This window comes from Catharus ustulatus, chromosome 5 (genome assembly GCF_009819885.2).
Source record: "Catharus ustulatus isolate bCatUst1 chromosome 5, bCatUst1.pri.v2, whole genome shotgun sequence".
In the NCBI taxonomy this organism is placed as follows: Eukaryota; Metazoa; Chordata; class Aves; order Passeriformes; family Turdidae; genus Catharus; species Catharus ustulatus.
The window spans coordinates 76,486,992-76,557,370 of NC_046225.1; the positions used below are offsets into that span (position 1 = coordinate 76,486,992).

At 54.7% G+C, this 70,379-nt stretch overlaps 1 protein-coding gene across 1 annotated transcript; it reads left to right on the forward strand.

The window, feature by feature from the left end:
- Positions 1-28,127: 28,127 nt before the first annotated feature.
- LOC116996868 (putative uncharacterized protein DDB_G0279653) lies at positions 28,128-47,935 on the forward strand. The gene is made up of 4 exons (XM_033060889.1): positions 28,128-29,130; positions 45,949-46,020; positions 46,292-47,287; positions 47,334-47,935. Exons 1-4 carry the CDS (start codon positions 28,128-28,130, stop codon positions 47,933-47,935), a joined length of 2,673 nt encoding a protein of 890 aa, XP_032916780.1.
- The last annotated feature ends 22,444 nt before the right edge of the window (positions 47,936-70,379 follow it).

A 70,379-nucleotide genomic window follows, 5' to 3' on the forward strand; every position in this document is an offset into this window, starting at 1 on the left:
CCAAAAGTGATCCAGACCCACAGATGGGTGAGAAGATGTCACCTCTGTGTGTGTGTGTGTGTCCCACTGGCACCAGCACAGGGCAGGGAGGGATCCTCAGGCTCAGGAAAACAGGGAGAGCACCAGGACAAGACCCAGTGCTCCAAACTCAGGTTTGTGTCTGCACAGGGGACCTGGCAGAGGCCCCAGGACAGAGATCACCCACAGAAATACCCATCCAGAAGCTGTGTTGGACATAAATTGATGTTTGGGCATCAGTTCCTCCCGTCCAAACCTTTCAGGAGCCTCAGCTGGCAGCAGAGTTTATCAGGAGCATTTCAGCAGTGCTGCACCCACTTCCAGCTCTTACATGATTATCCCTTTTTTTTTTTTTCCCTTCCCTCTCTGTAATTAATTTGTGAAAACTCTTGTAATTATGGAGGAAAGCTAAAAAGTGAGGCCTCAAGCAACTTAAAAATGAGCAGGCTGATGAGCACCACACACCCTGGGTGTTTGTAGAAAGCCTTTAACCTTAAACTTGTGATTTGGGAGAGGATGGTGGCTCGTGCGTGTGCTTTGTTAATGCTGGCAGCACTGGTTTCCTCAGCTCAGCATCTGCTTGGGCCTTGCTCAGTGAAAAGGACTGGATTCAGGACTCGAATGCACCCCTGCTTTATTTAAATACCAGTTTAGAGATGGGAGAGGGAGCAGCACCACGTCTCATGTGTGCAGTTTGCAGAGGATTCGTGGTTAGAACTTGTTCCTGCAATTAGAGCAGCACCCTAATGAGAGCAGGGAGAGCTCAGGGCAGAGCAGAGAGCAGAGCAGAGACCAGCTGCCCCAAACCCAGTGAGCAATGACCCCTGTCCTGCACAGCCTCACTGCAACCCTGCAGTGATTGAGGGGCAATCCAGAGAAAACCCAAAACGAGCCCGGACAGCGCCCTGAGCTGCAGCGATGCAAACCCAGATGTTGCCCCTCGTTACCATAACTGGGGAGCAGCACTGAGCTTTTCAGTCCCTTTGCTGAGCCCGCTGAGCCTCCCACAGAGCCTTTAGCAGCACGTTGTGAAAAGAGCTCAGGCCCTGAGAGCAGCCCACCAGCACAATTAAATCCGTGTGGTCACTGCTCAGGCTCCACAGGCAGGAAAATGCCCGAAAATGTCACAGCACAAAGCAGCCCCTGGAGTTGTGTTTTGGCCAAGGAGGAGGAGGAGGAGGGTGGGCAGAGCTGCAGAAGGAGCTGTTGGTGTTCAGTGCAGCACAAAGGTGGGACACTCACCTGCATCAGCACAGGGGTGGGACACTCACCTGCATTAGCACAGCACAGGGGTGGGACACTCACCTGCATCAGCACAGGGGTGGGACACTCACCTGCATCAGCACAGGGATGGGACACTCACCTGCATTAGCACAGGGGTGGGACACTCACCTGCATTAGCACAGGGGTGGGACACTCACCTGCATTAGCACAGCACAGGGGTGGGACACTCACCTGCATCAGCACAGGGATGGGACACTCACCTGGATTAGCACAGGGGTGGGACACTCACCTGCATTAGCACAGGGTGGGACACTCACCTGCATTAGCACAGGGATGGGACACTCACCTGCATCAGCACAGGGGTGGGACACTCACCTGCATTAGCACAGCACAGGGGTGGGACACTCACCTGCATCAGCACAGGGGTGGGACACTCACCTGCATTAGCACAGCACAGGGGTGGGACACTCACCTGCATCAGCACAGGGATGGGACACTCACCTGCATTAGCACAGGGGTGGGACACTCACCTGCATTAGCACAGGGGTGGGACACTCACCTGCATCAGTACAGCACAGGGGTGGGACACTCACCTGCATTAGCACAGGGGTGGGACACTCACCTGCATCAGCACAGGGGTGGGACACTCACCTGCATTAGCACAGCACAGGGGTGGGACACTCACCTGCATTAGCACAGCACAGGGATGGGACACTCACCTGCATTAGCACAGGGGTGGGACACTCACCTGCATTAGCACAGCACAGGGATGGGACACTCACCTGCATTAGCACAGCACAGGGATGGGACACTCACCTGTATTAGCACAGGGGTGGGACACTCACCTGCATTAGCACAGGGGTGGGACACTCACCTGCACAGGGGTTTGCACAGGGGTGGGACACTCACCTGCATTAGCACAGCACAGGGATGGGACACTCACCTGTATTAGCACAGGGGTGGGACACTCACCTGCATTAGCACAGCACAGGGGTGGGACACTCACCTGCATCAGCACAGGGGTGGGACACTCACCTGCATTAGCACAGCACAGGGGTGGGACACTCACCTGCATTAGCACAGGGATGGGACACTCACCTGCATCAGCACAGCACAGGGGTGGGACACTCACCTGCATTAGCACAGGGGTGGGACACTCACCTGCATTAGCACAGGGGTGGGACACTCACCTGCATTAGCACAGGGGTGGGACACTCACCTGCATTAGCACAGGACAGAACAAAGGTGGGACACTCACCTGCACAGGGATTTGCACAGGAGGTGGCAGCAGCGCTGCTTCCCTCCCTGCCCAGATGTGGCACAGCTGTGAGGGGAGCTCTGCAGGGTCCCCTGTCCTCGGGGAGGGTGTGAGAGATCAGCCCCTGCCCTGAGCAGGGTGGGTGACACCCCTGCCACCCCCTGTCACTCCTGTCCCCTCCTGTCACCCCTTGTCCTCCCTGTGTGAGCTGAGCCTGTGTGAGCTGAGCCTGTGTGAGCTGAGCTGTGTGAGCCAAGCCTGTGTGAGCTGAGCTGTGTGAGCTGAGCCTGTGTGAGCTGAGCCTGTGTGAGCCGAGCCTGTGTGAGCCGAGCCTGTGTGAGCTGAGCCTGTGTGAGCTGAGCCTGCATGAACTGAGCCTGTGTGAGCCGAGCCTGTGTGAGCTGAGCCTGTGTGAGCTGAGCCTGTGTGAGCTGAGCTGTGTGAGCTGAGCTGTGTGAGCCGAGCCTGTGTGAGCCGAGCCTGTGTGAGCCCAGCCTGTGTGAGCCCAGCCTGTGTGAGCCGAGCCTGTGTGAGCCGAGCCTGTGTGAGCTGAGCTGTGTGAGCTGAGCTGTGTGAGCCGAGCCTGTGTGAGCTGAGCCTGTGTGAGCTGAGCCTGCCTGAGCCACCCTCAGGCTCGGCTCACCCGGAGCCATTTGGGCTCAGAGCCCTGCACGTGGGAGTTTTTGTGGCTCAAGTGCTGATACTGTGGGCATCGGGCTGGCACTGCCCTGGCGCTGCCCTGGCACAGCTGCTGTCGGTGACATCCCCAGAGTCAGAGGTAACACACCACACATCACACCAGTGACAGCCAGGAAAATCAAACAGGAAGGGAGCAATCCCTGCAGAGCACGGGGCTGCAGCTGCACACGCTGCTCTGTCAGGGCACAGCAGGACAAGGGTGACTGGCACAGGACACAAGTGTCACTCGCAGCAGGGCTCGTTTGTCCCCACTCAGATTCACCTGCCCCACCTGGAGCTGTCTGCCTGCAGAGGGAGGGATGGCAGCCGGAGGGAAGCTCAGCCAGAGGGACAGGAGCTGTAAATCCCTGCAGGTGTCACAGCTGTGACAGACAGAGCAGGGAGGAGACACAGACAGGGCCGAGTTCCACATCCAGCAACCTGCAGGGCTCCCAGCAGGGCCCTGCTGGATCCCTGTGCTCCCTCTGCGTGCCCAGGGATGCACATTCCCTGGCTCTGCACATCCCCTGGCTCTGCACATCCCCTGGCTCTGCACATCCCCTGGTTCTGCACATCCCCTGCCCTCCACACATCCTCCAGCTCTCCACACATCCCCTGGCTCTCCAAACATCCCCTGGCTCTTCACATTCCCTGGTTCTGCACATCCCCTGGTTCTGCACATCCCCTAGCTCTCCACACATCCCCAGCTGTCCACACAATCTCAGCCTTTCCACACAATCTCACCAAGGTTTGGCTGCAAAGGACCCTAAAGACAATTTAATTCCACCTCATCCATGGCAGGGACACTCCCACTGTCCCCAGTGTCCAGCCTGGCCTTGGACACTCCAGGGATCCAGGGGCAGCCCCAGCAAATCTGGGAATTTCAGCCCAGCCCCTCCCAGGAACAATCCCTGCCCAATGTCCAATTATTCTGCCAGGGACTCTGAAAGAGCAGGACTCTGGCAGAAGAGAGTTTGTGTGTTCTGCACAAGCTCCCAAGGCAGTGCCATCCCTCCAGGAGCTGCAGCTCGTTCCTTGCAGCAGGACTTGGGTGAGCTCAGAGCTGCTAACTCAGGATGACACCGAGTGTCAGCTCCTATCAAGATTAGGATAAAGGCTCTATCAGGCAAATTGCTGCTGTTGTGGCTGCCCCAATGTTACTTTAAGTGACTCCTTCATTTCAGGGAGCCCTGTGAAGGACAAGGACAACTGGTCCAGAGTGGAACCGCTGGGTTTCTGACTGGTTGCTCACAAAAATCCTCACAAAAATCTCCCCTGGAGGAATCCTGTCCTGCTCCTCCACAGTGCCGTGGTTATTCATTTCCTTCCAGGGGACAGCGAGTTTCAACACTTGTTAAATTGCTGTTTCTCTCAGCAGCTCTGGGATCCTGCTCTCTGGCATCTGAGGAAGAGGAGATTCCCCTGAGCAGGCCAGAGCTGGGATGTGACCAAGGGCAGGGCACTCTTCTCTGCCCAGTTCTGAAGAGTTCTGACCCTCCATCCCAGGCTGAGCTCAGCTCAGCTCAGCTCAGTCACCCTGCAGGGAGCACAGCCCCTCCATCCCAGGCTGAGCTCAGCTCAGCTTAGCTCAGTCACCCTGCAGGGAGCACAGCCCCTCCATCCCAGGCTGAGCTCAGCTCAGCTCAGCTCAGCTCAGTCTCTCCTGTAGGGAGCACAGCCCCTCCATCCCAGGCTGAGCTCAGCTCAGCTCAGCTCAATCTCTCCTGCAGGGAGCACAGCCCCTCCATCCCAGGCTCAGCTCAGCTCAGCTCAGCTCAATCTCTCCTGCAGGGAGCACAGCCCCTCCATCCCAGGCTCAGCTCAGCTCAGCTCAGCTCAGTCTCTCCTGCAGGGAGCACAGCCCCTCCATCCCAGGCTCAGCTCAGCTCAGTCTCTCTCTCCTGCAGGGAGCACAGCCCCTCCATCCCAGGCTCAGCTCAGCTCAGCCCCTCCATCCCAGGCTCAGCTCAGCCCCTCCATCCCAGGCTCAGCTCAGCCCCTCCATCCCAGGCTCAGCTCAGTCTCTCCATCCCAGGCTCAGCTCAGTCTCTCCATCCCAGGCTCAGCTCAGCCCCTCCATCCCAGGCTCAGCTCAGCCCCTCCATCCCAGGCTCAGCTCAGCTCAGTCTCTCCATCCCAGGCTCAGCTCAGTCTCTCCATCCCAGGCTCAGCTCAGCCCCTCCATCCCAGGCTCAGCTCAGCCCCTCCATCCCAGGCTCAGTTCAGCCCCTCCATCCCAGGCTCAGCTCAGTCTCTCCATCCCAGGCTCAGCTCAGCCCCTCCATCCCAGGCTCAGCTCAGTCTCTCCATCCCAGGCTCAGCTCAGTCTCTCCATCCCAGGCTCAGCTCAGTCTCTCCATGCCAGGCTCAGCTCAGCCCCTCCATCCCAGGCTCAGCTCAGCCCCTCCATCCCAGACTCAGCTCAATCTCTCCTGCAGGGAGCTCAGCCCCTCCATCCCAGACTCAGCTCAGTCTCTCCATCCCAGGCTCAGCTCAGTCTCTCCATCCCAGGCTCAGCTCAGCTCAGTCACCCTGCAGGGAGCACAGCCCCTCCATCCCAGGCTCAGCTCAGCCCCTCCATCCCAGGCTCAGCTCAGTCCCTCCATCCCAGGCTCAGCTCAGTCTCTCCATCCCAGGCTCAGCTCAGCCCCTCCATCCCAGGCTCAGCTCAGTCTCTCCATCCCAGGCTCAGCTCAGCCCCTCCATCCCAGGCTCAGCTCAGCTCAGCCCCTCCATCCCAGGCTCTCTGAGGGTCGCTGCTGCAGCCTGGGTGTGCTGGGGATGGGAGCACAGCCCGATTGTTTCTGTCAGGAGCAGTTTTTCCTCTCTGTTCCCATCACAAATACCCTCTTCCCTGGCATTTGGCCATCTGGGAGAGTTATTCTGGCTCTCAGCCTCCGCGTGGGAAGTGCTGAGTGCTGGGCTGCCCATGGCGGGGAGAGATGGGCTGCCGAATAATGCAGAGCTGGAAAAGCTCATGCAGATGGATTAGAGGATGTTTCCATTAAAATCCTGCCTGCCTTTCCACTCTGCAGCATAAATAATGGTGGTGTGAGTGTCAGGATGCTGTAGGCTTAGGAGAAATATTCGCTAGGCTTTGGCAAAACTCTTATCCCTGTCTAGCAGAGCAGGCAGCTGCTCTGATGTGCAGAGCTGGAAGCTGAGCCCCAGAACCCCAGAATGGTTTGGGTTGGAAGGGTAAAGACTGCCCAGTTCCACCCTGGGCAGGGACACCTCCCCCTCCCACCCAGCCTGGCCTTGGGCACTGCCAGGGACGGGGCAGCCACAGCTTGGGGGTGACAGAGCAGTGAAACCCTGCAGGGAGTTGGAACGAGACAAAAACCAGGGAATGGGGGCAGAAAAGCAGCTGCAGCTTTGAGATCCGCACTTCTGGATGCAGCCCAGGCAGGGTTTAGGAGCTGGCAGACAGGGATGGTGACACAAGGACTGAGGGTGACCGGCACTGGGAGGAAATCCAGCTGCCAGCAGCAGCTGCTGGAGGGGTTTGGGCAGTCAGGGACACCCCCACCCTCCTCTGCAGCTCCCACCTTGCCACAAACCCCTGCCCAGCACACCTGGCACACCTGGCTGCCCAGTTCCTGAGCCCAGCCAGCTCAGAGGAGCTGAAGCCATTTTAGACTTGCCCAGAGCAAGTCCTGGGATGTGGCATTAAAGCTGAGCCTCCAGGGGCAGGGAGGAGCCCCCTGTGCCTGCAGCAGGGTCACAAACAGCTCAGCACTGCCTGCTTTGGGCTCCTCGTCTGAGCTGAGCCCAAACCTGCCCCAGGCAGGGGAAGGAGCAGAGCTCAGCTTGAGCCCAGACCCAGTAGGGGCTGGCTGGGCAATGTGCACCCCCTCTGTGCACACCCAGGGCCCCAGGGCTGACCCCACACTGCTCCCATTCCCCCTGCTGCACAGACACAGAACTGATGGATCCAGGCAATGCAGGAGCTGCTCCTTGAACCCTGCTCTGCAAACAGCTGGACAGGTTCTGTGGGCCAGGTCTGCCCAAGGTAATTCCCTGGCTGGAAATTTTTGGATGACCTGGTTTGAGCTTTGCAGAGTTAGAAGCTGCTGCAGGTGAGCTCTGTGGTGTGGGAGGGCTGAGCTCTCCCTGCCTGGCTGTGAGACCCGTGTTTGCACAGCACAGATCAGCTCCTGGGCTCCTCAGCAGCTCTTCAAAAATGAATTAAAGCAGCTTTTCACTTGTGAAATCCCAGCTCAGCAGCAGGTCTCGGACACAGGGTGGGTTTTGGTCACTCTCCCACCCCAGCCCAGCTTAGGAGGGGCTGTGCAAGGCAGGGTTTGCTCTGTGAGCCAGGTCCAGTGAGAGGAGCAGCCCTGGCACCCTGGGATGATCTCCTGGAGCTGCTTTGTCGTGTCCTGGAGGGGACTTGGCCGTGTCAGGACAAAGTGTCCCTGTGGAGGTGCCACAGCAGCCTCCCCGAGCTGGCTGTGAGCAGGGTGAGGGAGGGCTGGGGATGTTCCCTGGGAGCTGGGAAATGCTGGCACTGCTGCTCTGGGACACCACAAACTGCTTCTGGCACTGTGCTCAGGACAGGCTCATCCTGGTGCTGCCAAGTCCTCCCAGAACCTCCAGGAAAATGCTGGGGGAATGTTCCTGTCAATATTTCCTGCTCACAGCAAAATCCTATTGCCATCTCCGCAAGGATTGTAACGGAGCAGTGGAAATCTCTCCATCTGTGCGGCCAAATCTCCTCTCTGCCTTTCCTTCCTCGCTGACAGGACTGCAGGGATTTCTGAGGCTCTGGCCTCACAACACCTCGCTGATCTGAGGCTGCTTTCTCCTTTTGGATGAAGGGAGAGGAGCCCTGGGGTGAGGAAGGGCTGGATCTCCACCAGCCCCTTTGAAGGTCTGGCTCTTCATGTCACAGCAGGACTTGCCAGATGCCTCGTGGTCAGGAACAAATCTGGCTTTTTCTTTTTTTTTTTTGGGGTGGAACTGAGCTCTTTGAAATCTCTGGCCTGATAAAACTTGTTAAAAAATCACATGGGCAGCCTGAGACAGAGCCATGCTTTTTAACTCTTTCCCAAACCCAGTCACTGAGGAGGGAGAAATTCTCTGTCTGGGAAGATTTTTCTGACTCCTTGGCAGCCCCAGGCAGGAAAATGGGTCCTGTCTGAGCAGGGAAAGGGAATATGGAGAAGTCCCATCTGCTGCTGAGCCCACTCACACCCCCCAGCTGGGCAGGGGCATCTCACAGAATGGGATTGGGATGGGATGGGTTGGGATGGGATGGGCTGGGTTGGGTTGGGATGGGATGGAAGGGACCTCAAACACCTCAAACCCCATCTCAAATCCCCCTGCCAGCGCAGGGACACCTGGACAGGATTTAAAGGACCAGGATGATCCCACTGAGCTCTCTCCCCAGCCTCTCCCATCCCTCCTGAAGGTGCTGGTGTCCCCCCAGTGCCTGGGAGGAGTTTGCAGCAGCCCAAAGGGTGTTCCTGACTTTCAGGTGCCCACATTTCATCTGTGAGCCCTCACTTTGCAGCTGACCTTCCTTTAAATCTTGGAGCTTCTTGAAGTCAAGAAGAAACAAGAGCACCAACGTTTCAGGAGGTAAGAAGATGGTTCTGGTCGTTGTATTGTGCTGGACTGCCTTGGATTCTGATCTGGGGAACAAAGAACAGTTCCCAGCCCTGGCAGTGCCCAAGGAAGGCTGGACAGGGCTTGGAGCAGCCTGGGGCACTGGAAGTGACCGTGGCAGGGATGGCACTGGATGGGCTTGGGGTCCCTTCCCACCCCCCCACCCCATTGCATGGTTCCAAGGCTCCATGGGGGATCCCTGGATCCCATGAGGGATCAAAGACTGGATTCCATGAGGGATCCCTGACTGGATTCCATGAGGGATCAATGGCTGGATTCCATGGGGGATCCCTGGATTCCATAAGGGATCACTGACTGGATTCCATGAGGGATCACTGACTGGATTCCATGAGGGATCCCTGGATTCCATGAGGGATCAAAGACTGGATTCCATGGGGGATCCCTGACTGGATTCCCTGAGGGATCAATGACTGGATTCCATGGGGGATCCCTGACTGGATTCCATGGGGGATCCCTGGATTCCCTGAGGGATCACTGACTGGATTCCATGAGGGATGGCTGGATTCCATGAGGGATCCCTGAATTCCATAAGGGATCACTGACTAGATTCCATAAGGGATCACTGACTGGATTCCATGAGGGATCCCTGAATTCCATGAGGGATCCCTGGCTGGATTCCATGAGGGACCATCCCTGTGGGTACCTGTGCTCAAAGACAGGCTGAGAGCTGGGTTTGAACCATCCTGTGTTTCCAACCCAGCTGGGCCATCCCCCAAGGGATATTTCTACATCAAAAACTCCTCTCCTCTCCTCTCCCTCCCCTCCATCAGGGAGGTGTCAGATGTGTTCCAGGCACTGAGAGCCCTGCAAGCCTCAGGACTTTGGCAGTGCTGCAGCAGAGGGTCTCATCTGCTGTGTGACAGCTCAATGTCACTGTCACCCACTGCCAGAGCCAGGCTTGGCAGGGAAATGGGAATTTGCGAGAGCTTGAACTCCCTGGAGGCTGTGCCAGCCTGGGGTGACAGGGACAGGTCAAACGGGGACAAGGATCCCGTGCAGCCACTTCAGCTCCCTGGAAAAGGAGTTCAGAGGCTGCTCCTGCCTGCCTGGGGGTTCATGAGGAGAAGTTTCTGTGGCACCCAGCTGGGTCTGCTCAGCACCAGGAGCTGAGCTGGGACTCGGGCTCACTGCTGGGCTGGTCATTGGAGAGAAAGCCCAAATGTGGGAATCCATCCTAAACCACCTCTGGGGCTGGAGAGACAGGCAGGTAAATGGCTCAGCACATGGAGAATCATGGAATGGTTTGGGTGGGAAGGGACCTCACAGGCACCCCTGCCATGGCAGGGACACCTCCCTCTGCCCCACTGCTCCCAGTGTCCAGCCTGGTCTGGGACACTGCCAGGGATCCAGGGATCCAGGGACCCAGGGATCAGCCACAGCTGCCCTGGGCACCTGGGCCAGGGCTCACACCTCACAATAAAGATTATTTCCCCTCCCCACTCCTTTCCAGTTTAAAACCATCCCCCTTGTGCCATCACTGCACCGATCACAAGGGTTGGGAATCACCTCTGAGATGAGTCCAGCCCTGACCCTGCCGTGCTCAGCACTGACCACCTCCCCAGTGCCACCTCCCCAGTGCCACCTCCCCCAGTGCCACATCAGGACTGACCACCTCCCCAGTGCCACCTCCCCCAGTGCCACATCCCCAGTGCCACCGTCCCCAGTGCCACCGTCCCCCAGTGCCACATCCCCCAGTGCCACATCCCCCAGTGCCACGTCAGCACTGACCACATCTCCTAGTGCCACATCCCCAGTGCCACATCTCCTAGTGTCACATTGCCAATGCCATGTCCCCAGTGCCACCTCCCCCAGTGCCACATCCCCCAGTGCCACATCCCCCAGTGCCATGTCCCCAGGCTTTTTGGGGGTCCCTTCCCACCCACCCCATTGCATGGTTCCAAGGCTCCATGAGGGATCCCTGGGTTCCATGAGGGATCAATGACTGGATTCCATGAGGGATGGCTGGATTCCATGAGGGATCAATGACTGGATTCCATGAGGGATCCCTGGCTGGGTTCCATGAGGGATCACTGACTGGATTCCATGAGGGATCCCTGGCTGGATTCCATGAGGGATCCGTGGGTTCCATGAGCAATCACTGACTGGATTCCATGGTGGTTCCAGCCCTGCCTGGACACCCTGTTCCACTGCTGAGGCCATTTGCTCTGCCCACAGCCCACCCAGCTGTGGGGAGGGACCAGGGTGGAGCAGGAACAGGAGCTGGGTGGAGCAGGGGCTGGAGCTGGAGCAGGAGCTGGGGCAGGAGCTGGAGCAGGGACAGGAGCAGGGACAGGAGCAGGAGCAGGGGCAGGAGCAGGAGCAGGGACAGGAGCTGGAGCAGGGACAGGAGCTGGAGCAGGAGCAGGGACAGGAGCAGGGGCAGGAGCTGGAGCAGGGACAGGAGCAGGGACAGGAGCTGGAGCAGGAGCAGGGACAGGAGCAGAAGCTGGAGCAGGAGCAGGGACAGGAGCAGGGACAGGAGCTGGAGCAGGGGCAGGAGGAGGAACAGGGACAGGAGCAGGGACAGGAGCTGGAGCAGGGACAGGAGCAGGGACAGGAGCTGGAACAGGAGCAGGGACAGGAGCTGGAGCAGGGACAGGAGCTGGAGCAGGGACAGGAGCAGGGACAGGAGCTGGAACAGGGACAGGAGCAGGGACAGGAGCAGGGACAGGAGCTGGAGCAGGGACAGGAGCAGGGACAGGAACAGGGACAGGAGCAGGGACAGGAGCTGGAGCAGGGACAGGAGCAGGGACAGGAACAGGGACAGGAGCAGGGACAGGAGCTGGAGCAGGGACAGGAGCAGGGACAGGAGCAGGGACAGGAGCAGGGACAGGAGCTGGAGCAGGGACAGGAGCTGGAGCAGGGACAGGAGCTGGAACAGGGACAGGAGCAGGGACAGGAGCAGGGACAGGAGCAGGGACAGGAGCTGGAGCAGGGACAGGAGCTGGAGCAGGGACAGGAGCAGGGACAGGAGCTGGAACAGGGACAGGAGCAGGGACAGGAACAGGGACAGGAGCAGGGACAGGAGCTGGAACAGGAGCTGGAGAAGGGGCAGGGGCAGGAGCTGGAGCTGGAGCAGGAGCAGGGACAGCAGCAGGGACAGGAGCAGGGGCAGGGGCAGGGACAGGAGCAGGGGCAGGAGCTGGAGCAGGGACAGGAGCTGGAGCAGGGACAGGAGCAGGGACAGGAGCAGGAGCAGGGACAGGAGCAGGAGCAGGGACAGGCATGGAGGGCTCAGTCTGGGCAGCTCTGGGCTCAGCTCTGGGCTCTGGCCATGCCTGCAGCACACCAGAGCCCTTTCCAAGGAGCAGAAGCTGCAGAAATCCCAGTGGCTGAACAGGAGCTCTGGGGCTGAGCGGGCTTGGGGCACCCTTGACCTGACACAGAAGGGAAGTTTGAGTGGGAAAGGGAGCTGGGATCAGCCCAGCTCCTGGCAGAGTCCAGGCTGGGAGCAGCAGGCCACCAACAGGGACTGGGGACTGGAGCCAAGAAAATGCTGAGAGGATTGGAAACCTGCTCATTGCCAGGAGCTCCGGGATCTCGGTGTGTTTAGCTTAACAAAGACAGGATTAAGGAGAGACTGGATGGAGAGCAGAAATCGATGACAGAGGATTTCTGGCCCTGCAGACAGAAGTGTAACGAGAGAGAGAGTGGGAGCTGGGGCCAGGCAGAGCAGAGCAGGAAAAGGCAGGAGGGGAATGAAAAGGTGCCTGGTTTTGGCACAAGGGGATTGAAAAGGTGCCTGGTTTTGGCACAAGGAGAATGAAAAGGTGCCTGGTTTTGGCACAAGGAGAATGAAAAGGTGCCTGGTTTTGGGACAAGGGGAATGGAAAGGTGCCTGGTTTTGGCAGGAGGGGAATGAAAAGATGCCTGGTTTTGGCACAAGGAGAATGAAAAAGTGCCTGGTTTTGGCACAAGGGGAATGAAAAGGTGCCTGGTTTTGGCAGAGGAATGAAAAGGTGCCTGGTTTTGGCACAAAGGGAATGAAAAGGTGCCTGGTTTTGGCAGAGGAATGAAAAGGTGCCTGGTTTTGGCACAAAGGGAATGAAAAGGTGCCTGGTTTTGGCAGAGGAATGAAAAGGTGCCTGGTTTTGGCACAAGGAGAATGAAAAGGTGCCTGGTTTTGGCACAAGAGGAATGAAAAGGTGCCTGGTTTTGGCACAAGGGGAATGAAAAGGTGCCTGGTTTTGGCACAAAGGGAATGAAAAGGTGCCTGGTTTTGGCAGGAGGGATTGAAAAGGTGCCTGGTTTTGGCAGAGGAATGGAAAGGTGCCTGGTTTTGGCACAAGGGGAATGAAAAGGTGCCTGGTTTTGGCACAAGGGGAATGAAAAGGTGCCTGGTTTTGGCACAAGGAGATTGAAAAGGTGCCTGGTTTTGGCAGAGGAATGAAAAGGTGCCTGTTTTTGGCAGGAGGGGATTGAAAAGGTGCCTGGTTTTGGCACAAGGGGAATGAAGAAGTGCCTGTTTTTGGCAGGGTGCCTGTTTTGGCAGGGATTGCTGATGGGCAGCACTGGGGCCGAGCTCTGCTCCCAGCACTGAGGGGTTTGCCCTGAGCCAGGCTGGCTTTCCAGAGCAGGGATTCTCCTTTGATCCCTGTTATTGGATCTGAGGTGGGAATTGCTGCACAAAGCTCAGCCCAGCCTGACGAGCAGCTCGCAGAAAATGATCCCGATGGATTTTTTTGGTGCTCTTCTGAAAAATCCATGAAGTCCCAAACGCAGCTGATTTTTGGGGAGGGAGCTGAGAGGGAATTGAATCAGCTCGAAGCTGTTACAGACGGCAGCAGAGCAGAATCAATCACCATAATCAAAGCAGAGCTGCCTGATGACACTGAGGGCTGAACAATGAACATTCACATAAATCCTCTGCACTGATTAGGCAGGAAAGCCCAGACAGTCAATATTCCCATTAAACATCCATCAGAAAGTGCTTCCCAGATTGCACTCCCATTTGGGAATTTCTCCATTTCATAGGCAATTGAAGCTGTTTAGCTGATGATTGCTGTTGGATAACAGCACCTCCCTGCGATGTAAAATCACCTGGGAGTGGGGTTTGGATGGCTGGGGCAGCTCTGCTGGCACAGCCCCTGGGGCTCTTTTCACATCCCTTGGGGGCTCCTTTCCCATCCCCTGGGGCTCCTTTCCCATCCCCTGGGCTCATTTCCCTGTCCCTGGGGCTCCTTTCCCATCCCCTGGGGGCTCCTTTCCCATCCCCTGGGGGCTCCTTTCCCATCCCTGGGGCTCCTTTCCCATCCCTTGGGGCTCCTTTCCCATCCTTTGGGGGCTCCTTTCCCATCCCCTGGGCTCCTTCCCCATCCCTTGGGCTCCTTTCCCATCCCCTGGGCTCCTTTACCATCCCTTGGGGCTCTTTTCACATCCCCTGGAGCTCCTTTCCCATCCCTTGGGGGCTCCTTTAACATTCCCTGGGGTTCCTTTCCCATCCCCTGGGCTCCTTTCCCATCCCCTGGGGCTCATTTCCCATCCCCTGGGGCTCCTTTCCCATCCCCTGGGGCTCCTTTCCCATCCCCTGGAGCTCCTTTCCCATCCCCTGGGGCTCCTTTCCCATCCCCTGGGGGCTCCTTTCACATCCCTTGGGGCTCCTTTCCCATCCCCTTGGGGGCTCCTTTCCCATCCCCTGGGGCTCCTTTCCCATCCCCTGGGGGCTCTTTTCACATCCCTTGGGGCTCCTTTCCCATCCCTTGGGGCTCCTTTCCCATCCCTTGGGGTTCCTTTCCCATCTCCTGGGGCTCCTTTCCCATCCCCTGGGCTCCTTTCCCATCCCTTGGGGTTCCTTTCCCATCTCCTGGGGCTCCTTTCCCATCCCTTGGGGCTCCTTTCCCATCCCCTGGGGCTCCTTTCACATCCCCTGGGCTCCTTTCCCATCCCTTGGGGGCTCCTTTCCCATCCCTTGGGGGCTCCTTTCCCATCCCCTGGGTTCCTTTCCCATCCCTTGTGGTTCCTTTCCCATCCCTTGGGGCTCCTTTCAACATCCCTTGGGGGCTCCTTTCCCATCCCCTGGGGCTCCTTTCCCATCCCTTGGGGGCTCCTTTCCCATCCCTTGAGCTCCTTTCCCATCCCCTGGGAGCTCCTTTCCCTGCTCCTGGGCTCATTTCCCATCCCCTGGGAGCTCCTTTCCCATCCCTTGGGGCTCCTTTCCCATCCCCTGGGGGCTCCTTTCCCATCCCCTGGGGGCTCATTTCCCATCCCCTGGGAGCTCCTTTCCCATCCCTTGGGGGCTCCTTTCACTGCCCGTGGGAGCTCCTTTCCCATCCCCTGGGGGCTCCTTTCCCATCCCCTGGGCTCCTTTCCCATCCCTTGGGGCTCCTTTCCCATCCCCTGGGGCTCCTTTCCCATCCCCTGGGGCTCCTTTCCCATCCCCTGGGGCTCCTTTCCCATCCCTTGGGGGCTCCTTTCCCATCCCCTGGGGCTCCTTTCCCATCCCTTGGGGGCTCCTTTCCCATCCCTTGGGGGCTCCTTTCCCATCCCTTGGGGGCTCCTTTCCCATCCCTTGGGGGCTCCTTTCCCATCCCTTGGGGGCTCCTTTCCCATCCCCTGGGGCTCCTTTCCCATCCCCTGGGGCTCCTTTCTCATCCCCTCAGGATTTTAAACACCCTGAGGGTCTCCTCCAGGACTGAGGGATGTCAGTGTGAGCAGAGCCCAGCAGGTCACCCTCAGGTCACAGCTGTCACCTCTGGTGGCCCTGGCCCCACCAGGACCTGCTCTGCCCAGGTTCCAGCTCAAGGCACAGACACCAGGGGGATTTGGGGAGGTTTGTCTAAGAGATCTGACGCAGGCAGAGAGGTGAATGGGGAAAAAGGGTCAGAAAGGAAAATGGAAAAGGGGAGAAATGGGAAATAGAATAATTGGTACCACAGAGGGGGAAGGAGCAGCACCCCTGATGGTTCTGCACTCCCATCAGGTGCGGTGCAGGGCAATCAGCATTCCTGGAAACTTCAGGTTTTAATCTCTCTGAACCTCAAATCTCCATTTGTAAGTAGGGATAATGTACTCAAAGGACAGGAGATTAGTTAATTAATGGGTTGTGACACACTCTGATGCTGTGATAATGAGCACTGCTAGGAAATGTGTGATTGAGGCTGTGCTGCGGTGTGTTTTATTTAGAGCTGAACCTGGGGACGGGAGCAGCCCCTGAGGCAGCAGAACTTCCCAGCCCTGTGTCCCTCTGTCCAGGGATCTGTCTGTCTGTCTGTCCCTCTGTGCAGGGGTCTGTCTGTCCCTCTGTTCAGAGACCTGTCTGTCTGTCCCTCTGTTCAGGGGTCTGTCTGTCTGTCCCTCTGTTCAGGGGCCTGTCTGTCTGTCCCTCTGTGCAGGGGTCTGTCTGTCTGTCCCTCTGTGCAGGGGTCTGTCTGTCTGTCCCTCTGTCCAGGGATCTGTCTGTCTGTCCCTCTGTGCAGGGGTCTGTCTGTCTGTCCCTCTGTTCAGGGATCTGTCTGTCTGTCCCTCTGTGCAGGGGTCTGTCTGTCTGTCCCTCTGTCCAGGGATCTGTCTGTCTGTCCCTCTGTGCAGGGATCTGTCTGTCTGTCCCTCTGTTCAGGGGTCTGTCTGTCTGTCCCTCTGTTCAGGGGCCTGTCTGTCTGTCCCTCTGTGCAGGGGTCTGTCTGTCTGTCCTTCTGTTCAGGGGTCTGTCTGTCTGTCCCTCTGTTCCTGGGTCTGTCTGTCCATCCCTCTGTTCCTGGATCTGTCTGTCTGTTCAGGGGTCTGTCTGTCTGTCCTTCTGTTCAGGGGTCTGTCTGTCTGTCCTTCTGTTCAGAGATCTGTCTGTCCCTCTGTCCAGGGGTCTGTCTGTCTGTCTCTCTGTTCAGGGATCTGTCTGTCCCTCTGTTCAGGGGTCTGTCTGTCTGTCCCTCTGTTCAGGGATCTGTCTGTCTGTCTGTCCCTCTGTTCAGGGGTCTGTCTGTCTGTCCCTCTGTTCAGGCATGTGTCTGTCTGTCCCTCTGTTCAGGGATCTGTCTGTCTGTCCCTCTGTTCCTGGATCTGTCTGTCCCTCTGTTCCTGGATCTGTCTGTCCCTCTGTTCAGGGATCTGTCTGTCCGTCCCTCTGTTCAGGGATCTGTCTGTCTGTCCCTCTCTGTTCAGGGGCACGGGGTGTCCAGGGGATGGAGCAGGAGCCTGGGACAGAGCCAGGTTTAACAGAGCCAGGTTTAACCCCTGCACACAGAGCCCAGCCTGGGACACAGCCAGGTTTAACAGAGCCAGGTTTAACCCCTGCACATAGAGCCCAGCCTGGGACACAGCCAGGTTTAACAGAGCCAGGTTTAACCCCTGCACACAGAGCCCAGCCTGGGACACAGCCAGGTTTAACAGAGCCAGGTTTAACCCCTGCACACAGAGCCCAGCCTGGGACACAGCCAGGTTTAACAGAGCCAGGTTTAACCCCTGCACACAGAGCCCAGCCTGACACAGAGCCAGGTGTAACAGAGCCAGGTTTAACCCCTGCACACAGAGCCCAGCCTGGGACACAGCCAGGTTTAACAGAGCCAGGTTTAACCCCTGCACACAGAGCCCAGCCTGGGACACAGCCAGGTTTAACAGAGCCAGGTTTAACCCCTGCACATAGAGCCCAGCCTGGGACACAGCCAGGTTTAACAGAGCCAGGTTTAACCCCTGCACACAGAGCCCAGCCTGGGACACAGCCAGGTTTAACAGAGCCAGGTTTAACCCCTGCACATAGAGCCCAGCCTGGGACACAGCCAGGTTTAACAGAGCCAGGTTTAACCCCTGCACACAGAGCCCAGCCTGGGACACAGCCAGGTTTAACAGAGCCAGGTTTAACCCCTGCACATAGAGCCCAGCCTGGGACACAGCCAGGTTTAACAGAGCCAGGTTTAACCCCTGCACACAGAGCCCAGCCTGGGACACAGCCAGGTTTAACAGAGCCAGGTTTAACCCCTGCACATAGAGCCCAGCCTGGGACACAGCCAGGTTTAACAGAGCCAGGTTTAACCCCTGCACACAGAGCCCAGCCTGGGACACAGCCAGGTTTAACAGAGCCAGGTTTAACAGAGCCAGGTTTAACCCCTGCACACAGAGCCCAGCCTGGGACACAGCCAGGTTTAACAGAGCCAGGTTTAACCCCTGCACACAGAGCACAGCCTGACACAGAGCCAGGTGTAACAGAGCCAGGTTTAACCCCTGCACACAGAGCCCAGCCTGGGACACAGCCAGGTTTAACAGAGCCAGATTTAACCCCTGCACACAGAGCCCAGCCTGGGACACAGCCAGGTTTAACAGAGCCAGGTTTAACCCCTCCCTTCCCCCATTGCACACCCCGTTGGAGCTCCCAGCTCTCACCTTGTGGAGCTTTTTCTCTTGTTTTCCCCTGGCTGAGCCTTTTCTTTCCCTGACTTTCAAAGTCCCCGAGGCTCGAGGGAAGGTGACTCATCCCCTCAGCAGCCCTGGCTCTCTTATCTCCTCTTGGGCACCAGCTGGGAGCTGGCAAAGTGGGAAAGGGAATTCAAGAAAGAGAAATCAATACATCTTTTGTATGATTTTCCACAGCTCACCTGTTGTCTGTGCTCTCAGCTGGGGAAGATAAGGTGATTTACTTGGTGGCAACACTTGTGCCCTTTCAGCTTATAAAATCCTTAATTCATCAGCAGAGCTACAACACCAGCAGAGCAGCAGGGTGGCAGCAGCTCTTTTGGAAGCGTTTCAGGAGCAAAGGAAGGACTCTTTCCTCTCAGTTTTTAATATAAATATGCATTTTTATATGTACATATCGTATGTATGTGTATATATATGTAAATTTTAATGATGTATGTATATGTGTATATATGTGTGTGTAAATTTTAATGATGTATGTATATTGTATATATATTTTAATGTAATTTTAATTTGGGTATAAGTACACACACTGACAGTGCTGACAGTGAGAGGCTGATCCACAAGGCCATGATGCTCATGGATGAGGTTGCCCATTCAGAGTTTCCATGAGGAAAAGGGGGATGGAGCAGGTGCCCTGGGGAGGGGAGTGCAGTCCTTGCCCCTCTCCTGCAGCATGTGGGGGATGCCAAAGGCTGGGAGGAGCTGGGGGAAAGAACAAACATCTCAGGAGAGGAAAATGAAACAGAGGCACAGCTGTGTGGAACATCAGGAGCAGGAGGAGGCTCTGGGAGCTCTCACTGCTGCTGGTGGCACAGGGCTGGGCGTGGGACACGGACATGGGGCAGGAATGTGAGTCTGGGGGCTGAGAGGAGGGAGGGAGGGAGGGAGGGAGGGAGGGAGGGATGGATGGATGATGGATGGATGGATGGATGGTGGATGGACCCATGGATGGATGATGGATGGATCCATGGATGGATGATGGATCCATGGATGGATCCCTGGATGGATGGATGATGGATGGATGGATGGATGGATGGATGGATGGATGGATGGAGCCATGGATGGATGGATGGATGGATGGATGATGCATCCATGGATGGATGGATGATGGATGATGGATGGATCCCTGGATGGATCCCTGGATGGACGGAGCTGCCCTGGCAGCACACACAATAAAAACATGAAGTTTTGATGTTTTTACAGTGACTGCTTTGTCCACATGGTTCATGTGAGGCTGGGACTGGGGAGTTTGAAGAGTCATTTTGGGAATTCATGGGAAAAAAAAAAAAAAAGAGATAAGTGCTAACAGTGTCCCCCAGTGATCAGCTTTAACTACAAAGGCCTCAGAACTGGCCTTTTAAAGGTCAGTCCAAGCGGAAATCTTCACAGAAAAGCTTTTAAATGCTTGAATCCCTCAATTGCTTTGCCTCGGGCTTTGGGAAGGGACCTTTCCTGTGCCTGTGGAGAGCTGAGCCAGAGCTGCTCTGGGAGTGGCTGCAGCCATCAAAGAGCCTGTGCTGCCCTGGGGGATCATTCCCACAGGCTCCATGGCTCTGGACTCATTTCCAGCTGCAGCACAGACAGCAGGGATGGCAGGGAGGGGGTTCCTGAGGAGCAGCAGCTCTTCTGTGATGGCCCCAGTGTCCTGCTCCTCTCTGTGGGGCTTGTGGCTTTATTTAGGATCCCAGAATGGCTTGGGCTGCAAAGGACCTTAAAGCCCATCCAGCCCCACCCCTGCCATGGCAGGGACACCTCCCACTGCTCCAGGAGCTCCAGCCCCAGTGTCCAGCCTGACCTGGGCACTGCCAGGGGTCAGCCACAGCTGCTCTGGGCACCCTGTGCCTCTCCCTCTCCCTTGGCACTCAAACATGCTAAAATCTCCAGACAAGATTTTCAACCTTCTGATTTTTCTTTCTGCCTTCCTCTAATAGCAGCCAACCAATTATAAATATTATTAGCCAGGTAAAAACTGCTGGCTCAGACACAGCTTTCAGCCACACCAACTCCCAGATCCTTGTCACTCTGGCTTGCTCCAGCTGCCACAGGAACAAAGGAGCTGACAGCTTCAGAATTAGAAACTCTGCCACCTTCTCTTTCTTCTCTTTGCTGGAAGTGGTGAAAGCTTGATTTTTTTTTTTTTTTTTTTTTTTTGAGGAAAAGATGTAAAAGAAAGGTGATTTTTTAATGAAGCCAGTGTAGGTCAGGTTCCAGAATTAGGAGACACCTTGGCCCCAGGTGGCTTCAGAAGTGGGTCCAGCAGCAGGGTGGAGCAGTGTGGCAGCAACACCAGCACCAGGGAGCTGTGCAGGTTCTGTTAAGCTTAGCTTAGCTAGGACAAAGGCAGCCTGCAAGGAAGGACTTGTTTTCAGCACTCAGCACACTTATTCTCGTTTTGGGAAGGCTTTGACAGCTCTGCACGAAAAGTAAAAAGAGGGAAAAATTTGTCCCAGCTTTGTTGTTTTCACACAGAGATGTTCTGGAGGCTGAGGGGAGCTGATAAAGAGAGAGAGCAGGACCTGCCTGAACCAGGGGGTTCCTCAGTCCCACCTTCGTCCCCTCTCTGGGGCTGTGACCCCCTGAGCCACCCTGGGGTGCCCCCAGACTCTGCCCTTCACCCCTCCCTGCTCCCCCAGGCCTGGCTTTAGCATTTCTGCTGTGGGAACCACAGCTGGAGCTGAGGGGACGCTTTTGTGGCTGATACTAATGTATTGTATATTGTACAATATTGTACATTGTATATAGTTCAATATTGTATATAGCATATTGTATATTGTACAATATTGTACATTGTATATTGTACATTATTGTCTATTGTACGTTATTGTATATTGTATATTGTACAATATTGTGTATTGTATATTGCACAATATTTATATTGTATATTGTACAATATTGTATAATGTATACAGCATATTGCACAATATTGTACATTGTATCTAGGGCCCTTTGTGGCCCTGTCAGGTGTCAGACAAGCCCAGCTCAGCCCAGCTCAGCCCAGCCCAGCCCAGCCCAGCCCAGCTCAGCCCAGCCCAGCCCAGGGTTTTGCAGCAGGAAGGGGCAGAGGGGCAGCTGAGGGTGCCCCAGCTGTGGCACACCAGAGTTCCCTCAGACCCACTGGCACTCCCATGGCCCTTCCAGCCCCCGAGGACAGCCCAGGGGGTGCCCAGGGGAGCCACAAGTGTCCCCTCCTGACAGAGGAGCAGCTCTGAGCGCTGTGCCCCCTCCCCAGCAGTGGGAACAGAGCCAGGGCTGCACCAGAGACCCCAACCCTCCGGTGCTGCTCCCCTCTGAGAGGGAAATGTCTCTGCTGCTGCAGCCCCCATCCTCAGCACCCTGCAGTGCCCAGATGTGTCCCAAGGACCAGGACACAGCAGGGACTGCTCAGGACACAGAGGGGACTGCTCGGGACACAGAGGGGACTGCTCAGGACACAGAGGGGACTGCTCAGGACACAGAGGGGACTGCTCAGGACACAGCAGGGACTGCTCAGGACACAACAGGGACTGCTCAGGACAGCAGGGACTGCTCAGGACACAGCAGGGACTGCTCAGGACACAACAGGGACTGCTCAGGACAGCAGGGACTGCTCAGGACACAGCAAGGACTGCTCAGGACACAGAGGGGACTGCTCAGGACACAGCAGGGACTGCTCAGGACACAGCAGGGACTGCTCAGGACACAACAGGGACTGCTCAGGACAGCAGGGACTGCTCAGGACACAGCAAGGACTGCTCAGGACACAGAGGGACTGCTCAGGACACAGCAAGGACTGCTCAGGACACAGCAGGGACTGCTCAGGACACAGAGGGGACTGCTCAGGACACAGCAGGGACTGCTCAGGACACAGAGGGGACTGCTCAGGACACAGAGGGACTGCTCAGGACACAGCAGGGACTGCTCAGGACAGCAGGGACTGCTCAGGACACAGCAGGGACTGCTCAGGACAGAGTGGGGACTGCTCAGGACACAGAGGGACTGCTCAGGACAGAGAGGGGACTGCTCAGGACACGGCAGGGACTGCTCAGGACACAGAGGGGACTGCTCAGGACAGAGCAGGGACTGCTCAGGACACAGAGGGGACTGCTCAGGACACAGCAGGGACTGCTCAGGACACAGAGGGGACTGTTCAGGACACAGAGGGACTGCTCAGGACACAGAGGGACTGCTCAGGACACAGGGACTGCTCAGGACAGAGTGGGGACTGCTCAGGACACAGAGGGACTGCTCAGGACAGAGTGGGGACTGCTCAGGACACAGCAGGGACTGCTCAGGACACAGCAGGGACTGCTCAGGACACAGCGGGGACTGCTCAGGACACAGATGTTCATGGGATCCTCAGGGACTTTGCAGCCCTGGGCAGTTTTTGGGTGATGGAGATTTGGCCGTCCTGGGGACAAAGGAATCACAGAATGGTTTGGGAGGGGCGTTAAAGGCTCTCCTGTTCCACCCTGGGACCAGGGACACCTGGCACTGTCCCAGGGCACTCCCAGCCCCACCCAGCCGAGGGCACTGCCAGGATGGACATCCACAGCCCTGTGCCTCCCCTCCCTCCCCATAAAGAATTTTTTCTTCCCATCCCATCTAACCCTGCTCTCTCTCAGCTGAAGCCATTCCCTGGTCCTGTCTCTCCCAGCCCTTGCCCAAAGTCTCTCCCTGTTTCTTGCTGGCTGCTCCAGGCCCCACTGAGGTCACCCAGAGCCTTCTGTTCCCCAGAAGGAGCAGTGCCAGCCCTCCAGCAGAGCCCCATCGCTGTGACCCCCGAGTGCTCTGGGCTGTGTCCAGCTGTGCTGAGCTCTGCTCCACAGCCCCTCTGTCCCCAGCTGTCCCAGAGCAAAGGGCTGGGGCACAGATCTCACTGGCAGCTGCTCTGTGCTCCCCACAGCACCCAGAACCAGCCCAGGCCAGGCTGGCACCGCGGGCTGGTGTCACCCCAGCTCTCCATGCCTCGAGGGTTCTCCTCAGTGCTCAGAGCTGCCAGGCTGGAACTCCTGGCACTGCTCTGATAAAATCATCTCCCTCATCCTGCCGCCCTCTCCAAGGGCCCAGCCTGCAGCTGTACAAGCAAATTACATCCCCTTCATTTATCACCATCAAAGGGAAAGCAAGAAGGGGAAAACTCAGCCCTCACTGCTAAGAGCGTGCATTAAAATGTCATTAATTCTCCTGGAGTCCGTTTGCACAGCTGGAGCTGCCCCGGTGTCTCTGAGGAGCAGGGACAGCAGGAGTGCAGGACAGGATGTCCCTTCCCCTCTCAGGGCTCTCAGGGTGGCAGCAGCTCTGCAGGATGAATGTCCCTGTGCTCCCACACCCTGCTGGCCCTGCCCCAGCCAGGTGTGCAAACAAGTGGGGGGAACTGAGGGCACCTGTGGGGCTGGGAGCTGCTCAGAGCATCATCCCCTGCTGCCAGCCGGGAGCAGAGCCGGGCTGGGGCTGGCACAGCCTGCAGGGCTGGCACTGTCACTGTCACTGTCACTGTCACTGTCACTGTCACTGTCACTGTCCCACTCCCTGCAGGGCTGTCCCCTCACTGTCCCACACCCTGCAGGGCTGTCCTGTCACTGTCACTGTCACTGTCACTGTCCTACTCCCTGCAGGGCTGTCCTGTCACTGTCACTGTCCCACAGCCTGCAGGGCTGTCACTGTCCCCTCACTGTCCCACACCCTGCAGGGCTGTCACTGTCCTCTCACTGTCACTGTCACTGTCACTGTCACTGTCCCACACCCTGCAGGGCTGTCCTGTCACTGTCACTGTCACTGTCCCACACCCTGCAGGGCTGTCCTGTCACCGTCACTGTCACTGTCCCACACCCTGCAGGGCTGTCACTGTCACTGTCGCTGTCACTGTCCCACACCCTGCAGGGCTGTCCTGTCACTGTCGCTGTCACTGTCGCTGTCACTGTCCCACACCCTGCAGGGCTGTCCTGTCACTGTCACTGTCACTGTCCCACAGCCTGGGGCTGTCCTGTCACTGTCCCACTCCCTGCAGGGCTGTCCTGTCACTGTCACTGTCCCCTCACTGTCCCACACCCTGCAGGGCTGTCCTGTCACTGTCACTGTCACTGTCACTGTCCCACACCCTGCAGGGCTGTCACTGTCACTGTCCCACACCCTGCATGGCTGTCACTGTCACTGTCACTGTCACTGTCCCACACCCTGCAGGGCTGTCACTGTCACTGTCACTGTCACTGTCCCACACCCTGCAGGGCTGTCACTGTCACTGTCCCACACCCTGCATGGCTGTCACTGTCACTGTCACTGTCACTGTCCCACACCCTGCAGGGCTGTCACTGTCACTGTCACTGTCACTGTCCCACACCCTGCAGGGCTGTCCTGTCACTGTCACTGTCACTGTCCCACACCCTGCAGCACTGTCACTGTCACTGTCACTGTCACTGTCCCACACCCTGCAGGGCTGTCCTGTCACTGTCACTGTCACTGTCCCACACCCTGCAGAGCTGTGCTGTGACTGTCCCACACCCTGCAGGGCTGTCCCCTCACTGTCCCAGCTGCCAGAGCCAAGTCAGGACGGGTTGGACACTCCAGACCTGCTCACCCAGACCAGTCCAGCCTGGGGGGCAGGAACAAATCAATCCAGCTTTTCCTACCCCCAGGTGAACCCTGGGCTCAGCTCTGCTCTTGGGAGAGCTGGAGCCCTGCTCTGGGCTTGTCTTTGATCCCAGAGCTGGAAATGCTGAGCAGCTGCTGCAGGGGTGCCTTGCAGTCACTCTCTGGGGGATTTTAGGGAAATTCTTTTGAAAGAAACCTGCCCAAATCTCGGGATTCTCCTCACTGCCAACTCCCAATGCACCCACAGAGCTGGCCCTGCCTGGGGACTGAGCTTGCCTGGGGACACGAGGCACAGGGGCCACCCCAGCTCTGCCTGGGGACACGAGGCACAGGTGCCGCCCCAGCTGGGGCTGGACACAGCAAGAGGAGTGGTGCCAGCTCTGAGTGCCCTGCCAGGCTGGCTGGGATGGACAAACCATGGCTGTGACTGATGGATGCAGCTCCCATCTCCCTGCTGGCCTGCACCAGCCCCAGCACAGTGGCTTTTCCTCACCAAATCCTCCTTTTGTTACCCACCGTGCTCCTTTTGCAGGTGATTGATTCCCCTGGAGCTCAGTACTCATCCTGGCTGTCCCTGCAGACCCTCTGGGATGGTGAAAAACCAAACAGGAACCCAGATGTGCTCTGCCTCTGCCCAGCCAGAGCAGCCAGAGGTCAGAGATGAGGGAGCTTTGGGCTGGCAAGGAGCCTTTGGTGCTCTGCCCAGCTGGGACTGTGCAAGGCTCAAAGAGCAGTGGGAATTGTTCACCCCAAGCCAGGCACCAAACCCTAAACCTGCCTGGGCATGGGGAGGCAGCTCCAGGTTCTGCCTGGAGCAAAGCCACAGCTGGCTGTGACAGGGTCACCTCCCTGTCACCTCAGCTCTGAGGGGTGGTGGCACTTGGGGCGGCTGGGGATTCCCAGAGAGCAGTGACAGCCCTGGGGACTTCTCCTTGTGCCACCACCCCAAAGTTCCAAATCCCTGGAGAAGTCCCAGGAAGATTTTGGGAGAGCAGCTGCAGGATGGGGCCGTGGAGGGGCAGCTCTGGGGACACTGGGACTGCAGGGACAGCTGGTGACAGCCTGGGTGTCCCTGCACAGCAGAGCCCACACAGCAGCAGCAGCAGGGACTCGATCCCTGGGTGTGCAGGGGATGAAAGCAGCTCTGTGTGCGTCACACCTGGGACACCCCAGGACAGACCTCAGTGTCCCCAGGTGCCACCTCTGATTAAAGGCACAGCCAGTGGGGGACCGGGGGGAAAGCCCACGGAGGGAACAATCAAAATTCATGACAGCTCTGCCTTTTAATTTGATGATTTCAGGGCCGTTCATAAATTTACATATTTAATTAAATGCCACAAGCAAATGATTTTTCCATTAGGCTCCGTGCTCCTTATTACACTTCACAGGCTGGGGCTCTCCCTGCTCGTGTGCAAGGCCAGATAAGGCTCCCCTGCGTCCCCAGCAGCTTTCCTGGGCTCTCAGGCTGGGTTCTGTCTCCCCCACTGCTCCTGCTCGGAGCAAGGCTGACAATAAAGAAGGAGGAAGTTTCCTTGGGATTGTCTCCTCTCTCTGCCAAAGGTGGCTTTGAAGGCAAGAATAAGAAAAGGAGGAAGAAAGGGAAGAAAGAGGAGGCTGAGAGCTCCACAAGAAAGGAAACTGGAGATAAAACAAATAAATAAAGCCAAAGGGAGGGAATACAAAAGGGGGGTGCAAGGGATCCTTCCAGGCTCAGAGTACTGCCCCAAAGCTCCCCCTGGCACGGGAGATCCCAGGAAGAAAATCCCCTTTTCCCATGCCCAGCTGTCCCCTGTGAGGGACAATCGGCTGCTGAGGGATGAAGTGTGGGGCTGCCCCATGGAGGGGAGGGATGAGGGGTGGGATGCAGGTGGGAGCTGCCTGGTGCTCCCCAAATCCTACTGCTCCCATCATCTCCATCAGCGGGATGAGAGTCCAGGGCTTGTTCCCACAGGGAGGGAATTTCCTCCACTGAACTGCCTGGGGAAGGGGAAGGGAAAGGGGAAGGGGAAGGGAAAAAGGGAAAGGGAAAGGGGAAAGGGGAGGAGGAAGGGAAAAGGGGAAGGGAAAGGGGATAGGAAAGGGAAAGGGGAAAGGGGAAAGGGAAAAGGGAAAGGGGAAAGGGGAGGAGGAAGGGAAAAGGGGAAGGGAAAGGGGATAGGAAAGGGAAAGGGGAAAGGAAAAGGGGAAAGGAAAAGGGAAAGGGGGAAGGGAAAGGGGAAGGAAAAGGAAGGGAAAAGGGGAAGGGAAAAGGGAAAGGGAAAGGGGAAAGGAAAAAGGGAAAGGGAAAGGGGAAGGGAAAGGGGATGGGAAAGGAAAGGGGAAAGGGGAAAGGGAAAAGGGAAAGGGGAGGAGGAAGGGAAAAGGGAAAGGAAAAGGGAAAGGGAATGGGGAAGAGGAAGGGAAAACGGGAAGGAAAAGGGGAAGGAAAAGGGAAAGGGAAAAGGGGAAGGGAAAGGGCACCACTTGTGTCTGTGCTTTAAGGCAGACTCTTCACGTGTGCAGAGAAGTCACTTGGCCAAACTGAAGCCTCAGGCCGTCCTTGCTGCAGCCAGCACCTCAGAGGCTCCGTCCACTTTCCCATCACAAAATAAATGAGGCATTCAGCCTTCATTGCCAGGGAAGGACCACAAAACCCCAGCTCCCTGCTCAGCAGTGCTTGGATGCTTTGGCCCTTCTGTGAGGACGAGGTTCCTGATGCCACCAGGAAAAGGTTCACCACAAAAGCAGCATTCTGGCTGTGGAGGGACATTCAGAAGTTCTTTTGCTCCTAATGTTGGTGGGGAGAGTGAGTTGCACAGCAAATGGGCTCTTAGGATGTGTCTTAGGATGTGTGTGGCACTGCAGGGAGCCGTGTGTAATGGGGCAGTGTGACATCAAACCCCAGCTCATCCTCAGAAAGGAGCCTGACCCCCTCTGGAATTTGTCACTGGGGATCATGGGCAGTTTTCATTTGTGTTTTGGTGCTGGCAGCAGTCAGAGCTGCGAAGGGTGAAGCTCCTTGGAGCCTCTCCCAGCCCAGCTCAGCGCAGGGTGTGTAACATTCTGCTTTTCCTCGCTTTCCCTGACCCCAGGGAGGCTCATTGCCCTGCCAAGGCCAGCAGTGAGAGCTGCACTGGGGCTGAGGGCAGTGGGGTCAGCTCACCTGGGCAGGCTGGACATCAGCACGGGCTCTGTTCTGTGTGAAAACAAACAAACAAACAAACAAACAAACAAACAAACAAACAAATAAACAAACAAACGCAGCCTCTGTCCCTCCCAGCTGCAGCACGGCCCCCCTGGGCCAGGCTGGGCCAGGGCTGGCAGTGCCAGCTCCCACCTCAGGGGTCACAGCTCATTAAAATGGAATTGCATGGTAAATTGGATGTGCTGAACTGTTGTGTGATCAGCGTCCAAGCCTCTGCCCGGGATGGTGGAGAATGGTAATGATCCCCTGTGCAGGCAGCAAACAGGGAACCAGACTGAGAACCAGACCTGGAACCAGACCAGGAACCAGACCGGGAACCAGACTGGGAACCAGACCGGGAACCAGACCAGGAACCAGACAGGGAACCAGACTGGGAACCAGACAGGGAACCAGACTGGGAACCAGACCAGGAACCAGACTGGGAACCAGACCGGGAACCAGACTGGGAACCAGACCAGGAACCAGACTGGGAACCAGACCAGGAACCAGACTGAGAACCAGACCGGGAACCAGACTGGGAACCAGACTGGGAACCAGACTGGAAACCAGACTGAGAACCAGACCGGGAACCAGACTGAGAACCAGACCAGGAACCAGACTGAGAACCAGACCAAGAACCAGACCGGGAACCAGACCGGGAACCAGACCAGGAACCAGACCGGGAACCAGACAGGGAACGAGACCAGGAACCAGACTGAGAACCAGACCAGGAACCAGACTGAGAACCAGACCGGGAACCAGACTGGGAACCAGACCGGGAACCAGACCAGGAACCAGACTGAGAACCAGACCGGGAACCAGACCAGGAACCAGACCGGGAACCAGACCAGGAACCAGACTGGGAACCAGACCGGGAACCAGACCAGGAACCAGACTGGGAACCAGACCAGGAACCAGACCGGGAACCAGACTGAGAACCAGACTGAGAACCAGACTGGGAACCATACTGGGAACCAGACCAGGAACCAGACCAGGAACCAGACTGGGAACCAGACCAGGAACCAGACTGGAAACCAGACTGAGAACCAGACTGAGAACCAGACCGGGAACCAGACTGAGAACCAGACCGGGAACCAGACCAGGAACCAGACTGGGAACCAGACCAGGAACCAGACTGGGAACCAGACCGGGAACCAGACTGAGAACCAGACCGGGAACCAGACCGGGAACCAGACTGGGAACCAGACCTCCCTCACTGCTTCCCAGTGCACCCCGAGCTCCTGCTGTCCCTGTTCCCTGTCCCAGATCCCAAATCCCCTCCTGTCAGGGAGTTGTGCAGAGCCACAAGGGCCCCCCTGAGCCTCCTTTTCTCCAGGCTGAGCCCTCCCAGCTCCCTCAGGAATTCTCCAGCCCCTGTCAGGAGGCGCTTGTCTCCCAAACGATGTGAGAACAGCACACGGGCACCAAACTGAGCCATGAACAGCCCACCCAGCCGGGCAGGTTCTGTCCCAGATCTCCCCATGGATCCCAGGACAGCACACCCAGCCAGGTAGGTTCTGTCCCAAATCCCCCCATGGATCCCAGGACAGCACACCCAGCCGGGCAGGTTCTGTCCCAAACCCTTCCATGGATCCCAGGACAGCACACCCAGCCCAGCAGGTTTTTCCCCAAACCCTGCCATGGATCCCAGGTTTTTCCCCAAACCCTGCCATGGATCTGAGGCACAGGGACCTCTCCAGCACACTGAAGGGGTTTGGTCAGAGCTGCTTTTGTGGGAAAATGGAGATTTGGCTTGAGCAAAGCTCTCAGCAAACTGGTTCTCCAGCCATCTATCAAAAGCCACTTATGGGATTTTCCCCCCATCTTTTGGGGCTGATTGTAAAAATTATTCTGAACAGGCACAGCAGTTCAATTGTAATAATTTTGTCACTTGGAGTATTTTGATTTTTCATTTTCATTTTTCCATTTTCATTTTGCTGCTCCATTTCAAAATTTAGCAAAAAATGCGGTGATTACTGTACAGTTAAAATGAGGGGAGGGAAGCAACAAGCTGAAACCTTTCCTCCGAGATAGGAAAGAAATAATACCCTATCACTGTGCATCCGGAAATGATATTCTTTCTGATTTGAAGCAGGGGGGGACAGGACAGGGGTAATGCTGCATTTTTAATTTTGTTCTATTCTTTGGGTTTTATTCTGAGCCCAAAATGCATTTAAACAAGTTATTTCTGCGATTCTCCCAATTAAAATGGAACAGCTTATTTCCCAGAGCAGAGAAAAGGCTGCAAATAGAATCCTGAGGAATTAGGAGGAGCAGGAGCCTTTCTTATGAAAATGCAGAGGTTTGCAGCCTGGGAACTGCTGGCTGCTCTGCCTTGGGACGGGGGGTTGTTTTCATCTTGGCTGCTGCAGAGATGGTTCCTGTGCAGGGACTGAGATTCAGCTCGGGGCTCCTTTGGGGTTGTGGCCTCTGCCCTGCCTGTGCCCAAAGTGCCTCGAGCAGGGGCACAGCCAGGGAGGGAGGGAGGGAGGGAGGTCTGTGCTCCGTGACAGAGCCACAGCCAGGATCCTGGTGAAGAGCAAAACCACCCCCAGGTCATTAATTCTGCTCACCCAGATCCCTGGTATCACATTTGATACTTGCTTATCACACTGATATGTGCTTATCACATTGATGTGGTATCACATTGATATGGTATCACATTGATATGGTATCACATTGATATGGCATCACATTGATATGGTACTGTGGATGAAAAGCTTACATGGTGTTGTGGATGACATGGTATCACATTGGATATGTGCCTATCTCGTTTGATATGTACTTATCCCATGTGATATGTGCCTATCCCATCTGATATGTGCCTATCACACTGATATGTGCCTATCACACCAGAAATCCCTGAAACCCCAGAGATCCCGAAATCCCTGGGATCCCAGAAAACCAGAAATCCCAAAATCCCAGAAATCCAGAAATTCCGAAATCCCAGAAATCCAGAAATTCCGAAATCCCAGAGATCCAGAAATCCCTGAAATCCAGAAATCTCGAAATCCCTGGGATCCCAGAAAACCAGAAATCCCCGAAATCCCAGAAATCCCTGAAATCCAGGAATCCCAGCTCGTTTGACACAAACGGCATCTGCTGGCCCCGTTACAGCCCGGCCCGCGGCTCTGTCAGGAGGAATCGCTCTCCCTGTGTTATCAGCTGATTTAAATACTAACGAGCCAATAACCACGTTTGGCGAGGATAATGGGCTCAATAACAGAAGCCATAAAAAGCAGAGGTACGTGCGGTGCTCCTAGCAATGGTCCCGGAGCACGGAGAGGGGAGGGGGTGTCAGCAGTGCCCAGGAAGGTGTCAGCAGTGCCCAGGAAGGTGTCCAGCTGTGCCCAGGAAGGTGTCCAGGGCAGCACAGCTGGCAGCAGCTGGGGCTGGGTTTGTTCTGTGCCGTGGGAGGAGGGGGAGCCCTGCCAGGTGTGGGTCTCACTCTGTTTGTGGGTCAGTCACATTTGCAGGCTGAGGTTTGTCCCCTCACCTGGCGGTCAGTGCAGACATTGGGAAGATGTTTTAGAGAGCACAGGATCCATGGAATTGCTGAGGTTGGAAAACCCCTCTGAGCCCATCCAGTCCAACCATACCCAGCACTGCCAGGGCCAGCACTGTCCCTGTCCCCAAGTGCCACATCCACAGGGCTTTGGAAACCCCCAGGGATGGGGGGATGCACCCCTGGGCACCTCCAGTCCCTGACCCCTCTTTCCAATTTCCTCAATTCCCACTCTGAGCCTCCCCTGATGCCGTTCCCTGTGTCCTGTCCCTGTCCCTGTTCCCAGATCCCAAATCCCCCCGGTGTCCCCTCCTGGCAGGGAGTTGTGCAGAGCCACAAGGGCCCCCTGAGCCTCCTTTTCTCCAGGCTGAGCCCTCCCAGCTCCCTCAGGGATTCTCCAGCTCTTTCCCATTTCCCTCAGGGATTCTCCAGCCCTTTCCCAGCTCCCTCAGGAATTCTCCAGCCCCTTCCCAGCTCCCTCAGGAATTCTCCATTCCTTTCCCAGCTCCCTCAGGAATTCCCCAGCCCTGGCCCTGGCTGCTGTGCTGGAGGAGGATGAAGGGCTGGACCAGGCTGACTGGTTGGAAGTCCCCACATGCCCTGCCCTGTGTGATGCCATGACCCACACCCCGATTTCCACACCCTTGGACCCTGCCCAGAGCTCTGCCAGCAGCTCCTGGGGGACTCCAGGATGCAGAAGAGCTCCAGTGCTGCAGTTTGAGGATTTTGGTGAATAAAGTCTGCTCCAGAGAGCAATGGAGGATGTTCACATTTACAAACCACTGGATCAGTCCATGGCAACATCAGCTCTCAGTGCTGGTGTCTGTGGCCACTTCCTCCCTTCAGGCTGCCACAGCTTTATCCACTCTTGTTGTTGTTATTGCTATTATTATTATTATTATAATTACTATTTCAATTCTTCTTCTCAGATTTATGAATTTTGGCTGTGAGCAGGGGCTGGAAATGGGAAAATCCACTCCAGGGTTACATCAGAGAGGCAGTACAGCAGGAGAATGTGAAATGAGGAGCAGCAATAAAATGGATTATTAAAAAAAAATAATACTCCTATCCCTGAGTTCCTCGGTCAATTAGTAAAACTATAAGTTATTAAAAAAGGAATAAGAGAAGTAAAAAGTGAAATCGAGTGAGGGATAGGAATTAATTGGAGAGGAATGAAACAATGAAAGCCAAGCCCAGGCACTGCTGGCTCCCAGTTTAGCTCCCAGTTTTACCCCAGTTTTGTTCCCAGTTTAGTTCCCAGTTTTCTCCCATTTTTCCCAGTTTTGCTCCCAGTTTTGCTCCAAATTTTCTCCCAGTTTTACCCCAGTCTTACCCCAGTTTCACTCCCAGTTTCACTCCCAGTTTAGCTCCCCGTTTTACTCCCAGTTTTCTCCCAGTTTTACTCCCAGTTTTCTCCCAGTTTTCTCCCAGTTTAGCTCCCAGTTTTACTCCCAGTTTTACTCCCAGTTTTCTCCCATTTTTTTCCCAGTTTTACTCCCAGTTTTCTCCCAGTTTTACTCCCAGTTTTACCCCAGTTTTGTTCCCAGTTTAGCTCCCAGTTTTCTCCCAGTTTAGCTCCCAGTTTTACTCCTAGTTTTCTCCCAGTTTTACCCCAGTTTTACTCCCAGTTTTCTCCCAGTTTTCTCCCAGTTTTACCCCAGTTTTCTCCCAGTTTTGCTCCCAGCTTTGCAAGCGAGAGATTTTTTTACTGATGCCTGACTCCAAGTCAGGATTTTTCTCAGCAGAATTTCACTATTTGTGCTTGCTAATGAAGATATATTTATATGGGGAAAAAAAAATAAATCCAGGCTACCCCAGAGACCCCCATCCCTTTAAATCCAGGCTGGGCAGACCTAAGTGGAAAACACCCAGTGGGGGACAAGGCTCTGCGAGCAGAGAGGGAGATGAGACTCTCTAATAAGATCTTTTCCCATCTCTAATTTCTCTGAATCGAACTGCTCATGCAGAAAGCAGCACTGGGAGATTTGGAAAGCTATTTGTGTGGGTAATTGACATTATTTTCTCTGCTAGGCACTACACCCAATTTCCAGTGTTAATATAAACATTTTTTTCTAAAATGATAGCTTGTGCTTTTTGGTGGGCATAAAGCAGCATTTGTATTTTCAGCCAAAATGCATAATAAATAAACGAATACATTTGGTAGAATATTTTATCTCCCTGGATGAAAAGGAATGAAATCTATTCAGGCTGACCAGAATGCTTGCTCATTCTGGCTGGGCTTAGCAAAACATTTTGGTTAAAAGCACACAGTGAAGATGGGAATTTTTTTTTGGAGGGATGTAAAATGGATTTTGATTTCTCATTTCAGCACAAAATCCATCCTTTTTGGAGGTTTGAAGTGATAGTTCAAATTTGACCTCTATTAGCCTGTATTTTTAGAAAAAGCTGAAACAACGAAGGGTTTATTACAGGTTTGGTTCAACTCACAATCAAGCGCATTATTTAGGGATTTTTTCCATATTTTCTTTGTGGGAGAAGGGTTTTTAAAAGCTGGAGCTACACCCCCACGTTTTCCCTGCCATGTGTGCCTCAGGGAGCAGTGGCAGTGACATTGTGGGATGGAAATTGGGCAAAATTGGGACCTGCTCAGCTCAGGAGAACAGGGGGATAATCCAGGAAAACAAGGCAGCAATCCAGCTCTGCTGGGATGGAAGGACAAGGGGTTCCTTTCCCTTTTCCCTTTCTCCTCTCCTTTCCTTTCCTTTCCTTTCCTTTCCTTTCCTTTCCTTTCCTTTCCTTTCCTTTCCTTTCCTTTCCTTTCCTTTCCTTTCCTTTCCTTTCCTTTCCTTTCCTTTCCTTTCCTTTCCTTTCCTTTCCTTTCCTTTCCTTTCCTTTCCTTTCCTTTCCTTTCCTTTCCTTTCCTTTCCTTTCCTTTCCTTTCCTTTCCTTTCCTTTCCATTCCATTCCATTCCATTCCATTCCATTCCATTCCGAAATGAGGGGTTTGGCACTCCCATCTTTCAAAGCAAAGCAAAGGATTTATTTTTAAGGTAACCCCATGGGTAATTTGTAAATCACCAAATGAGTCTGGTCTCTGAGCGACGGGAAAAGCTCTGGTGCTAAAAACAGTGCTCAAAAGCTTCTCTGCCACTTCTGCAGGAAAAGAAGGAGCCAAAGCCCTGTCCCTGTGTGTGTCCCCTGTCCCTGTGTGTGTGTCACATCCCTGTGTGTCCCCTGTCCCTGTCTTTGTCCTGTCCCTGTGACCTTTGGGACAGCTCAGACACCGCAGCTGGGATTGAGCAGCATCAAGGGCAGGTACAAAAAGCCTGGGGTCAAGTCCCTGGTCCAAGAGGAGGGACAGAAATAACAAAATCACGAACATCCTCCCTCACTGGCAAAGCATGAGTGGAGGTGATGAACAAATAGAAATCTGCTGGCAAGAAAAAGGGGAAAAAAAACCCGACTGTCACGAGGTGAAACTCAACCTCCCCCAGAGAAATGCAGAGGTGAATTCATTAAACACGAAATAAACCTCAGTGTGCTCCCAAAGGGAGCTGGGAGTCAATGGCTCCATCCTGGGACCAGGGATGTGTGAAATAAAGTTTATTTTCCTGGGGAGTTTGTAGGATTTCATTGCAGCTGCCCTCAGAAGCAGGAGCTGGTCCCTGGAGATGAGTTCCTGCAGGCTGGGAGCAGCAGTGGGTGCAGAATGTCCCCAGAGCCCCCCAGCAGTGCTCAGGGACACTGTGGAGGGGCAGAGCCTGGGGGCAGTGGGTGCTGTGACAGCAGAGGGGCCAGGACAGAGCACAGGGGACCCTCCTGCCCAGCCCTGGCTCCTCAGCACCTCTTGTTGAGATAAAACCCCTTGGGAAATGCAAGGCTCATCATTCCTGCAGCTCTGGGCAGGAGTCCCAGGACTGACACGTGTGAGTGCTGTCAGCAACTGCTATTCTCATTCCTACCATCGAAATCTGCTGGAGATTTCATCTGAAATTAGAAAAACCAACCCCACAAACCACAGAAAATCTCCTGTGGTGAGATTCCCATTGACCAAGATTAGATTTGAGGCAGAAGGAGACCACAGCCATTCTGGGGGCTCCCATGGGACCAGGGAAGAGGAGATGTTCTCACTAAACACAGGGCAGGGGTTGGACTGCTCTGCTGTGAAATCTGGGAAGAGTCAAGGCTGAACTGAGAGCCTGAAGGCAGCCCAGGCCCCATGGCAGCTGTGCCAGCAGTTCTGGGGATTGCTGAGGTGGGGCTGTCCCAGTGCCCATCCAGCCCTGACAGCACCCAGCTCCTGGAGGAGAAGGGATCTGCAGCCTCCCATCAGATCACTGCTCTGCTGCACTTCTCCTGCAGTAAAATAGAGATAATACAGCAGAGAAACAATGCCACCAAACTTGTTATCAGTCCTTCCTTGCTTATTCCTCCCACCAAACACTTCCTATCAGCATTCACCAGCTAATCTTCTCTTTTTGTCACTGACACAAAAACACTTGCTCATTTTGTGTCATCTCCAAATACTGCAACAATAGAAGAATGCAGCCATTAATTACTGAAATTACCGTTACAAGAGAAAATTATAGTCATTAAAATCGAGGTAAAACTCATTTGTACTTTCCTCAACTTCTCATTTTTTGTGAAGTTATCAACTTAATGCCTCCGGTAAAGACCCCAGAATGCAGCAAACGGAAAAGTTTGGGAAATGAGTGGTGCTGTCACTGCAGGAGCTTCTCTGCTCCACTGAGGCAAAGGCTCCTGATCTCTCTGAGCTGTGCTCTCACCACAGAACCATGGAATGGGCTGGAAAGGACCTCAAATCCACCCATCCCACCCCTGCCACGGCAGGGACACCCCCACTGTCCCAGGTGCTCCAGCCTCAGTGTCCAACCTGGGGCACTGCCAGGGACCCTGGGGCAGCCCCAGCTGCTCTGGGCTGTGGGTGAGAGGTTCTGGAAGGTCCATGGCAACCCAAACCACCCTGGGGCTCTCTGGTTCCACATTCTGTAAATATTGGGATGAACAGGGAAGCTCCTGCTGGTGGAATCCAGCTCTGTGCCAGGTCCAGTGGGTGCAAATTCCTGTGGTGAGCCTGCAGGAGCCTTGGCAGGGAGAACACGACTGTCCCAAGCACTGGAGCCATGGAGCCAGCAGGGTCTGAGCCTGCTCAGGGTCACACCCACCCCGAGCTGGCCAAGGGGGATCCTGGAGGAGCCAAACTCCCCCTTGGGGATCTCCCGACCCTTAGCAGGGGGTCCCTGCCCTTTCTCCTGGGAATTCAGGATGTCCCCAGGACAGCTGCAGCCAATCCCTCAGATTTTGATCCATGACAGGAATCCAGACAGGACTGAACACCTGAGCCAGCCTCAGCCAGGCCCAGCACCAGGAACCGGCACTGCCGGGGTGAACGGGGCTAAGATCACTGTCTCTGCTGATAGCAGTGCTGATAGCAGTGCTGATAACAGGAGTTCAGAGACTCTGACACCATCACTGTCTCTGCTGATAGCAGTGCTGATAGCAGTGCTGATAACAGGAGTTCAGAGATTGATACCATATTGATACCATCACTGCCTCTGCTGATAGCAGTGCTGATAGCAGTGCTGATAACAGTGCTGATAGCAGTGCTGATAACAGGAGTTCAGAGACTCTGACACCATCACTGTCTCTGCTGATAGCAGTGCTGATAGCAGTGCTGATAGCAGAGCTGATAGCAGAGCTGATAACAGGAGATCAGAGACTCTGACACCATCACTGTCTCTGCTGATAGCAGTGCTGATAGCAGTGCTGATAACAGTGCTGATAGCAGTGCTCATAGTGCTGATAACAGGAGTTCAGAGACTCTGACACCATCACTGTTTCTGCTGATAGCAGTGCTGATAGCAGAGCTGATAACAGGAGATCAGAGATTGATATAATCACTGTCTCTGCTGGTACCAGTGCTGCTAACAGGAGATCACAGATTGATATCATCAGTGTCTCCGCTGATAGCAGTGCTGATAACAGGAGATCAGAGATTGATACCATCACTGTCTCTGCTGATAGCAGTGCTGATAACAGGAGTTCAGAGATTGATACCATCAACTGTCTCTGCTGGTACCAGTGCTGATAGCAGTGCTGATAACAGGAATTCAGAGACTCTGACACCATCACTGTCTCTGCTGATAGCAGTGCTGATAGCAGTGCTGATAACAGGAGTTCAGAGATTGATACCATCACCGTCTCTGCTGGTACCAGTGCTGATAACAGTGCTGATAACAGGAGATCACAGACTGATACCATCACTTGTCTCTGCTGGTACCAGAGCTGATAGCAGTGCTGATAACAGGAGATCACAGACTGATACCATCACCGCCTCTGCTGACACCAGGAGCTCAGAGATTGATACTGAACACAACCAGCCCGGACACCCATCCTTTGTAAGACCCTCATTAGAATCAGTTTTGGGCAGGGAACCCAGCAGGCTGCATTCACCACTGCTGTTCCCAAGGACAACGCAATAAAGGATGGCAGCTTTGTCCACACGCACATTGTCCATCCACACACGGCCCATGGGAATGGATTTTGGCTCATGGTCCAGGCTGTTAATGTTGGTAGGGTGCTGTCAGGGTCATGGCAATGGAACAAAGCAGCTCCAAATGGCAAATTTGCTTCCTGCACTACTTTCCTGACTTGACAACACTATTTTCAGTTCTAGATGACATCTGGGCTCGTTGTTTTAGGGGTTTTTAGCTCTACCTAGTGTCCCATGAGCACTTGAGGTTGCATATCATTAAAAATGGGAATGGGGAGGTGGGTGGGGATACAAAGCAGAGGTACGGGTACTGGGAAGGGACAAACAAAGCAGAGGTACGGGTACCAGGAAGGGACAAACAAAGCAGAGGTACGGGCACTGGGAAGGGACAGACAACCAGGAGCACTATGGCTGACAGGGATACAAAGCAGACATACAGGTACCAGGAGGGGACACAAAACCAGGAGTGCTATGGCTGATGTGGATACAAGGTACCAGGGAAGGGAAAAGAAAATCAGCTGGAACATTCACAGTTTACAAAGACATAAGGCACTAACAAACAGCAGCTAACAGAAGCAGCAACAATTTGGTAGAGACAAACCTGCATTTGGGGAATTTATTTACTGCTGATAGCAGTGTTGATAACAGTTCAGAGACTTCATTGATCTGATGCTGGGTGATGAATCCCTGCCCTAAATGCACATGCTAACATTGTACACATGCATACAAATTGAATTTGCCATTTTCCACAGATTTCAGCCATAGGCAAACCTCGGGAAAAAGAAGGGCAGGAGCAGTTTATGTGATCAGGAGAAAGGTTAAACACCCAATTATGGTGTTTGCTACAAGGTTATGGGCCAGCACAATGAATGGCTTGGTTAATATCTGCCAGGCACAGAGCTGGCCTTTCCTGGCTGCTGCTGAGCAGCAGCAATGTTCAAGTTGTGTTCCAGCAAATGTCTCTCCAAAGGATTTCCTCTACACTTGGTTTTAACTCTTAATTTTCATTCTTATTTAGTCACAGCAAAATCAGAAGGTTTGATGTTATGATTTTCTGCAAGGCTTTATGTCCAGTGCCAGCCCCATGTCTGGATGCATCTCTGAATTTCATCTCTGATTTCTCTGTGCCACTGTCCTGCTCTAAGTATTTCCCTGCCTTCTGATGAGCAAAGGTCTTGAATGCCAGGGCTTCTGCCCTTTCTGGTTTTGTTCAAAGCTGCATGAACACAACTGCAGACACCCCAGGACAGGAGTGCTGCAGTGGCTGGGACCTCTCCCCAGAGGGACTGGCCAATGCTCTCCTAACTGGGAAATTCCCTTCACATGGAGTCCCAATGTCATTTCATCCCAGTTTTCCCTCCCTTGTGTTTTATTCATTATGCAAACCCCTTCTCTTTTTTCCCCTCTGCCTTTCTTTGAACAACCTGTAATCAAATGTTTCTCTAAAAGAAGTGCCCAAGGTTTGTTTGGGTATTTTCCCCACCACTGGGATAAGCATGTGGTTGGAGAGTTCACAGGCTCCTTTTAAACAGACGGCTAATTACTCAGGAGCAGCCACCAAAGTTAACTATAAATATGTAAATTGGGGAAGAATGAAATACTCGTTAAACATTAGGCATTTACTATGGAAATTAAGTGTCATTAGAGGCATAAAAGGCTTTCCCAGCGCCTGTTCTCCCTTCCAGCCTTCATTAGTGCACTGATCCCAACAAACACAGAGGGGCCACCCCATCCAAACAAGAGCAGAGCCATCCTGAATGGGCGCCCAGAGCTCAAACCCAAACAGTTTTAAAATCAGTTTTGAGCTCTGGAGATGCTCCACAGCTTGCCCCCTCTCCCCCAGTTTGCATTTCCCCTTTGCTCCTTCCTGCAGTCCAGCAGGGGAGCAGAGGCTGGAGGAGCCCAGCACAGGAGCGCTGCCCACAGCATCCCCTGGCACAGGGCACGAGGAGTTCCTGGGAAAACGGGCAGGAAAACATTCCTTTCAGGGCTTTGGAGGCCAAAGTGGAGGGTAGAGCAAAAGTCTTGGAGAAAGAGTGGGAAATCATCTCTGGGAGCTGGAGAGCATCCTCCCCCGGAGTGAGGTGGGTGTGGATCATCCCACACTCATTTTCCATGAGCCTGTGAAACCTCTCTTCATCCCTTTGCAGGCCCCCCTCCCTCACCTCTGCAGTGCCAGGACTCAGGGAATGGCTCCACTGCCAGAGGGCAGGGATGGATGGGATTTGGGGCAGGAATTGTTCCCTGGGAGGGGGTGAGGCCCTGGCCCAGGTGCCCAGAGCAGCTGTGGCTGATCCCTGGCAGTGCCCCAGGCCAGGCTGGACACTGGGGCTGGAAACCCCTGACACAGTGGAAGAGTCCCTGCCATGGCAGGGGTGGGATGGGTGGGATTTGAGGTCTCTTCCAACCCAAACCATTCCATGATTCCATGATCTTCACTCAACATCTTCTGCTCAGCTCACTCCATCTAATCAACCACCAGTGAAAATGCAAATCACTCCCTTCCTCAACAGCCTTTCTGGAAATTAGAGGTACTGACGAGGAAATCCCTGTTTGGAAGTGCCCCAGAGCCCTGGATCAGGTTCCTGAAGGATTTCCTCAGGGATCCTTGGTGTGATCCATAAATCCCTGCCAGGACCAAAGTGCAGAGGAGTTACCAAGTGCAGGAAATCTCCTGGAACTCTTCAGCCAAGCAGGTGAGAACAGGAGACCTCTGTGAATGTGGCGGGCTTGGCAGAGGTGCCTGGCCCCTGTTCACACCTGGGACACAGTGGGAGGATGAAGTTTTCCCTGTGCACCCTCCATGCAAAGCAGCCAGTCCCAGTCCAGCACTGCAGTCCTGCTCTCAGCCAAAAAACCTCAGGGAAATGTGGAAATATTTATTTTTCTGTAGGTTTTTTTTCTGTAAATTAGAACTGATATGTAAAAAGCAAACAAAAATAAACCAGGGACAATCACAAAGTGGGAAGAACTGTGGGGAGAGCAGAGTGATTTTTGTCCTTTCTGTAACACCCACCCACACAGAGCCTGTTGGCAGCAGCAAATGATGATCAAAAAACAATCGAGGTTTTGTCAAGGAACTCTCTAGACCGTCCACTAGAAACCACACAAACAGAGCTGTGAGTTCTGCCCCGGTTCTGGTGCAAGCAGGCAATTCCTGCACTGCCCCTGACATTTCCATCCCCCAGAAAGGCTGGGATGTGCTGGGGATGGGAGCTGTGCTGGGAATGGGATCTGCTAGGAACGGGATCTGCTGGGAATGGGATCTGTTGGGAATGGGATCTGTTGGGAATGGGATCTGATGGGTGGGAATGGGATCTGTTGGGTGGGAATGGGATCTGGTGGGAATGGGATCTGTTGGGTGGAAATGGGATCTCTGCTGGGAATGGGATCTGTTGGGTGGGAATGGGATCTGTTGGGAATGGGATCTGTTGGGAATGGAATCTGTTGGGAATGGGATCTGGTGGGTGGGAATGGGATCTTCTGGGAATGGGCTCTGTTGGGAATGGGATCTGTTGGGAATGGGATCTGTTGGGAATGGGATCTCTGCTGGGAATGGAATCTCTGCTGGGAATAGGATCTGTTGGGAATGGGATCTCTGCTGGGAATGGGATCTGTTGGTTATGGGATCTCTGCTGGGAATGGGATCTGTTGGGAATGGGATCTCTGCTGGGAATGGAATCTCTGCTGGGAATAGGATCTGTTGGGAATGGAATCTCTGCTGGGAATAGGATCTGTTGGGAATGGGATCTCTGCTGGGAATGGGATCTCTGCTGGGTGGGAGTGGGAGCTCTTTTATGGGAATAGGATCTCTTTGGTGGGAATGGGATCTCTTGGGAGTGGGATCTCTGGTGCAGGCTGCAGGGCAGAGCTGGGGCATGTCTGGAGTGGGAGTGCAGTGAAACACCGAATCCCATCTCCCCACAATCCCTCTGCCCCTTTGTGTCTCCATCAATAAACAGGCACAAGGAACCACAAACCCCTCCTGGCCTGCAGGGCCATCGGTCACAAACCATCACTGTCACCCCCAGCAGCGCTGGTGGCTCCGGAGGGGCTAGGGTGTCTGACCCAAAAACGACATCCCAGGGTTCACCGGCCCAGGGCTCGGAGCACAAACACTGGGACTGCACACAGATGGCTGCAGACCTGCAGCTGCTTTATTTATGCTTCTTGGAAAGAGTTATTCAATATTCTGGTGGAGATTTAAATGTTTATTCCGAGCAATTCCCAGGCAAAATTTAACGAGCAGTCAATGGAGGAGCTTAATAAGGGGTGGGATGGAAAAAAGTCTTTTTCTGTGTCTCTGGGCAATAAATCACAAGTCTTGCAAGGGCCACAAATCTCAGCTTTTTGTGCCATTTAAGCTCAGCTCCCTCGCTGCTGTTGGAGGAGATTTAAAGGCTGCCAGTCAGCTCCTGTGAGACACAGCTGTGCTCATTTGCTTCTTTAAAACAAGTTGGAGGGCTGCTAAAGCTTCCACCAGCACAGAAAGGGGGAATGTGTTTCCCAGCCCAGCTGAACATCCCCCAGGACTTGGGGCTGGACCTGCAAAGAGGGGAAAGGTCCCTGGCCTCACATCTGCTCTAGCCTGGCTGAACCAAGACACATCTTGCTGTGCAAACGTTGAGAGATCGTTAAATTAATTTGGAGATGATCAGGTGCCTCCTTTAGGTAAAGATTTGATGTGCCTCATTCCTCTCCAAAGCATCTAAAGCATGCCAGGATCCTCTGCAACTCTTGGATGATGCAAAAGTGAGTTCAAAAGTGAAACAAGTCCAAAGTCTGCCCAAAGGACTAAAACCAAACAGATTCTGATGTGAAAAACTCAACAACCAAAGCCCCCACAAAAGAGCTTTGTGTACTCTTTTTATTTCCAGAAGTCCTAAAGGTAAAGAGATTTCTCCTTTTGAAGCCTCCTTAGCCCAAGTCCTCCCACAAGCAGCTTTGTGTTCCCTCTCCTCCTTCCTGGGCACTTTCCAGGAGTCCTTTGCACCCCCTGAGCCTGGGAGCAAAGGGAGGATTTAGGAGTTTGTGCCTTGCTGCAAACGGGGGCAGCGCTGGGGGCAGGAAAAGCTGTGCTGGCCTGAGCAGCCAATGACCTGGATAAAGCTGAGCTCAGCAGAGCTCAGCCTGGGATGTCTCTGCACATTGGCAAAGCTCTGCTCACTTGTCAAGGCAGGGCACGGCGGGGCCAGCCCAGTGTCAGCCTGGCTGATGTCACAGCTGGCCCTGGGGTCCCTGGGGTGCTGCAGCCCCTCCCAAACCTGGGGCTGCCCCCCAGCCTTGTGGGGAGGCTGAGGCACAGCCAAGGGCTTTGCCAGCAAATGAACATCCAGCCCCAGTGCTCCCCACTCCAGCAGCCACACTGAATTCCTTGTCTCACCTCTTCTGCATCACAGGGGGCTGAAACAGCAGCTGCAGCTCAGAGCTCTTGGTTTTGACCAGATCCCAGGCAGGCATCAGTCCCCATCCCATATCCTATATCCCATCCCATTATCCCATCATATCCCATATCCTATATCCCATCATATCCCATCTCCCATTATCAAGGTCAGGCTGTTCCCTTTTCCACCCTCTGTCCCTGAGGCTCTGCCCTGGCACAGCCTGAGCCCAAAGCCCTGCTCACACCCAGTTCTCCCCCAGGCTTTTGCTGTACCCGGCTCAGAATTCAGCACCACATAAAAGATGAGTTCCCAGCACGGAGCCCTGCTGTTTGTCACACCTCAGAGACCCGGGCAGGTGTCCATGGCCTGGGGTGATTTGTTTGCACACATGACAAGGTGCTTTATTGGGGACAGAGGCCACTTGGTGCTGCTGTTTGTTTGGTGGCAGCGTTTCCCCCCGGGCTCCCTCACCCTCCATTCATGAGCCAGGCAAGGTGAGAGGCAGAGAAAGGTTTTTACATCCTCCTGATCCTGTCTGTGTGCTGTGACTGCAGCATCCCCCATTCATGGGAATTCCTGACCTTTCCTGCCCCAAATCCCACCTTAGTGCAGGGAGGAAACCTCTCAGAAATGTGACTTTTAACCTCTCTGGCTCTCCAGAGCTGCTGCAGAGGATGCTTTTTTAAGACACATTGAAGGCCAGGTTGGACAGGCCTGGAGCCAGGTTCCATGGCAGGGGGTGGAACCAGGTGGGCTTTGAGGTTCCTTCCAAACCCAACCATTCTGGGACTTTCATTCCTTACAAAACAAACTCCTCACCTCCTCCTGATTTGATGGCTGATAAAGATGTAAGATGTCCCTTCTCACTGTAAATTTGTGTTCCTGGAAATGGTGTGGTGGCCTGGGGCTGGAGCTTCCCCGTGGCTCCTCCCTGGGTGTGTGGGGTGGGATAACGGGAATAACCCAGTGCAGAGAGCCCCTGGATGGCTGCTGGTCCTGGCACAGCCCAGAACAGCCTGGAGTCACTCTGCTGCTCCCAGCTGTGCTCAGGGCTGCTCCTTGGCACCCCAGAATCCATCAGCACTAATTAACAAATTACAGCAGGCACACGGGAGAGCTCTGCTCCTGAGCAGCCCGCACCTCAGCCATTAGCTATGACTCAATTAATTAATGATCATTTGTGTGCCCACCTGTGCCTGTGCTGTCCCTGGTGCTGCATTCCCAGCTCTGTGGGATCAGCTCCATCAGTGCCAAGTGGGATCAGAGCCCCGAGCTCTGGGAATGCTGCAGGAGCCCTGATTTACAGTGAATTTACAGCGAATTTACAGCAATAGCTGCTTTCCCCAGCTGCCCTGTGCCCTGGGACCTGCCATGAGCAGGACCTTTCCTGAACACATCATTTCCTCCCTGAATGTTGGCGAGGGCTGCTTTCAATTATTTCTTCCCTTCACACTCTGTATTTCCAGCTGCCTCCAATGAGCAATTCATCCACTCTATCAAATGACTTACCAAGATGGATTTCACATACAAGGCAAATAGATTTTGCCTCCCCTCATGATTTCACAGCATGATTTTTTATAATTCTGCTTCCCGTGCCTCATTTCCAGCCAACCTTTCCCACAGCAGAGTTTCCATCTGTGCCAGGTGGATGGGAAATGTCTTTGGGGATGAAAAGCAGTGCTTAATGTTGTTTTGCCCTGACTCTTGTGGCACAGCAATTCCCACGTGATCTGAAATATAGAACAGGGGCAGAAAAATACTGGGGCTCTTGCACTGAGCTGCAACATCACTGCTAGGGAGCTTTACACTCCAGAATAACTGCACGGTGAGGAGCTGCACACACTGGGATTTACCCATGCAAGGGCACTCACAGGGCCCCCAAGCACCAGGGATGCCATGAGAGTTATGGGAAATCTCTTTCCCCACATATTTATAGATATTATATTATATTATATTATATTATATTATATTATATTATATTATATTATATTATATTATATTATATTATATTATATTATATTTATTATATTATAATTTTTTGCTGTGTTTATTTTATTTATTTTTATTTATTTATATATATTTAGGAGTTGTTGATACCAATTCAATTAAAAATTGTGGGGAAATGAAGGGATTTGGCACAATTAATGCACCTGCAGGTGGCTGCTGAGCACACACAGGAGCCAGAGGGGATGAAGGACGAATCCCCCTCGCTGGGGCTTGGCAGGGGCTGGGGGAGCAGGGTGGGCACAGACCCTGCTCTGGGCCTGAGCTGAGCCCTGTGTCAGCAGGAAAAGCCAGGAGAGCCCTCCCCAAATCCATCTGCAGCTCACTGAGGCAGCGCAGGGAGGGTTCACGGGGAGTTTATCACGGAGCTGCTGAGGGTTAATGGCCAGCAGAGCAGATTGAGCTCTGGGATTACTAAATAATGAACTTTTCTCTCCAATAAATTTGTCCCTGACTTATAAAAAATCGATAACCTGCTACACTTCGGACAATTTTTTCTCCTTTTGTTGAGGGAGGAAGCTGGGCTCAGAGTAATTTTTAAACTACTCTTTCATATACATAAAAATATATTTTACCCCGACCATTCATACGGAAGCTCTGATGTGCCACATTTATTGCAGCTTCATCACCCAGATAGATTTTTATGTGGGTGCCTGGCTATTGCTTTGTTTAATCATTCCTTTCTCTTCTCCCCAGCCCCTCTGCTCTTCCCTTCCCGGCTGTTTTATGGCCCCATCAGCAGTGCAGACCTGCAGGACGCTGCCCATGGCACGTGGGATGGCAGCAAGGTCGGGTCAGTGGGACACGGCCAAAAATCTTCTCTCTGTCCCAGGGGAGAAGTTACAGTCATGGCACACGTTCAGCCCCAGCAAGAGGGAGGGCTTTTCTGAATTTTGTTTTGTTTCGTTCCTCAGGGCAGAGGGGATGGTGTCAGTGCCTGGCTGAGCACAGAATGCACGGGAATTGGGCTGGTGCTGGGCTGAGGATGGGGATTTGTCTGGTACCTGTTCCTGTTTGCTGCCTTTCCCCTGCCCCACAGAGAACAGCCCCCCAGAGAACAGCCCCAAGGAGAACAGCCCCACGGAGAACAGCCCCATGGAGAACAGCCCCACAGAGAACAGACCCCCAGAGAACAGCCCCACGGAGAACAGCCCCAAGGAGAACAGCCCCACGGAGAACAGCCCCACAGAGAACAGCCCCATGGAGAACAGCCCCCCAGAGAACAGCTCCACAGAGAACAGCCCCACGGAGAACAGCCTCATGGAGAACAGCCCCACAGAGAACAGCCCCCCAGAGAACAGCCCCCCAGAGAACAGCTCCACAGAGAACAGCCCCACAGAGAACAGCCTCATGGAGAACAGCCCCACGGAGAACAGCCCCACAGAGAACAGCCCCCCAGAGAACAGCCCCATGGAGAACAGCCCCACAGAGAACAGCCCCCCAGAGAACAGCCCCCCAGAGAACAGCCCCACAGAGAACAGCTCCCCAGAGAACAGCCCCACAGAGAACAGCCCCATGGAGAACAGCCCCCCAGAGAACAGCCCCAAGGAGAACAGCCCCACAGAGAACAGCCCCACAGAGAACAGCCCCACAGAGAACAGCCCCAAAGAGAACAGCCCCATGGAGAACAGCCCCACAGAGAACAGCCCCCCAGAGAACAGCCTCCCGGAGAACAGCCCCAAAGAGAACAGCCCCATGGAGAACAGCCCCAAGGAGAACAGCCCCATGGAGAACAGCCTCCCAGAGAACAGCCCCACGGAGAACAGCCCCAAAGAGAACAGCCCCATGGAGAACAGCCCCATGGAGAACAGCCCCACGGAGAACAGCCTCATGGACAACAGCCCCCCAGAGAACAGCCCCAAGGAGAACAGCCCCATGGAGAACAGCCCCCCAGAGAACAGCCCCAAGGAGAACAGCCCCATGGAGAACAGCCCCCCAGAGAACAGCCCCAAGGAGAACAGCCTCATGGAGAACAACCCCCCAGAGAACAGCCCCACAGAGAACAGCCCCACGGAGAACAGCCCCCCAGAGAACAGCCCCATGGAGAACAGCCCCCCAGAGAACAGCCCCATGGAGAACAGCCCCAGAGAACAGCCCCACAGAGAACAGCCCCACAGAGAACAGCCCCATGGAGAACAGCCCCCTGGAGAACAGCCCTCCAGAGAACAGCCCCACAGAGAACAGCCCCACAGAGAACAGCCCCACGGAGAACAGCCCCCCAGAGAACAGCCCCCCAGAGAACAGCCCCCCAGAGAACAGCCCCACAGAGAACAGCCCCATGGAGAACAGCCCGACAGAGAACAGCCCCCCAGAGAACAGCCCCCCAGAGAACAGCCTCCCAGAGAACAGCCCCCCAGAGAACAGCCTCCCAGAGAACAGCCCCATGGAGAACAGCCCCATGGAGAACAGCCCCACAGAGAACAGCCCCCCAGAGAACAGCCCCACGGAGAACAGCCCCATGGAGAACAGCCCCCCAGAGAACAGCCCCACGGAGAACAGCCCCATGGAGAACAGCCCCATGGAGAACAGCCCCCCAGAGAATGAAGAATTTGGTGAACCCCTCCCAGACTGCTCCATGTCCCCATTGATGAAGAATTTGGTGAACACCTCCCAGACTGTTCATGTCCCCATTAATGAAGAATTTGGTGAACCCCTCCCAGACTGTTCATGTCCCCATTCATGAAGAATTTGGTGAACACCTCCCAGACTGTTCATGTCCCCATTCATGAAGAATTTGGTGAACCCCTCCCAGACTGCTCCATTTCCCCACTGGTGACTGATTCCCAGCTGGATTTAACCTGGATCCAGACTGCTCCATCCCTGATGGCAGCTGGTGCTGCCCAGCCTTGCAGGGCAAGGGCAGCCCAGGCTGGCCCCAGAGAGGTGCTCAGCTGTCCCCTGGCACATCTGGAAAGCCCTGGGCTGTGTCCCAGCGCTGCTCTCACGGGGCTGTTCACCTCCCAGTGATCTGTGCTCAATAACTGAGCAGCAAACGCCTGGGAACAGCAGCTAAAGCCCAGATACACAATAAAGCATCCTGGGAGGGATTAAGGGAAGTGCTGTTTGCTGGGGATTATCCAAGAGCAGCACAGATTTATCTATCACATTGCTGCCTCGCTGTGCTCTGGAATCACAGCTGTCCGTGGGCTCAGGGCACTCTGGGACAGCACAGGCACAATTTGCAGGGGGTGCAAGGTCTGAGGAAGATGAGAAGGAAGCAAAGTGTTTTCTGTGCTCTGCAATTGCAGGAGAGGTTCCCAGGAGCAATGACTTTGGTAGTGATTCATAGGGAGATGATTGTCTGGAGGCACCAACCCCGAGAAAGGAGAGGAACAAGAAATAATTCCTAGTTTGACAAATCCATCTTGTCACAGTGAGCAGCCAGCTCCCTGCTCCTCAGGCCCAGGGAGCTCTTTCTGTGATGCTAATTAGGGGCTGCCTTTAGGCTGGCACACACAGTCCTTGCTTTTCCATCTCACCCCATCACTGCCCAGCTCCTGGGCTGGGCCCATCCCTGCTCCCATGCACAGAACCACAGAACCACTGGGGCTGGAAAACACCCCAGGGCCCCCAGCCTTCCCTCTGCCTTCCATGGGCTGGAGATCCTTCAAACAGCTCAGGCTCCTGGGTCCCTGCCCCACGTCCCTGCAGGGAGGTGGGAGGTGGCTCTGATGTCCAGCTGTGTGGTGGCTCTGGTGTCCAGCTGTGGTAACTCTGATGTCCAGCTGTGTGGTGGCTCTGATGTCCAGCTGTGGTGGCTCTGATGTCCAGCTGTGAGGTGGCTCTGATGTCCAGGTGTGGTGGCTCTGATGTCCAGCTGTGGTTGCTCTGATGTCCAGCTGTGGTGGCTCTGATGTCCAGGTGGGAGGTGGCTCTGATGTCCAGCTGTGTGGTGGCTCTGATGTCCAGCTGTGGTGGCTCTGATGTCCAGCTGTGGTGGCTCTGATGTCCAGCTGTGAGGTGGCTCTGATGTCCAGCTGTGAGGTGGCTCTGATGTCCAGGTGTGGTGGCTCTGATGTCCAGCTGTGAGGTGGCTCTGATGTCCAGCTGTGCTGGCTCTGGTGTCCAGCTGTGGTGACTCTGATGTCCAGCTGTGTGGTGGCTCTGATGTCCAGCTGTGGTGGCTCTGATGTCCCGGTGGGAGGTGGCTCTGATGTCCAGCTGTGCTGGCTCTGATGTCCAGCTGTGGTGGCTCTGATGTCCAGCTGTGTGGTGGCTCTGATGTCCAGCTGTGCTGGCTCTGATGTCCAGCTGTGAGGTGGCTCTGATGTCCAGCTGTGGTGGCTCTGATGTCCAGCTGTGTGGTGGCTCTGGTGTCCAGCTGTGGTGGCTCTGATGTCCAGGTGTGGTGGCTCTGGTGTCCAGCTGTGTTGGCTGTTGTGTCCAGCTGTGGTGGCTCTGATGTCCAGCTGTGTGGTGGCTCTGGTGTCCAGCTGTGTTGGCTGTTGTGTCCAGCTGTGGTGGCTCTGATGTCCAGCTGTGTGGTGGCTCTGGTGTCCAGCTCCTGGAGGGAGCCTGGCAAGGAGCTCTGTGCTCCTGGTGACACAGAAGGGTGGCAGTGCAGGGCTGGGAACCCTGGGAGGTTCCTGTGCCCTGCTGGGTGTGGATCACCCACCCCTGGCTGCCTCCCCTTGCCCATTTTCCCGTCTCATTTGCTGCATTTCCCACTTACAGCAAAGGTCACACTGCTGGGAACACTGGGTGGCATTTGGGAGTTTCTTTTCCAGGAGGAAGAGAATAAATAAGGTTGCACAGGAAGAGTTTTCCAGTATTTACTCTGCATTCACACACAGAGCACACGTCAAGGTAGGAAAGCATCCCTCAAGAGATGAAAGGAAAGCAGATAACAGTGCTGCTCTTTATATAATTCAGGCACAACGATCTGTCAGCAGAGCAGGGTAATTATCCCAATAAGATTTCACGAAAGAACAAAATATCATGGATTTCACAAACCTCATTAACATGCAGAATGAATGCAAAACAACAAAAGGAGTCTTAAAACAAAACATTATGTTAAAATCAATATTGATTGCCAGCGATAAGTGTTATATGAGGCAGTAAAATTCCATAAAATTCCCCCCCAAAGCAAGGCTGGAGACAAATCAAAGGAGAACAAATGGTTCTAAAGCAGAGTAATCGCTTTGCAAAGCAGGCAAGGAGCATCAAGACACTGATTTGTTCCAGCATCAGTGAGCTTTTCCCAAAAAAAATCCTCCCCTTGTTCTCCTGCCCCCTGCGACAATCCCACATAAAATCCCACACAACAATCCCACATAAAATCCCACACAACAATCCCACATAAAATCCCACACAACAACCCCACACCCCATTCCTGCTGCACCATGCTGGTGCCCCCAGGGCAGGCACTAAGGAAATGTCAGTGGGAACTGCTGAGCTGAGTTCATGGAGCACAGCCCAGGGACAGCCCAGTTCAGGGACAGGCACAGCCCAGGGACAGACGGACGCAGAGCTGCCCTGGAGCCAGGATGGGAGAGCTGGGAATGCTCCCCTGGAGAAGGGAAAATGCCAGGGAATGCTCAGAGTCCCTGCAGGGGCTCCAGGAGAGCTGGAGAGGGACTGGGGACAAGGGCTGGAGGGACAGGACACAGGGAATGGCTTCACTGGGAAAGGGGAGATTGGGCTGGGATGTGGGGAAGGAATTCCTGCCTGGGAGGGTGGGGAGGGGCTGGGCTGGAATTCCCAGATTTGCTGGGGCTGCCCCTGGATCCCTGCAGTGTCCAAGGCCAGGCTGGACATGGGGACAGTGGGAGTGTCCCTGCCATGGCAGGGCTGGCTCTGGGTGGGATTTAAGGTCCTCCCAACCCAAACCATTCCTGGCTCTGTGAGTCAATGTCCAGGAGCCCCTGGGCAGTGCTGCCAGCCCTCAGTGATGCTGGGCCAGGCACAGATCCTGTCCCCTCTCAGCTCCTGTCCCCTCTCCTGTCCCCTCAGCTCCTGTCCCCGCTCAGCTCCAGCTCCCCCAGCAGTGAGTTCAAGGCTGTCTCTGCTCCCCTGGGGGTTTGGGGACATCTCCAGCCCTGCTGTGGGGATGTGCAGCTGCAGTGCCACCCCTGCCTGCCCATGTGCTGAATTCCCAGCTGGGAGCTGAGCCATGGAGCCCGGATCCTGCACTCACCTGGGCAGGCAGGGATGGAGCTGGGGAGCTGAGAGCCCCAGGATGTTCTGTGCTCTCATGGATAAACATCCACTCTCACAGAGAGCTGCAAGTTCCTCAGATGCAATAAAAAGGAAGGTAAATATTTACAGCTCAGCCTAATTTAACAAATAAGTGTGGTGAGAGAACTGCCAGCAGTTCCTTTCAGTGAGTAAATCTGCTGTGGAGAGGAAGAACAGACTGTGAGGAGCCCAGGGAGGGCTCAGGACCAGCCAGGAGCCCCCATTCACCTCCAAAGGTCTCACAGCCCACTGTGTGCTCCCCTCTGCCAGGTGGGACAGGACACAAACACCTCCAACTCCTGCAGCTCTTGGGGTTTGGATATTTCAGGGGGTGCTGTGCCTCAGCCAGGGCTGGAGCACCCCAGAGTCAGGGCAGCTGGAGAGGGGAGGAAATCAAAGGCACTCAGGTTTTGTAAATCACTTCTGGCTGCAACATTTTACTGGAGTTTGTCTGGGATGCAGCCAGGAAAAGGCTGGATTTGGGTTGATCCGAATGTGAAAATCCAGGGAAAAAAGTGATTGTATGTGAAATATCCCTGGGGTATTTGGGTATGTAAATGTATGGGGATGTGTGTGAGACACTGGGATATTCAGGTGTGTAAATGTGTGTAAAACACTGGGATATTCAGGTGTGTAAATGTCTGTAAAACACCGGGATATTCAGGTGTGTAAATGTATGGGGATGTGTGTGAAACACTGAGATATTCAGATGTGTAAATGTCTGTAAAACACTGGGATATTCAGGTGTGTAAATGTATGGGGATGTGTGTGAAAAACTGGGATATTCAGATGTGTAAGTGTTTGGGGATGTGTGTGAAATATCCCTGGGATATTCAGGTGTGTAAATGTGTGTAAAACACTGGGATATTCAGATGTATAAATGTATGGGGATGTGTGTGAAACACCCCTGGGATATTCAGGTGTGTAAATGTGTGTAAAACACTGGGATATTCAGATGTGTAAATGTATGGGGATGTCTGTAAAACACTGGGATATTCAGGTGTGTAAATGTCTGTAAAACACTGGGATATTCAGGTGTGTAAATGTCTGTAAACACTGGGATATTCAGGTGTGTAAATGTATGGGGATGTCTGTAAAACACTGGGATATTCAGGTGTGTAAATGTCTATAAAACACCGCGATGAGAGGAAGGAGCCCTGCATGGACACTGCATCCCCGGGGATTTACCCTGCACAGACCCCTCAGCACCCATCCCTCGGGACTCACTGCATCCCTGGGGATTTACCCTGCACAGACCCCTCAGCACCCATCCCTCGGGACTCACTGCATCCCTGGGGAGATGAGAGGCTGCAATCTGCAGACAATACCCTCGTTAAGCACAATGTACCCCCAGCCCAATTAGCAGCGGGGAGCTCTCGGCGTTCCAGTCCCACCCCAGCCGTGTGCTCGCAGTGATGAGAGCCCCGTGCGCTTCCTGAGAGCTCTTCCCATCAAATCTCCACCGAACAAACCTCTTCTGCACTCCTGAATAATGAGAAATGGGTTTGCAATTCTCCTCAAAGGTTTGGGGACCGAAAGGTTTCTTTGTGAGGATGAAGGAGTGATGCTCTCGGGCATCCAACAATCTCCAGGTGCTGGGGAAAAGGAAGATGTTCTTTTCTGTCTCCCAACCATGGACTGGAAATATTTTGTGGTGTTGTTGAAGCAGTAGCCAAGCTGCTGGGGCAGCTGGCCCACTGCTGCTGTTCACTGCTGTCCCAAGGAAGGTGCACACACATCAGTCCCCCTGTCCATGGGTATTTCATGGACACATCCATCCACGCCTCGGACTAAGACACTGAGCCCCACCAAACACAAGTTTGTCACATCTGGATTTCCAAACTGAGGGAAAAAAAGAGCTTTAGGCATCTAAAATGAGCTTCTAGATTTTCAGAAACTATGGTTTGAACACTGATAAATTCCAAAGGAGATTTTGGCACTGAACAGGAGTTTATTTTATCCAGGACCACATCCTGTGTCACAGGGACAGTGCACAGCTGGGAGAGCTCAGTCTGACTCCAGAGCTGGAAAAGGCTGGAGAATTCCTGAGGGAGCTGGGAAAGGGCTGGAGAATTCCTGAGGGAGCTGGGAAGGGGCTGGAGAATCCCTGAGGGAGCTGGGGAGGGAATGGAGAATTCCTGAGGGAGCTGGGAACGGGCTGGAGAATTCCTGAGGGAGCTGGGAAAGGGCTGGAGAATTCCTGAGGGAGCTGGGGAGGGGCTGGAGAATCCCTGAGGGAGCTGGGAAAGGGCTGGAGAATCCCTGAGGGAGCTGGGAGGGCTCAGCCTGGAGAAAAGGAGGCTCAGGGGGCCCTTGTGGCTCTGCACAACTCCCTGCCAGGAGGGGACACCGGGGGGATTTGGGATCTGGGAACAGGGAACAGGGACAGGACACAGGGAACAGCTCAGGGTGGGAATTGGGGAATTTCCCCATGGAAAGGGGGTCAGGGGTTGGAATTGGGGAATTTCTCCATGGAAAGGGGGTCAGGGGTTGCCAGGGCTGCCCAGGGAGGTTTGCAGTGCCCAGCCCTGAGGTGTCCCAGGAGCTCCTGGAGGTGGCACTCAGGGCTCTGGGCTGTTTCACAAGGCAGGGATCAGCCACAGGCTGGACTCAGTGACCTGGGGGGTCTTTTCCAACCCCATGATCCCATGGTTCTGGGATTAACCTGGAGATGCCCTGCATGGCAAGGAGCCAGCTGTGGCCACAGCTGGAGGTGGCAAGGCCAATTCTTGCCAGGCTGGGCCAGTCCCTGTGTGGCCAGCAGAGAGAGCAGCAGGATGGGTCACCCTTCCTTTCATGGCTTGCATTATTTACTTCACCGTTTTCTCCTGGCAGCTGATTTGTCAGAGCAAGTGAAGCAGCTGGAGCAGCATTGTGGCATTGTCAGGAATATTTCAGCAATTAGGAGCCACAAACAGTTCCCTACGTACACAGCTGCTCATTGGAGCTGACAGGCCCCAGCCCCAGCCCCAGAGCAGCCTCTTGGCCGTTCCAAAACACAACTTTTTCCTTCTTTCATTCCCACCACAGGCCCTGCACACCCACATCCATCCCCCACAGACTGAAAGGAGCCTTTCTCCTCTCTGGGAGCTCCCCGGGCAGATCAGCACTGATGGAAGTGTCAGAGCCCTGCAGTTTGGAGACACATCCTGGAACCTGTCCTGGCCCTGCTCCAGCTGAGTGGAGAGGTGAAAGAGCTCCAAGTGCCCCCAGAGCCCTCTGCTGATCCCAGCTCTCACCATGGGGGTGATGGGTGGGGAACCAGTGATGGGTGGGGAACCAGTGATGGATGGGGAACCAGTGATGGATGGGTGAGGAACCAGTGATGGGTGAGGAACCAGTGATGGGTGAGGAACCAGTGATGGGTGGGTGAGGAACCAGTGATGGGTGAGGAACCAGTGATGGATGGGTGAGGAACCAGTGATGGGTGAGTGAGGAACCAGTGATGGATGGGGAACCAGTGATGGGTGGGGAACCAGTGATGGATGGGTGAGGAACCAGTGATGGATGGGGAACCAGTGATGGATGGGTGAGGAACCAGTGATGGGTGAGGAACCAGTGAAGGGTGGGTGAGGAACCAGTGATGGGTGAGGAACCAGTGATGGATGGGTGAGGAACCAGTGATGGGTGAGTGAGGAACCAGTGATGGATGGGGAACCAGTGATGGGTGGGGAACCAGTGATGGATGGGTGAGGAACCAGTGATGGATGGGTGAGGAACCAGTGATGGATGGGTGAGGAACCAGTGATGGGTGGGGAACCAGTGATGGGTGAGGAACCAGTGATGGATGGGTGAGGAACCAGTGATGGGTGAGGAACCAGTGATGGATGGGTGAGGAACCAGTGATGGGTGAGTGAGGAACCAGTGATGGGTGGGGAACCAGTGATGGGTGAGGAACCAGTGATGGGTGGGTGAGGAACCAGTGATGGGTGAGGAACCAGTGATGGGTGAGTGAGGAACCAGTGATGGGTGAGTGAGGAACCAGTGATGGGTGGGTAACCAGTGATGGGTGAGGAACCAGTGATGGATGAGTGAGGAACCAGTGATGGGTGGGGAACCAGTGATGGATGAGTGAGGAACCAGTGATGGGTGAGGCACCAGTGATGGATGGGTGAGGAACCAGTGATGGATGGGTGAGGAACCAGTGATGGGTGGGTGAGGAACCAGTGATGGATGAGGAACCAGTGATGGATGGGTGAGGAACCAGTGATGGGTGAGGAACCAGTGATGGGTGAGGAACCAGTGATGGATGGGTGAGGAACCAGTGATGGATGGGTGAGGAACCAGTGATGGATGGGTGAGGCACCAGTGGGTGCTGCCTGCCAGCCCTGGCAGCAGCAGGTGAGAGCAGGTGTGGCACAGGAACAGCTCCAGGGCTCGTCTGGAGCTCAGTTCTGTGTGTGCAGGGACAGGGTGTGCCACCAGGTGAGGACAGCAGACACGACTCCATGGCACTGGGTGAGACAGAAACCATCGGGGTTTCTCCAGGAATCATCTGTTTCTATCCCTCCCCAGGCTCCCTTCCACCTGTGGATTGTCCAAGGGCTGGAATCTCACACCAGCTCAGAAACTGGCACCCAAGGGAGCTTTAGACCAGGCTCAGCTTCCTCTGTCTCTGCTCCAGAAGGAAAAGCTCCTGGCCTGGAGCAGCCCAGGGCAGAGCAGCAGCAGCAGCAGCTGGGGGGTGGATGGGCAGGAGCAGGGGACACATCCAGGTGGGAGCAGGGGATAGATCCAGGTGAGAACAGGGGACACACTCAGGTGGGAGCAGGGGACACACCCAGGTGGGAGCAGGGGACAGATACAGGTGAGAACAGGGGACACATCCAGGGTGGGAGCAGGGGACAGATCCGGGGTGGGAGCAGGGGACACACCCAGGTGGGAGCAGGGGACAGATCCCGGTGGGAGCAGGGCACACACCCCAGGGGAGCAGGGGACACAGCCAGGTGGGAACAGGGGACACACCCAGGTGGGAGCAGGGGACACACTCAGGTGGGAGCAGGGGACACACCCAGGTGGGAGCTGTGCTGCCTGGGCTGTGAGAAAGGTGAGGGGTAATTTATCACTGTCTGCTCGGGAGCACTAATCTGTGAGAGAGCTCTTCAGTCTGTGGCACAGAGGGATAACGAGATCTGCTGCCTGGAGCTGCAGCCAGGGCTGTATTTTTGGAAACAGGAGAACAAAAGGAGTGGAGGAAGGGCAGGCCTGGGGCACAAATGCTCCAACCCTCCACTGCCAGCTTACAGACCCCCCCTCTTCTGTAAGGAGGGACCCTGCTCCCACTCTGAAATGTCAAGGCTCCTTTCAGCAGAAAAGAAAGGAGAATTCCTTCCCCTCCCCAGGAAAATACCAACATTGGCTTTCTCTTGAAATCTGGGCCAAAAACATCGACACTCCAAATTTTTCTTCAGCCTAGTAATTCCAAGAGACCCAGACATGGCAGTGTTTGGCTTCGGGAATTTCAGCCCATTTAAATTCCCAAATGCAGAGTTCATTTCCAGCCTTCTGCTGAAGTCACATACTTTGATAATCTGTGTTGGGTCACTGGACACATTCCTTAGGATGCCTTTGCCCTCTGCCATCCCTGCTCTTGACCTTGTTCCTTGGCTGAACTGCACCCCAGCACAATCAGCCCTTGGTTCTCCCAGGGCACCACTCAGCTCAGGCAGGAAAGAAAAGCCTTTTGCACTCTGAGAGACAAAATCCTCCAGCAAAGTCAGCTCCCAGTGCAGCAAAGTCTGGAGATCCCACTGGGCTGCTGCCACGTCCCCAGGAAACAAAGATGTCACTTAGAGGGAAATGGCAATGAAGTCACTTCTTCATTTCCCAACTGTAAGGGAGACCAGACACAAAAGGAGATTTTCATTCTCATACCATAGAGAGCTGAAGTTTTTCTGCACCCCACTAAAAGGGGTGAAAATGCCCTCCTGAGCCCCTGAGTGACTGAAAGGTCCAAGGCTGGTTCTGAGAATGATCCATTCAACACAGACCAGGGGATTTTCCCACTGTGGGAAGCTGCTGTAAGAAATCAGTTTTGTTTGGTGGATGAAGCAAAAAGCAGCAGCTCAGTTTGGCTCTGTGCCTGTCTCTGGTGTTTTGGGGAGCCCTGTCTCTCACAGCTGGGAAGCTCCTGGGCAGCTGAACGTGGCCAGGCAGAGCAAGGGCTGGCAGTGGGAGACACCTGGGCTCAGGTGGGAGCTGCCTGTGCTCCAGTGGTTCCCTGGATGTTTTAGGATGGTTTCTCCATGAAATAGAAATGCAGTTTTCTCCAGCCCCCAGCGGGAGCTGGGGCTGTTCCCTCCCACAGAAATGGAATAAAGCAGTTTTCACTGAGGCTCAAATCTTTCAAAGGAAAAACTTGTCCTTCATGGCCTGACCCTGTTTTCTCCCATGTCAGTGAAAGAGCTTTGGGTGATTCCAGTGGGAGCAGAGGAATCTCACTGCCTGGAGCAGCAACCCAGAGGTTTTCCTTGTGCACAGCCTGCTGTGAGCTTGGCAAACACGGGCAGTGCCCAGACAGAACAGCTCTGCTGTGAGCATGGCAAACACGGGCAGTGCCCAGGATCACAGAGAGAACAGCTCTGCTGTGAGCATGGCAAACACTGGCAGTGCCCAGGATCCCAGAGAGAACAGCTCTGCTGTGAGCATGGCAAACACTGGCAGTGCCCAGGATCCCAGAGAGAACAGCTCTGCTGTGAGCATGGCAAACACGGGCAGTGCCCAGGATCCCAGAGAGAGCAGCTCTGCTGTGAGCATGGCAAACACGGGCAGTGCCCAGGATCCCAGAGAGAACAGCTCTGCTGTGAGCATGGCAAACACGGGCAGTGCCCAGAGAGAACAGCTCTGCTGTGAGCATGGCAAACACGGGCAGTGCCCAGGATCCCAGAGAACAGCTCTGCTGTGAGCATGGCAAACACTGGCAGTGCCCAGGATCACAGACAGAACAGCTCTGCTGTGAGCATGGCAAACACGGGCAGTGCCCAGGATCCCAGAGAGAGCAGCTCTGCTGTGAGCATGGCAAACACGGGCAGTGCCCAGGATCCCAGAGAGAGCAGCTCTGCTGTGAGCATGGCAAACACGGGCAGTGCCCAGTGCCCAGAGAGAACAGCTCTGCTGTGAGCATGGCAAACACGGGCAGTGCCCAGGATCCCAGAGAGAACAGCTCTGCTGTGAGCATGGCAAACACGGGCAGTGCCCAGGATCACAGACAGAACAGCTCTGCTGTGAGCATGGCAAACACGGGCAGTGCCCAGGATCACAGAGGGAACAGCTCTGCTGTGAGCATGGCAAACACGGGCAGTGCCCAGGATCACAGAGGGAACAGCTCTGCTGTGAGCATGGCAAACACGGGCAGTGCCCAGGATCACAGAGGGAACAGCTCTGCTGTGAGCATGGCAAACACGGGCAGTGCCCAGAGAGAACAGAGAGAGCAGCTCTGCTGTGAGCATGGCAAACACGGGCAGTGCCCGGGATCCCAGACAGAACAGCTCTGCTGTGAGCATGGCAAACACGGGCAGTGCCCAGTGCCCAGAGAGAGCAGCTCTGCTGTGAGCATGGCAAACACTGGCAGTGCCCAGGATCACAGAGAGAACAGCTCTGCTGTGAGCATGGCAAACACGGGCAGTGCCCAGGATCACAGAGAGAACAGCTCTGCTGTGAGCATGGCAAACACGGGCAGTGCCCAGGATCACAGAGAGAACAGCTCTGCTGTGAGCATGGCAAACACGGGCAGTGCCCAGGATCACAGACAGAACAGCTCTGCTGCCAGCTTGGCTGCTGCTTTCACACTCCCTCCTGCACGGCCACAAGCAGCTGAAGCAGCTCTGCACCTGGCCATGTGTCCATTTGTTCAGGTGTCCTTCTGTCCATCTGTCCAGTGTGGGTGCACAGTCCCTCTCTCCATGTGACAGTGTCCCTCTCTCCAGGTGACAGTGTCCCTCTCTCCAGGTGACACGTCCCTCTGTCCATGTGACACATCCCTCTCTCCAGGTGACACATCCCTCTCACCATGTGACAGGGTCCCTCTCTCCAGGTGACACGTCCCTCTCTCCATGTGACAGTGTCCCTCTCCATGTGACAGTGTCTCTCTCTCCAGGTGACACATCCCTCTGTCCAGGTGACAGTGTCCCTCTGTCCAGGTGACAGTGTCCCTCTCCAGCTGACAGTGTCCCTCTCTCCAGGTGACACGTCCCTCTGTCCAGGTGACAGTGTCCCTCTCTCCAGGTGACAGTGTCCCTCTCTCCAGGTGACACGTCTCTCTGTCCATGTGACAGTGTCCCTCTCCAGGTGACAGTGTCCCTCTCTCCAGGTGACAGTGTCCCTCTCCAGGTGACAGTGTCCCTCTCTCCAGGTGACACGTCCCTCTCTCCAGGTGACACATCCCTCTCTCCAGGTGACATGTCCCTCTCTTTATGTGACACGTTCCTCTCTCCATGTGACACATTCCTCTCTCCAGGTGACATGTCCCTCTGTCCAGGTGAGTGTCCCTCTGACCAGGTGACAGTGTCCCTCTCTCTAGGTGACAGTGTCCCTCTCTCGAGGTGACATGTCCCTCTCTCCAGGTGACAGTGTCCCTCTCTCCAGGTGAGTGTCCCTCTGTCCATGTTACAGTGTCCCTCTCTCCATGTGACACGTCTCTCTCTCCAGGTGACAGTGTCCCTCTGTCCATGTGACATGTCCCTCTCCCCAGGTGACACATCCCTCTCCCAGGTGACACATCCCTCTCCCCATGTGACATGTCCCTCTCTCCAGGTGACAGTGTCCCTCTCTCCAGGTGAGTGTCCCTCTCTCCAGGTGACACCTCCCTCTCTCCAGGTGCCACGTCCCTCTCCCCACTCCTCTCTCTTTACTCTGAGGAGGGCATGGCCCTGCCCTCACCACCCTTTTCCTCCTTTTGCACAAGGAAACCCAGCTCCCAGATCCCCAGGGGGGTCCTGCTCCGTTCCTGGAGCGCACATTGCTCAGGGAGCTCAGCCAGCCCCAGCAGCCCTCGGCCTTTAGCAGGGCAGAAGATGGGGAGACAGCCCAGCTGGGAGAAGGATTTGTGAGCAGACAATGAGGATTTTTCATGGTGTGACATTTTATTGTGCCCTGATGTGTTGTCATGAGTCCCATGAGTCACCACCGAGCTGATCTCTGACTGCCCAATCCTCAGCTCCTCTTTTGTGCACCGGGCTGCCTCTACGAGGATTTAGCACTAATGAAATTAAAGTCTTTTCTTCTGAATGCATTCATGTGTCTGGCTCCTGCCAGAACACAAGGCCTGCAGGAGGGAGGGGAAGCAGAAGTGTCCAGCAGGGCTGTGAGAAGGGTCAGGGAATCAGAGGCAGCGTTTTCTGTGGTGGCAGGCTCTGTGATTGCCCTTTAGCAGTGAAATTTGTAACTCCAGGACACTCTGGCCATCAAGTGCAACCCACAGCCCAGGGGAGGTCTGTGCTGGAGGGTCCCTTTCCTGTAAATGGAACATTAAAATGTGTTTTCACCATCAAAGCACCAGGACAAGATTCCAGGGCCACTTGGTACCTGTGGCTTTTGTCCAGAGCAGCTGTGGCTGCCCTGGGTCCCTGGCAGTGCCCAAGGCCAGGATGGGCAGGGGAGGGGTCCCTGCCATGGTTATCCCTAAGGTCCCTTCCAGCCCAGACATCTGTGGGTCTGTGGTTGTGTTTTATGCACAAGATCTCAGGGATCTCAAGCTCAGGGAAACCCCTCAGTGGGTGCCAGGGGCTGAAGCAGCTCAGCTGATTGGGATCCCAGAGAAGGAAACCCAGGCTGTCACAGGCTGGTTGTGATCCCAAAGGAAGCCCAGGCTGTCACAGGCTGGTTGTGATCCCAGAGAAGGAAACCCAGGGTGTCACAGGCTGGTTGTGATCCCAAAGGAAGCCCAGGCTGTCACAGGCTGGTTGTGATCCCAAAGGAAGCTCAGGTATCACAAACTCAGGCTGGTTGTGATCCCAAAGGAAGCCCAGGGTATCACAGACTGGTTGTGATCCCAAAGGAAGCTCAGGGTGTCACAGACTGGTTGTGATCCCAAAGGAAGCCCAGGTATCACAAACTCAGGCTGGTTGTGATCCCAAAGGAAGCCCAGGCTGTCACAGACTCAGGCTGGTTCTGATCCCAAAGGGAGCCCAGGGTATCACAGGCTGGTTGTGATCCCAAAGGAAGCCCAGGCTGTCACAGGCTGGTTGTGATCCCAAAGGAAACCCAGGGTGTCACAGGCTGGTTGTGATCCCAAAGGAAGCTCAGGGTTTCACAGGCTGGTTGTGATCCCAAAGGGAGCCCAGGGTGTCACAGACTCAGGCTGGTTGTGATCCCAAAGGAAGCCCAGGGTGTCACAGGCTGGTTGTGATCCCAGAGAAGGAAGCCCAGGCTGTTACAACTCAATGTAAAACGAGTGAAAAACCTGAGCATTTTCCACCACACCGTTCAGTGCTGCATGTCCCAGACTTTCGCCTCCCAAGCCTTCCTTTCTGGTGGAAAAGTGCAGAGTTCTCCTAGAGGATGGTCCTTGGGCAGGCTCAGGCTGGAAATGAGGTGTCAGAGCCTGGGCACCCTGAGGAGGAGGCAGGAGGGATCAGAGCAGGGCTGGGAACAGGAGAGCAAAGTTCCTCCTGTGCTGCAGCTGCAGCATTCAGTGTGAGCGCCGTCACTCCCAGCTGCCTGACCCCAGTGCATCTTCATCCCCCAAAATGTGTGCAGGCTCTGTTTTCCTGAGGCTCTAACCCCCCCAGGGCTCTGGGGCAGGTTATCCATCCGTGCAGCATGTGGAAGGGGTTTGGAGACAGAGCCATCAGTTCTGTGGGAAAGCCTGTGCCAAAGATGTCAGTGTTGACACTGTGTTTATCCCAATCCATTATTGTGTTTATCCCCATCCATAACAGCTCCAGAACCGTGTTCCAGGAGCCAGGCAGGACCCAGGACTGCAGAGAGCACAGAGGGGGCTGCTGGAATTTTATACAGATGTTTTACAGCAGATGTGCACTGACCTGTAACTTGAAAAACAAAGAAAGGCAAGCAGATGAGCAGCTCTGCTTCAAACAGGAGCTGTGTTTGTAACAGGCCCCGGGGGTTAATACACAATTATGCACAGAAACGCTGCTTCCAGCCAGCAGAAAATGACTACAGATGCATGAAGAGGGAGATTAATTCAGCACTAAACAATTTAGCACCAACACATGTAGTGCTGTCTTCTGAAATGACCCTCTGGAAACAGGCTGGGACCTGAAGTGCAGCTGAGCTCCTGTCCAGGGGGGGCTGGAGCTTTTCCAGGAGCAGAGCTGGGGGAGCTCGGACCCCTCTGCCCAGGGCTGTGCCTGTGTGTGCCCATGGGACACCCCCAGTGACAGGTCTGCATCCCCAGGGCAGAGCTCAGCAGGGCTGGGAGCTCCAGAGCAGAACTCCAGCTGCTCCCAGCTCACACTGGGATTCAGAACTCCAGCTGTTCCCAGTTCACACTGGGACTCAGAACTCCAGCTGTTCCCAGCTCACACTGGGATTCAGAACTCCAGCTGTTCCCAGTTCACACTGGGACTCAATTCCAGCTGTTCCCAGCTCACACTGGGACTCAATTCCAGCTGTTCCCAGCTCACACTGGGATTCAGAATTCCAGCTGTTCCCAGCTCACACTGGGACTCAATTCCAGCTGTTCCCAGCTCACACTGGGATTCAGAACTCCAGCTGTTCCCAGCTCACACTGGGACTCAATTCCAGCTGTTCCCAGCTCACACTGGGAATCAATTCCAGCTGTTCCCAGCTCACACTGGGACTCAGTTCCAGCTGTTCCCAGTTCACCCTGGGACTCAATTCCAGCTGTTCCCAGCTCACACTGGGACTCAATTCCAGCTGTTCCCAGCTCACACTGGGATTCAATTCCAGCTGTTCCCAGCTCACACTGGGACTCAATTCCAGCTGTTCCCAGCTCACACTGGGATTCAGAACTCCAGCTGTTCCCAGCTCACACTGGGACTCAATTCCAGCTGTTCCCAGCTCATACTGGGACTCAATTCCAGCTGTTCCCAGTTCACACTGGGACTCAATTCCAGCTGTTCCCAGCTCACACTGGGACTCAATTCCAGCTGTTCCCAGCTCACACCTGGGGCTCAGGGTCTGGGTCCCATTGCCACCACCCCACCCCTGTGGCAATTGCTCCATCCTGCTGTGTGACCCAGGGGAAGGGTTTCAGTCAGGGAATCACAGAGTGGTGCAGACTGGATTTACAGCTCTGCTTTCAACCCCCTGCCATGGGACACCTCCCACAGGGCCAGGCTGCTCAAGAGCCCAAGAAAAAAAGAAGAATGAGGAAGGGTCTGTTAGAATGACAGAGACACCTCAGGGTCCCTCTCATCCCCATGTTTGAGTGTTTGGGGTGTGTAGAATGATGGAGACACCTCAGGGTCCCCCCAGCCCTGTCCCCGAGGATTTTGGGGTCTGTTAGAATGACAGAGACACCTCAGGGTCCCTCCCAGCCCCATGTCCGAGTGTTTGGAGTGTGTAGAATGATGGAGACACCTCAGGGTCCCTCTCAGCCCTGTCTCTCAGTGTTTGGGGTCTGTTAGAATGACAGAGACACCTCAGGGTCCCTCTCCACCCTGTCCCCCAGTGTTTGAGGTCTGTTAGAATGACAGAGACACCTCAGGGTCCCCCTCAGCCCTTTCCCCTCAGTGTTTGGGGTGTCTTAGAATGACAGAGACACCTCAGGGTCCCTCTCATCCCCATGTTTGAGTGTTTGGAGTCTGTTAGAATGATGGAGACACCTCAGGGTCCCCCCAGCCCTGTCTCTCAGTGTTTGGGGTCTGTTAGAATGATGGAGACACCTCAGGGTCCCTCTCAGCCCCACATCTGAGTGTTTGGAGTCTGTTAGAATGATGGAGACACCTCAGGGTCCCCCCAGCCCTGTCCCCGAGGATTTTGGGGTGTGTTAGAATGATGGAGACACCTCAGGGTCCCTCTCCACCCTGTCCCCCAGAGTTTGGGGTCTGTTAGAATGATGGAGACACCTCAGGGTCCCTCTCAGCTCCATGTTTGAGTGTTTGGGGTGTTTAGAATGATGGAGACACCTCAGGGTCCCCCTCAGCTCCATGTCTCAGTGTTTTAGGGTCTGTTAGAATGATGGAGACACCTCAGGATCCCCCCCAGCCCTTTCCCCTCAGTGTTTTAGGGTCTGTTAGAATGATGGAGACACCTCCAGCCCTGCCTGGGCGCTCTGGGGTCACTCAGGGCCAGCCCCATCCCCTCCGGTGAGGCAGAGCCCAGCCCCTGGTTCAGGGCTGGGTTTCAGCTCTGCCCACCCTGCAGCAGGAACAGACAAAGGGCAAAGGCAGCCTGGCCCTGCCGGTGCTGCCAGTGGGGTGTAAAATGGGGTGTAAATGGGCTGTAAATGAGGAAAAGCAGGGCAGGTTGGGCTCGCAGGGCTGGAGCCATCCCAGCTCGCTGGCACCAGGAGCAGCAGCGTGCCAGGGGTGTCCAAAGCACCCCAGGACCTTCCCCAGGGGTGCTCGGGTGGCAGCTGCTGTCAGCAGCTACGGGAGTCTGTGACTTCTTTAATCCATCCCAACACCTTCCCCCCTCCAGTCCCTGTCCCCAAAAGAGGAGAGCACTGAGAAAACTCAGAGTGTCCTGCAGAGAGCCCAGGGCACAGGGGAGGTGCCCAGAGCTGAGCCCCACTGCAGCCCTGAGCCCTCCTGGAGCAGCTGTAATTTATGAACACGATGATAAAGAAAGGAAAAGGAGTCCTGTCCAGGTGCTGTGTGTGCTGTGAATTGTCCATATATCACAGATATTGCCTCATTCAGCATTTAATGCTATCGGTAAAAATATAATGTGAGAGGCCGAGGAGGAAGCTGCTCACAGGCAAGGATGAATATTCCCTGTGAAATATTAAGCCTGTAAAAGAGGCATTTCTCCTTTTGGCTGGAGTGCTGGTATTTCTTCCTATTTAATTTACATAAATCAATGATGGAAAAAATGTAATAACAGGACTCAGATTCTGTAGCTGCAGGGAACCTGGGGAACCTGGAGAAGGAGTTTGGGGATTAGAGACACGCTCCAAAGAAAGCAGCATGGAGCAACTGATTTCTCTAAACTTTTCTAGTTTGCCTTGCTCACAGAAGTTACTCCTGTTTTCTACATCCCAGGGGTGAGATCATGCCAGGAAAAACTAATAAAATTGTCATTGCAAACTCTGTCTTTGTTGGTTCATTGGTTTGATTTTCCACAAAATTTTGTCTTTTGAAATGGTGACTCAACCATTTCTGGCTTGTAAAAAAATAAAAACAAAAATAGAAGAAGATGGAAATACTCTGTGTGACATTGGAAAATCTCACTGGAAAGCCACCAAAAGGGACCAAAGACATCTCAGCATGGCCTCGGAGGGGAGAGGAGAGACCTGGAGGGGAGTGCAGAGATCACTAAGCCTGTCCTAACCCCCCAGGCTGAGCCTTCCTGATGCTGACGGAGCCCTGTGGAGCTTAGTCCTGGCTTGCCCTGGGGCTGGTCTGACACCAGGAGAGCTGGGGTAGACAGGGATGGGAGGATTTGGATCCCAGGAGCTCAGTGGGGCTCAGTCCTGGCTTTCCCTGGGCTCTGGGGCAGGCAGGAAGGGGGGATTTGGATCCCAGGGAGCTCAGTGGGGCTCAGTCCTGGCTTTCCCTGGGCTCTGGGACAGGCAGGAACAGAAGGATTTGGATCCCAGGAGCTCAGTGGGGCTCAGTCCTGGCTTTCCCTGGGCTCTGGGACAGGCAGGAACAGAAGGATTTGGATCCCAGGAGCTCAGTGGGGCTCAGCCCTGGCTTTCCTTGGGCTCTGGGGGAGCTGGGGCAGGCAGGAACAGAAGGATTTGGATCCCAGGGAGTTCAGTGGGGCTCAGTCCTGAGCTGGTCTGGTCTGACACCAGGAGAGCTGGGGCAGGCAGGAAGGGAGGATTTGGATCCCAGGAGCTCAGTGGGGCTCAGTCCTGGCTTTCCCTGGGCTCTGGGGCAGGCAGGAAGGGAGGATTTGGATCCCAGGAGCTCAGTGGGGCTCAGTCCTGGCTTTCCCTGGGCTCTGGGGCAGGCAGGAAGGGAGGATTTGGATCCCAGGAGCTCAGTGGGGCTCAGTCCTGGCTTTCCCTGGGCTCTGGGGCAGGCAGGAGGGGAGGATTTGGATCCCAGGAGCTCAGTGGGGCTCAGTCCTGGCTTTCCCTGGGCTCTGGGGCAGGCAGGAGGGGAGGATTTGGATCCCAGGAGCTGTGGGTGCTCCAGCAAAGGAGAGGTTTGCTCAGAATCCAGCACAGCCCCGGTGTGGGGGCAGAAGTGGGTGGCACTGTGTCCTTGTGAGTGCCATGGGGAAATAAAACAAACCCTCCACGTACTTCTTTCCTCTGCCTTCCTTTGTTTGCTCCCCTTGCCCTGAAGAAGCTGTTGATTATAATTTCAGTGCAGTTGGAGATGCAAAGCTTAATGGAGCGGGCCTTTCTATTTTCGTCCTGTGTGCATTGTCAGATGAAATAACATGGATTATATTTTGTTGTTGATGCACTGAGTATTCTGGATATTTAAATCCAGCAGTGTTTATAGCAGGCTGAGATTCTGTGCTGGGATCAGAAAGGTTTGAGGTTTGCTTGTTTCTATTATTTATTTTGTGGGGAGATCGAGACTCTGCCTTGTGGTTTTGTGGCTTTTGTTTTACTTTTTTTAACCAGGGAAAGTTCAAGAATGAATTGGGATGGCAGGGGCTGGAACTGGATGATCTCTAAGGTCCCTCTCAGCCCAGAGCATTCTGTGATTCCATGAATTCTGCCCTCCTTCCCCACAGCAAGCACCATCCTCATCCTCTCTTGGTCCTACTGGAACCACTGCCACCCACTTTGTGCTTGTCAAAGTCCAAACCCCCAGTGCAAATTCCTGGTGCTTTTTCTTGCCATTTCTCCTTCTGCTCTGATGTTTCCAGTCTGAGGCTCCTCCTTGCCCCATTCCTCAGGGGTGTCCTAGGGAATTCCATGTGTGTGACCATGTGTGACTGTGACTGTGTGACAGTGATTCTGTGACTGTGTGTGACTGTGTGACTGTGTGTGACTGTGACTGTGACTCTGTGACTGTGTGTGACTGTGTGTGATTGTGTGTGTGACCGTGTGTGACTGTGACTGTGTGACAGTGATTCTGTGACTGTGATTCTGTGACTGTGTGTGTGACCGTGTGTGATTCTCTGACTGTGACTCTGTGACTGTGTGTGACTGTGTGTGACTGTGACTGTGTGACAGTGATTCTGACTGTGTGTGACTGTGTGACTGTGTGTGACTGTGACTCTGTGACTGTGTGTGACTGTGTGTGATTGTGTGTGTGACCGTGTGTGACTGTGACTGTGTGACAGTGATTCTGTGACTGTGATTCTGTGACTGTGATTCTGTGACTGTGTGTGACTGTGTGTGACTGTGACTGTGTGTGTGATTGTGAGTGACTGTGTGTGACTGTGACTGTGTGACAGTGATTCTGTGACTGCGTGTGACTGCGTGACTGTGTGTGACTGTGATTCTTTGTGTGATTGTGACTGTGTGACTGTGATTCTGTGACTGATTCTGTGTGTGACTGTGATACTGCGACTGTGTGACTGTGATTCTGTGACTGTAATTCTGTGTGTGACTGTGTGTGACTGTGTGTGACTGTGATTCTGTGACTGTGTTTCTGTGACTGTGACTCTGTGACTGTGACTCTGTGACTGTGACTGTGACTCTGTGACTGTGATTCTGTGACTGTCACTCCATGGAATGAGGTGAGTTCAGCCAGGAAAGCTGGAACAGGTGAGCTGTTCATTGGGAATTTGAAGAACAAAGGAAGGAAGGGGCAGTAGGACAGGGCAGGGGTCAGGGTGTCACAGCAGGGTCAGGGCAGGGGTCACAGCAGGTGTCACAGCAGGGGTCAGGGCAGGTGTCACAGCAGGGTCAGGGCAGGGTCAGGGCAGGGGTCACAGCAGGTGTCACAGCAGGGGTCACAGCTCTGACAGCAGCGTGGCACAGCCAGGGAACAGCTGGAAATGAAGAGATTCTTGTGAGCCAATGCAGAGAGGAGCTCGAGGTCCTGAGCAGCCCTTGAAGCTGAAATAGCATCGAGACAAGGCCCCTCTGCAGCTCAGCACCGAGGGCTCGAGTGAACCCAGCCCTGGGGCTCTGTCCTGCCCACACAGCACTGAGGACACGCCATGGCCTCCCCTCCAACGCTCCCCTCTGGAATTCTGAACACCCACAGCCCCGAGAGCTTTTGGAATTCAAATCAAGCTGTGCTCCTTCTTGTCCCTCTCTCAGTGGACAAGACAACAGCTGATCCCAGTCCCTTTCTAACAACCTCTCACGTCAGAAGAAGTTGCCATGCCAACCTTCCCTTCTGTTGCCAAGCAGAGGATGGAGGGGCAGCTCTGCTGCACATCCCACAGGAGCCACGTGCCAATGGGGCAGCAGTCCCTGAGCTGCCCCCTGGCCAGGTGTGACACACCCTGACTCACCTGGCCAGGTGTGTGATAAACCTCTGACTCACCTGGCCAGGTGTGACACACCCCTGACTCACCTGGCCAGGTGTGACACACCCCTGACAAACTTCTGGCCAGGTGTAACACACCCCTGACTCACCCGGCCAGGCGTGTGACAAACCTCTGACTCACCTGGCCAGATGTGACAAACCTCTGACCAGGTGTGTGACACACCCTGACTCACCTGGCCAGGTGTGACAAACCTCTGACTCACCTGGACAGGTGTGTGACACACCCCTGACTCACCTGGGGATGTGTGACAAACCTCTGACCAGCTGTGTGACAAACCTCTGACCCTGGCCAGGTGGGTGACACACCTCTGACTCACCCAGCCAGGTGTGTGTCAAACCTCTGACTCACCCAGCCAGGTGTGTGTCAAATCTCTGACTCACCTGGACAGGTGTGTGACACACCTCTGACCCTGGCCAGGTGTGTGACACACCTCTGACTCACCTGGCCAGGTGTGACACACCTCTGACTCCCCCAGCCAGGTGTGTGACACACCCCTGACTCACCTGGCCAGGTGTGTGACACACCTCTGACTCACCTGCACTGGACTCAGTCATTGCCTCAGCATCCTTGGCGTTCTGGCTGTCACCAAAGCCACCAGGTGACCAAAGGAAAAGGAGCCCAAGAAGATGAAAGTCAATCCCTGTGCAGTCACTGCCCAGGGTGGGGAGGTGGCACAGGCGCCCAGAGCAGCTGTGGCTGCCCCTGGATCCCTGGGGGTGCCCAAGGCCAGGCTGGACACTGGAGCTGGAGCAGCCGGGACAGTGGGAGGGGTCCCTGCCATGGCACTGAATGGCTTTAAAATTCCTCCTCACCCAAACCATCCTGGGATTCTGTGATGTATAGGAAATGTGCATTAAACAGCTCTGGGAGGAGAACTGAACAGAATGCCACTTGAAATCCATCTTGCCTTGCCTCCCCAGCCAACAGGAGCAGCAGCACGGGCAGCCAGGGCTGCTGTGTGGGTACAGCTGGGGCGAGGATGTTACAGGATGTTTGGTCATTAGCTTTCAATGAGGCCGAGTGTCGAGGGACAGGCTGCTGCAGCTCGAGAGGGGCGATTTACAGAGCCAGGAATAACCAACCTGGGAAGGAACAAAGCTGGGGATGGAGCTCCGTGCTCACCTGGGCTGCACCTACCCGTGTGTGTGCTCAGAGCTCACATTCACTGCTGCTGGTGGCACTCTGACAGACGGCTTAGTGAAAACAAATGTTAATGTTAATTAAGCTGGAAAACTTCCCAGATTGTGAGAATGAGAGTGTTTGCTTGGATAATAACTCAGATAGCCTGTGCCCCGCTCAGCACTCCCTCTGGGAAATGTGATCACTCAAAGGGGGATCAAAGAACAGGAGTTCATCTGGAGCCCAGACCTCCCCAGGATGGAGGGTGCTGCTCCCTGCAGCTCCCCCAGCCCTTCAGCAGCCCAGTTCCCTGGCAGGGGGATCAGCCA

Excerpts from the sequence above, each read along its gene's own strand:
- LOC116996868 (XM_033060889.1), top strand. The coding sequence starts at position 28,128 with ATGGTGGAGAATGGTAATGATCCCCTGTGCAGGCAGCAAACAGGGAAC. Across the intron at positions 29,131-45,948 it reads GTGCACCCCGAGCTCCTGCT|CCCCTCTGCTCTTCCCTTCC; the intron begins GTCCCTGTTCCC and ends TCTTCTCCCCAG. Across the intron at positions 47,288-47,333 it reads GAACAGCCCCCCAGAGAACA|CCCCAGAGAACAGCCCCACA; the intron begins GCCCCATGGAGA and ends CATGGAGAACAG.